Source organism: Glossina fuscipes, unplaced genomic scaffold, assembly GCF_014805625.2.
Source record: "Glossina fuscipes isolate IAEA_lab_2018 unplaced genomic scaffold, Yale_Gfus_2 60, whole genome shotgun sequence".
In the NCBI taxonomy this organism is placed as follows: domain Eukaryota; kingdom Metazoa; phylum Arthropoda; class Insecta; order Diptera; family Glossinidae; genus Glossina; species Glossina fuscipes.
Genome location: NW_023998432.1, coordinates 6,570,842 through 6,642,930, shown reverse-complemented (window position 1 = coordinate 6,642,930; position 72,089 = coordinate 6,570,842). Strand labels below are relative to the sequence as shown.

General features: G+C 34.2%; 4 protein-coding genes and 3 long non-coding RNA genes across 17 annotated transcripts in view; 5 read left to right on the top strand and 2 right to left on the bottom strand.

Annotated features, from left to right (window-relative positions):
• LOC119637580 (nuclear cap-binding protein subunit 1) overlaps positions 1 to 1,372 on the top strand; it is a 26,879-nt gene extending 25,507 nt beyond the window's left edge. Inside the window, exons 7-8 of one of the 2 annotated variants that reach the window (XM_038033702.1) lie at positions 238 to 426; positions 510 to 1,372. In XM_038033702.1, the coding sequence (XP_037889630.1) occupies positions 238 to 426; positions 510 to 623 (303 nt within the window). In that variant the 3' untranslated portion in view covers positions 624 to 1,372. The remainder of the gene's footprint in view (positions 1 to 237; positions 427 to 509) is intronic. The other variant, XM_038033701.1, reaches the window with a different exon arrangement.
• Positions 1,373 to 5,535: 4,163 nt separating this feature from the next.
• Positions 5,536 to 15,123, bottom strand: LOC119637565 (protein rhomboid). 2 transcript variants are annotated; one of them, XM_038033670.1, is made up of 5 exons: positions 14,481 to 15,123; positions 9,528 to 9,783; positions 9,360 to 9,465; positions 8,141 to 8,504; positions 5,536 to 6,083 (listed from the first exon to the last, which is right to left on the bottom strand). In XM_038033670.1, the coding sequence occupies exons 1-5, from the start codon at positions 14,679 to 14,681 to the stop codon at positions 5,775 to 5,777; spliced, it is 1,236 nt and encodes a 411-aa protein (XP_037889598.1). In that variant the 5' UTR covers positions 14,682 to 15,123; the 3' UTR covers positions 5,536 to 5,774. The 2 variants fall into 2 exon arrangements, with proteins under 2 accessions (XP_037889598.1, XP_037889600.1); XM_038033672.1 differs by having other exon boundaries at positions 8,141 to 8,483; positions 14,481 to 15,117.
• Positions 15,124 to 26,522: 11,399 nt separating this feature from the next.
• On the top strand, positions 26,523 to 28,571 carry LOC119637699. Of its 2 annotated transcripts, none has more exons than XR_005247321.1 (3): positions 26,523 to 27,113; positions 27,215 to 27,635; positions 28,219 to 28,571. It is a non-coding gene; the product is annotated as an uncharacterized LOC119637699 (long non-coding RNA). The 2 variants fall into 2 exon arrangements; XR_005247320.1 differs by lacking the exon at positions 28,219 to 28,571 and having other exon boundaries at positions 27,215 to 27,307; positions 27,389 to 27,988.
• An 8,688-nt stretch (positions 28,572 to 37,259) lies between these two features.
• LOC119637673 (Meckel syndrome type 1 protein homolog) lies at positions 37,260 to 39,031 on the top strand. The gene has a single exon (XM_038033869.1). The coding sequence runs from the start codon at positions 37,523 to 37,525 to the stop codon at positions 39,029 to 39,031; it is 1,509 nt and encodes a 502-aa protein (XP_037889797.1). The 5' UTR covers positions 37,260 to 37,522.
• A 289-nt stretch (positions 39,032 to 39,320) lies between these two features.
• LOC119637654 lies at positions 39,321 to 48,274 on the bottom strand. Its single transcript, XR_005247311.1, has 3 exons — positions 47,108 to 48,274; positions 39,976 to 40,118; positions 39,321 to 39,844 (listed from the first exon to the last, which is right to left on the bottom strand). It is a non-coding gene; the product is annotated as an uncharacterized LOC119637654 (long non-coding RNA).
• LOC119637655 lies at positions 40,052 to 40,988 on the top strand. The gene is made up of 3 exons (XR_005247312.1): positions 40,052 to 40,138; positions 40,245 to 40,302; positions 40,390 to 40,988. It is a non-coding gene; the product is annotated as an uncharacterized LOC119637655 (long non-coding RNA).
• An 18,899-nt stretch (positions 48,275 to 67,173) lies between the features above and the next one.
• The window catches only part of LOC119637603, a 147,631-nt gene continuing 142,715 nt past the window's right edge, over positions 67,174 to 72,089 (top strand). For 6 of the 8 annotated variants that reach the window (XR_005247290.1, XR_005247291.1, XM_038033770.1 and 3 more), the window contains exon 1: positions 67,948 to 68,198. The gene's annotated coding sequence lies outside the window, so the exon portion shown is untranslated. Of the gene's footprint in view, positions 67,486 to 67,947; positions 68,199 to 72,089 lie in introns of those variants that run through there. The other 2 variants (XM_038033767.1, XM_038033764.1) reach the window with 1 other exon arrangement.

Sequence of the window (72,089 nt, the reverse complement as noted above, 5' to 3'; positions counted from 1 at the left end):
ATCAATGTAGCTGGCAAATTGAGTCTGCCTTAGGTATTCATTTTCACCTTATAATTTGTGAGAGCCCTATTAGTATTTTAACAGACAAATAAAATGATATGTACCTATTGCGTTTGTTAAGAAGGTTTGGCTATGACAAGACCAAAGCTATATGAGCTTATAAAATAGTAAATAATTAAAAGAAATACATTCAATTCGATTTTTTCTTTATCTTGGGAAATCATTCTTGCCTTACAGATGGTTGAACGAATGGAGGAAAAATTGGAAGCAGCCAACGTTGATCAAAAACGTCTCTTTTTGATCGTATTCCAAAGGTTTATAATGATTCTGTCAGAGCATTTGGTACGATCCGACACAGATGGTCGTGACCCAGATACAGACTGGTACCGTTGGACTGTTGGACGTTTACAACAAGTTTTTCTAATGGTAATGTAATGTAGTGTTATGTACCTATATGGAAATTATTCAAAATATTCTTATTAATTCTACATTTTTATTTAAAATTTTAGCATCATGAACAAGTGCAAAAATATAGCGGCACCTTGGAAACTCTACTGTTCACATCGGATTTAGATTCACATATATTGGAAGTATTTCATCAATTTGTAGCTTTAAGAGCCTGAAAAATGTATAATTTCAAGAATGTTTTTGCGTTCGTATCAATATCTAAAATTCAATTACAACTATTACAAAACAATAGCAAAAATAACAAAAAATTTAGCATAAAAGACTGTAAAGACACCATATTATTTCGTGTTTGTGTTTATTAAGTTTTGAGTGGTTATAGATCGTCATTAATTAAATTTACTTATTTTTTAATTTAGAAACTTTCTTAACAACTACTTTTCATTGTACCATTAATACATAAATTATAAAAAGAGTTTCCATCTACATCTAACAACAAAAAAGTTACATAAATTTCTGGTTCCGTTATGTTTTCGCACACAATCCAGTGCGTTAAGGGGCATTTAGGAGACATCAAAATGTCAGATTTAGAACAACGATTTATATCTAATACAAGTTTATTCCTACGCGTATCACTTAAAATAACTTCTTCAGAAGAAATGATTTTATTTCAGTTGTCTTTCATATGCTTTTTTCTAATATATTACGAATTTTTTTTGTTTTTTCAAATTTTTTACACGGTTTATGATTTAATAACCATATCTTATAATGCATGCAACTACATGAATAATGTCATTGCTTATGACTCAAGTATGTCCTTTTTTTTCAAGTGGGAAAAAGCGTCTTTGTGTTAATAACCAAATATATAATTCTTCTTGATTTCATGTTTGGATAATTCATACTCTCTCTCTCTCAGAATTTATGATCGTTCAGATTCATGGAGTCAGTCATCTCATATAAAAAATTTTAGCATCACAGGAAAGTGCAAAAATATGGTGGCGCTTTGGAAACTTCGCTATTCACATCGGATTTAGATTCGTATATATTTAAGATATTTCATCTATTTGTAGCTTTAAGCGCCTAAAAAATTATATTTTCGAGATTTTTTGTGTCGGTAGCAATGTCTAAAATTCAATCACTATTATTATGGAACAATAACAAAAAATTTTAGTATAAGAGTCTGCAAAGACATCATACGATTAAAATTTAATTTTTGTGTTTTTGTTACGTGATCTTCATTAATTAAATTTACTTTTAATGCAATAATTATAAAAAAATAATGCGATAATCATAAATAGAGTTTTCACCTAACGTCTAACAACAAAAAGTTGTACAATTCTCTGATTCCATTATGTTTGGTTGAGTTAATATGTATTTTTACACACGATCCACTGTGGGCACCTTTTACATTCGTTTCATCAAATCGATCTAAAAGTTTGAATGGCAACTGTTAAAACTAAATAGATGGTAGCTAGAAGAAAGGAGTAAAAGATCGAATATATACCAAGCTTTGGTAACGGACATAAAAAAATAAATTAATAAATAAACGAATAAAAAATTCAAATAGAGAAATTATATTCGGCCGCGAAAGAATCTTTTATACCCACCGCCGTTATCCGACGTATACCGTCATAACGTCCGCGACATTTGATTTAGAATTAACACACTTACTTTGTCGCATTTTACTCTCCAAGTACTGTGCTATAATAGCCGATTGCTTATATTGTTATGAAAAAACTAATTTTCCACGTTGTATTCACAAGTATGCTATATATATTTTGTGATGAACATATTTTTAGGCGGACAATATAAGTGTTTATGCGGAATGTGTAAAATAATTTTTAACATTTTGTCTTGTTTACCTTATATGTAATAAGCAAAACGCATTTAAAAGAATAAAAAAAATCACTTATAATTTTATGTAGGCATGGCCGATTTTTTCATTTTTGTACATATGTTGCAAGACCACCTATAGAATATAATTTTTATCGTTCCATCCGCGCTAGTTTGTAAGTAACGAGCAAAAAGGAAAATTGTTTTTAATTTTCAATACAGAGATGATCTCAGATTATGTTGTATTTTGGCCGCCCCTTTCGTGCGATTTATGCCGTTTTCAATACTAATCTGCGTACAAGAATTTCCAATGTTTCTGCTCTAAATAACAAACAAAACAGTAACATTTGTTTCCAAACATAAAATTGATATCTATCTATTGATATCTTTGAAATCTGTATTTCTTAATTGGTTAGTACAAATACTTTTAAAAAACCTTTAATATTTTCCTTTAATGTAGTCGGTCATTGTTTCATAACTGCCGTAAGCGGTAACGTTACTGTAGCAGTCTAAAACAAAATTCTTTTTCAATTTTTTGGGGACGGAAGTAAAAGTGATTGAATAATAATATTCGAGTAATTAAGCATATACTTAGATATTACAAAAAAAGATTTGTTCTGAAAAATATTAAAAATTAAAAAAATCGCAGTCATCCTTACGGGGTATCTTTTTTATAAGGAGCTCTGCGGCACAGACCGTAACTGGTGCGAATTTGAGTGAAAAAAAAGACAAACGGTTTAATTTTTAACCGAAAAAAGGCACCCTTTTAAGTAGGAAAAACATTTAACGTAACCTATTGAAACCTTCATGGTTTTCTAGAGAATGCTATTTTAAAGATATTGTAAAAAATTTGAATGAAAAAATGAATTGATAGAGTTAAAGTGCGTGCGGCGTGCGAGGAAAACTTTAAAGTTTGAACATGTGCTATAAATATGTCTTCATTATAATAAACATACTATCATTTTTTCCTTTAGTCTGCAGTGGCCTCGCCATAAACGTACCGTTGGACATTCAGGTATTCTTTCCAATTATTTTGCTTGACGATGCTTTTCTCGAAAATCCCTCTTTTGCTGTATGTGCCAAATCGCACACACAGAACATCTAAAGCACTTATTAAGCGGATAAGAAAAACATACTTTTTCTAGGAACTTTAGAGTAGCTTTGCTTCTTAATTATGTGAAAGGTACACCGCTTATTATAAATAGTGAAATGAAGTGAGATATAGCAACTGAGTTAATGTAATTGTGATAGCGGGTTTATATAGAATGTTTGCCTTAAACTTTTTTCGCTCTTATCAGTTTGTGCCAGATGCAGTAGATGAGATTAGTCATAAATTTTATTAGAAGATTCACCGATAGTGCACCTCACGTTCGAAATGTACACTGATTGCTGTTGTGGCAGACCTTTATTTTTTATTTCGCCTTATAAGAGAAATATCCACTTTTTCTATAATATTTTACGTACATGGCTTCTTAAAGCAAATTGTTTGGCAATTGCTCACATCAATTCACTTGTAACCAGTAGTTCACTCTCGTCTATACGGTCGAATATCCATATTTCAGTAAACGAGCTATGAAAACCAAGGTCATTTAAGTCAATAGCGGTAAAACCAAGGCTTCCAGTTTAAAAGCTGACGTTAGGCAAATATCTGTGAGATATACATATGTAAATGCATATATGTATTTCGTAGTATTTATTTTTATCTGGCCTCCATGGCAAAGACCACAATACAGAGAGAGAAGAGTTAGTAGTAGAGTGGTGATGTTACCCAACGTGGTAGCGTATCAAATCTTTATGTATGCTCGCAATGTAGGCCCAATGCCCAACCAGAAAATGTAGTTATTAATGACGACTAGATCGAATCATTTTCAATAGAGTTCGTCCTTGAAACAAAACGCGCCAATATACTGAATGTTATGAAAATATCTTAAAAATTTGCGATCTGTAGTTGGAATATAAGGCTGTTTAGACAGGCAAGTTTCAATCAATGTAGAAAATGATTCTGAATCGATCGGTATAATAAGAAGTGGATTTATCTTTTCCCCTTCTGAGTGATGCAGACATCCGCAAAAATTTAGTGTGCCGTATAGAGTATAAAGAGGCGTGTACGAGTATAAAACGCCAGTAGCCCCATGGTTAACGCTTAGTCTATTTATTTAGTTATGCGACAAATTATATATTATCTATTACCTCGAAATTTACAGATGCGTATTCGACGACTACATAATATTTCATAGTCGTGTGCTAAAAAGTCAAATGGAATATTACTTATTTATAATCGCTTTTATACATTATTGACCTATTGTCATTTGGTTATCTATCAAAATGCGGCAAGATATTAAAGTTCATTATCCGGCTGAATACAATGAAAACATTTCGTACGGTTTCGTTTATGTTAGCGGTACACGCGTTGCATTTTTCGATAAAACCACCAACTACTTTGGATGTGAATATTTTTATCTTGCTGACAACAGCTGGCAAATAAGGCGGCTTAATTTACAATACTTGTTATAGCTTAACATCTTCAGGACATCTACAAAAGAACCTTACTATATCCGGTCTTCAGATCGCTTCATTACGGAGAGTTTGGAAGCTTCAAGTTTACCTCTATTTTTCTTCATATCAATATCATATTCCATCGTTCTTATCAAAGTCTTTATACGCGGCGTCAGAAATATTGTTCACCTACAAAACATAAAGCTCCATCTTCAGCGGCTGTATGTATAGTCAAGTTTAAAATAGGTCGTCCGTTTTCTCACAACTCGAATTTCTGTCATTAAACTATGTACGAACCATTTTCATGGACAACAGTCTTATTTTACATCCCCTAGTGAAGTTCAGAAAGTCACAAACTTATCGGACTTAAAAGTGCATTCTGTAAGACTTAATAATAATTATATTTTGGAAAATAAGTTTTGCATTGTGGTTATATGACCCTTTCTGTTAATGCTGTGACTGTACCGGATCGTCCCATCATTTCGACATTTGACACGGAAACAATCTTTCACAATGACTAAACTATTTTAATTAATGATTTTCAAACATTCACTTTATAAAAAAAATCCTAAAGCCTAACTATAGAGAAACTTTTAATTTAAAAGACAACTTGGTAAAACTGTTCACAGCAATTTATGTGTCGGTTAACATTCGTAATTTTATTGAAATAAAATGCACTGAAATTAGAATATAAAAAAATACTAATGAACTTACGAGTAGAGTTTTTTAATAAAAGCCGATAGCCCTAGATGCTAGTGCTTTAAGACTTTAGTCTTAGAATTTATTCTCTGGCTAAATTTATAATAATAATAATAATAATAATAAATTATATTATATCAAATGCACATATATGGGCGAATATATGTAATTGTTCATAATGAATTAGAAGCGAGAGAATAAATAAATATTTGCGCAAATATGCACATAAATGTATATAAGTTATAAACATACATACAGATGAGGCAAGATGTCTTAACCTACCATACGAATAGGTAGTATAGCTTAATTATAGCCTATGGGCGTACATAAGTAAACCTTTTTTAATTATATTCCGGCCGTGGAAAATAATCAGGTACAAGGACGTGTACGAGAATGCCAGTCATCATTAGGGCAAAATAGAAAATAACTGCTATCCACCAGAGTATGCGTTCCCAGCGGCGTACTTCAAGATTACGCAACACTCCTATCCCAACCAAGAGACCCGCGACTGCACCAGATAAATGAGCCATGTACCCAATTTGATCATGCTGGTCGGTGACGTGACGGTATACAGATGTACCCAGATCAGTTAAGCAAAATATCAGGAATACTAGTAGTTGTACAATTGCATACTCCATTTCGGACCAATTCTATATATTCACAAGCACAAACATTAAAAATCATTAAAACTTACAAAAATGGCGGCCCAACATGTTTTAAAAATTTTTGATAAATTTCGTAAAGAAGCAAGTAAACTTAAATCTTTCTTTACAAGACAGGTACTTGCTTCGAAAATCATTTTAAAAAATCATTAAAAAAAAACATATTATATATATGCCAAATTTGTGGATGTGTTCCACAATTTTTAATAACCCGTGTAAGATAAAAAAACTCTATCTATTTTCCCAAAAAAACCGTGCAAAAAAACAACGAAATCCACTTATTACAAAAAAATAAATAAAAATCAATTTCGCAACTATTCAGTGATACTTGATAACAAGTGTGCATATTTATTACAGACTGTGCCAAAAATGCTATCATTACTAGATGCATCAGATATGTCCAGCACAATTGAAGAATTTCGTTCGTTCTTAACAGCCCCTGTTGGCTTTTTGGTGTTATAAAGTCTATTACTAGAACTTTTTTCTTGGCTTCTGAAGTTGCTTACATAATTCTTGTTATCCAACTACATAACACTTAAGGTTACATTCGCATTTTAATGCACCCTCCTTGTCGAGATCTTGAGTGCGACAATGTTTTTTTATACTTGTAGCAAATTTCAAGCCTACGTGAATTAAATCAGCCATTAATAGTTGAACTTCACCTTAGAATTAAGAAAAAATTTTAATATGAATACCAAATTTTATAACTTTATTGAAAATTTATCGCGTCATACAATCTGAACACTCTAACACAAAATAGTAGAAGTTGAAGTACAACGGAGTAAATAAATACGTGATCATAAAAGTCAAGTATTTTCCGTAGTAGCCAAAGTCATTAACGAAGTCAAAAAAATATGCCACTAAAAAAAACGTTCATTGTAAAAAAGCGCACTTTGGCCGCATTGGTAAACCGTGCTATTTCAAAACCGAGTAAAAATGACCGTATAAGAAAAAAGTGTCTCATTTGATAACTAAAGTCGTCACAATTGTTAAGAATTGTAAGGTTTTCAAAAAAAGCTCACGAAAAATCTTCTAAATTTTGATTTAGCGTGGCTCCGTAATCTCTTTAAAGCAAAAACCAATGCTCTTCTTAGGAGATTAACTTGCTTTATTGTAAAACCAAACTTGTCTTTTTAACTTGCTAACGATTTTTTTATTATTCCTTATATTTACGTACTTAATTTTATCTCTAAAATAATCTAATTTCAGCTAAAATTTGCAACTTTAATTTTACGTCACTATTTACATCTTTGCAATGTCCTAATACACTTAACATATTGGCCTCAACTAGCAGATGACTCAGTTTTTCTTAATTTATATAAAAACAATTAATTATATATAAATATTACAAACAATCAGCATAATCTATAATTTGAACATATAAGCCACATTTCTTATTGGCTTAATCCACTTAATATCAATATCTAAAAAAAGGTCAACAGTTAACGTCACCATTGTTAGGAATTATAAAGATTTTTAAAACAGCTCAAAGAAAATTGACTAAATTGAGATCTAGCCTGGGTTTAAAATCCAAAAACGGATACATTCTTGATTAAAATTTAGGCAGGGTTGCACGATCGTAAATCGCAAAAATTAAAATAAATATAGAATATATATATCGGCACATATGTAGATAAATCAATTGCTGACACGTATTAAATAGTGCTACCGTCTTTTTTTCTTTTTAAGTCAATTATCAAAACTGCTATTGTCACCGTAAACGACAGACTGATTACAGCTTAAGCCGCCTGGATGGTCCCAGCTTTTGCTAGATTTTTGATAAGTATTTTTTGATTGAGATAATTAATAATTATTTCTTATAGAGGGTGATTTACCGAATCAAAACACAAACATGCGTACGCCAATTTGATAATTGCATCTACCGTCTTCTAAGTCATGCGGTAGCACAATACACTGACTACCCAAAAGAATACAAAAAATTTATCAACTTCGCACAAAACAATTAAGACATATACGAAGAAATAAAATTCGTCTTAAACGAATATAGCTTTTTTACCTTTTTTTTACCCTTCCTTTCATCTTACCATAATTATGGTGGCTATGTGCGCCGTTATCAACGCATAAACTCCTCCTGAAGCGCCAGCCAAAAATATACGCGGGCTTGTCAGTGAAGTACCCATGGATCCGGCTAAAACTCCAGCCAAATAAACCAAAGCCACTCGCCACCAATGGTGCACTAGTTCTAGGGCTACGCCCAAAAATATTTGGATAATCAAGTTCATAAAGAGATGCATAAGTCCCACATGCACAAACATATAGCTGATAAAACGCCACGCTTCATATCGTTTATAGGGATTATAAATAAACAAAATGGCCGCTGGTCCAGTTGTGCTCTCACCAATGCGATGGTTATTGTTAGAATCGTCTCTGCAAAATATTACATACACTCTAAACCCAATATATTCAGCCATAGGTTGTCTCTATTTACAATGAGTCAAGCATAGATGCAACCGTTAATAATGCGGAGTGTATAGTTAGCAAATACAAAAATTTTCAGAGAAATATGAAAAGTTGAAAATAATATCATTGTGTTTTTGCTGTTTTTGTTGCTGTTGATGCATTCAGGATTGAAAATCTTTTACCTAATTTTTGTACGTTACGCTACTTGTGATACCTTAAATTAGTGCGGATATGCCTACAAAACTTAAGATAGACCAAGCTTATCGTCGAAAAGAACTTTCTCGATTCTCAATAAACTCGTGTGGTTGCCTGCCCGTTTCTGTATGTCTAATGTACGTCTATAAACTTTTTTGCACAGTCTACATATCACAATTTTCAGAAAAGAACCTCTGCACATGTTTTTGCCCAAGAAAGGAGCCTATTGAAAAGGGACTAAATCGACCATTTTTACATCCCCTACCCAAATAACGCTTTATTTTGAAAAAGTTTTTATTTAAAAAATTTGCATTTTTCAAAATTTGTCTACGAAAATCGCTAAGTAATCGTACTTCGGTATACTAAGTTGATTGGAACCGAGAGCCCAAGTTTTTGAATCTCTCATAACTGTTCTCACAAAAGCAAAGCGTTTACATCGCAAAAGCTATTATTTTTAATATTCATGAGCAGGATTTACAAAAAATATGAAATGCAAAACTTTGAAATTTGATGACAATACGACAGCATAAACAATACATTGGTCTTATATATATTCAAACGTATACATAACGCCATTTTTTGCTAAATATTCCGCATTTCCGAATTTCCATATGCATATATACCTAAGTGTATATTAAAAGTACTTACTGAAAGTGAATGACATCAATCAGGAACATGACGATTTCTACAAGTGAAAATACAACCATTGTTAGTGGCGGTGGACATATCGACATCTGTTTTTCATAGGCTCCATCTACGTATATAAATAAGTTCATTAACACACATACAACAACCATAGTCTCCATCATCCCTAACCTAGTTGGTCGCCTTCTAAAGATTTCGGCGGCGGCACAATTAAGCGACAGTAACGGGCTAGAATATTACGTACAAGCCATTTGTGTCGTTGAGACATACGACAGAACTCCTCAAAATTTAATTGTCCACTAAAATCCGTATCAGATAGAGAAAGGATTTGTTCCGCAATGTGATATGGTATATCACGGCAGACACCTGCTTCTATTAGACCTTTCAACTCATGTATATTCACGAGTCCATCATTATCAGCGTCATACTAAAAGGAGAAGATAAGAGATAAAGGTGACTAATCACAACAAACAAATTTTAACACTCCGAATTTAAACTTCGAAACATTGGTTTAGTGTAATACCCAAGACAACTAAATGACAAGCTGTCTCAACATTTAGTTCAAAGCACAAACTCTCTCAGGAACTTTTGGTGTTCTCTTATCAATAACAGTAGTAGCACTGTTAATTAGCAGCAGTTTAGTCGCTTGCTCTTTCATTCTCATTATTAGCACGGCCGAGAACCCTGTTAAACCCTTAAGCTGTATCGAACGTTTATAAAGCAAAATCAAAGCGAACTAAATGTATAAACATTCCAACGTTTTGTTCAAAATCACGATTAGGAGAATTTTAGGCACTTTTTATGTGTCCGTCATTAATAACAGTAGTAATGCATTTAATTAACAAACATTTGCATGCTTTCTCTTTCATTCTTACTGTTTGTATGGGCATAGATTCTGCTAAGTTTCTTGGTATGACGTCGCATTCTCTCAAACGTTTGCAAAGTAGAAGCGTGTACAATTCTGTGTTGTTAAGTGAATATGGGCTATATCATACATATTATTTGGTAGTTTATTGCGTCACCAAGGAACTATTAACAGAATATACTGTTATTGATAACGGACACATAAAAAGTGCCTGAAATTCTCCTAACCCCAATTTTGAATAAAATGGTAGAATGCTTATATATTTACTTGTGTCTGATTTTGCTTTATACACGCTCGATAAAGTGAAGAGTTTAACAAAGTTCTCACCCATGGAAAAAATGAGAATGAAAGAGCAATCGACTAAACTTGTGCAAATTAACAGTGCTATCACTGTTATTGATAATAGAAACGCCAAAAGGGCGTGAGAGTTTACTAGTTTGCATTTTGAACCAGGTGTTGAGACATCTTGTCATTTAGTTGTCTCTGATAATACACAAACTGAATTCCCTGTCTTTATTAATCTATTTGCTTTTGAATAGACGCGAAAATGCATTGGTCGCTATATATATTCACCCTTAGTACACCAATCATATAATCTTATTATTATTGTTATTATTATTATAAATGTAGTCAAAGAATAAATTCTAAGATTAAAGTCTTAAAGCACTAGCATCTAAGGCTTTCGGCTTTATTAAAAACTATACCGCACTTGAGATTGGAACCCACGACCATTGAGTTGCTAGTCGAGACTCTTGCTACTCGGCCATTCAGGCGGATCATCTATAATTAAATCTAATTATTTTTGTACGTTTGGCCAGTTGCATCTCCGCTTATACCTATCTCACGACTAAAATATGGGTTACCATATTTATTTTGGCGCATAAAAGAGACGGATGTATTGATTCTTAAATTCATCTACTTTGTTATATAGAGACTAGGGTAGAAATTGGTAATTGGTACATGGAATATACCCCATAAAGTAATTGTGATCGCCTACGAACATGATTATAGACGCCGCACACCTGTTTCGAAACCTAACATAACATATTTTAACCAAGTGCATTGACTTAAAAACACAGACATCTATATGATTTTGCTATATAAATGTTTGATAGCAATATTTATTCACTTACTTATTTATTTAACATAAAATATCAGCTAATATACAGCCAATACCAAGTAACCTTATGAGTTAAATTAGATGAGTTATACAAAATCAGATTACATTATATCAATAGAGCAACCCGATAAAGTAATGTAATATTAAATTCATCATTTAATTTCCTGTACAACACGGCTTTTAATTCAATACTTTATGGAAAATAATCCTAATGAAAACTACACATTATAGCGTTAATTCCCATTCCTAATTTAAAACCAAAGTTAGTCTAATAACTACTCCATTTGAAGTAGTTACCAGTCTTTCTGCTATGATAACCATTAAACAAACCATGGAAATGATAAAAAACTTGTTAATAAAATATTTAAATGTAAAAAATAAGCAACTCAACTACCATGGCCGATATCATGAGTGTCGCAAATTCGCCCTAAGACAAATTGAATTTATTGAGTGACAACCTAAATTGCGTACATTAACCAACAACGATTTTACATAACCGCTTCGATTATCTATTGGAAATAAGTAACAATAATCATTAAATTGTTTACATAAAACACGAAAAGGAGAAAAGATTTCATAATTATTCCTACATTGGGACAACCGCAGTGAAAGGAAATCCTTGAAATTCGTGACGGAATATGAAAATCAAGCCTACTAAGCAAAAGAGATGACGAAGTGGCGCCTTATATAAGTTTCAATGAAAAGCGTATTCCAAAAATCATCTTCTACGTTCGAGCTTTGATAAATTGATCAGAAGTAACCGATGCTCATACGAAGGTAATGTGCTCTTAGTATCCCATGCTGATCCCTGTAAGACAATCAACAGGAATCAATTTGGATTGATTCAATCATAGCAATATAATAGTGATAACTGCGAGACAACAGAGGCCTATCCAACTAGGGGAATTTCGTTACGTAAGAGTCGTTAAACTCTTCCGACCACCTTTGAGATCCATTTGGCTTACACCATTCAGCTAATAAAAATAAATCAAATTTAAGGCGACGGAAACTGTTAAAATTGTGAGAAGAATGAAAAAGTTTTACATTGCTTGCATACATTAGTACACCAGAATGTTGCATTATATTAGGGATATTATTTATAAGCGGGCAAAAGAAAAGTGGTCCTAGATCCCTTCCTCGAGGTACTTCGGATTCATTAATTTATATTCAGAAACATGCGATTTAAATAAAACGCTCTCCCACGAAGGCATGAACGTTTTACCCGACGAAGACCCCTATAAACTTCGGAATATGAGAATTTTATGTTAGACGAAATATCATAATTCTCAGTATGATAGGGATAGCAAACAACAACACTTTGAATTTGGCCAGAGTATACAAATTCAAACACGTTAGAAATAGTCTGAGTATTAGATGATTCAATATCCCCATAAGCATGTGCCAAGACGACCAATAAGCTCCTCTTTTTAAATTCAAAAAGTAGAAGAACTTTTAAAATTCCTTTTGAAGTTTACTTTCACTTTCTCTAAATACATTGAGTAACACCTATTATTGACCTGTTTGGCAAGCATGTAAGAGGCGAAAACTCTAGGATATCCAATTTTTTTAAACCTTTTAAAGAGCCTATTTCTATAGTTTTTAATACCTTTGCGCTCCTTCATCCGCCATGGCTGTCATGTAGACGTACTTGAATTCAGTACGGAAGTATTGAATTCAATGCGTAATCAAAGATAATCAACAAGCTATTAAGTAATATTAGAGTTCCGTTTTACAACATGACTGAATATGCAATAATTCATAATTGGCTTTAAAAAAGTTATATTCGTGTACGCTGTTGTAAAGTTTATTGTGTTTGTACAAATCGGTCCACAAAGAAATACAAATCGATGGATGAAAACCATCTTCCGATTGAACAGAGGGACTACCTCGAGTTATCAATAGACCTATTGTATTCGAACACTCTAAATCCAGTAATTTATTACTTGAATTGTGCGCCTTATTCAGTTGCATTGAGCTCAAACTACGTATATCTTCAAAGAATGAATTGTACGGAACCGATATAAAACATAGAACGTAAAATCCAACATATTCCGTAATGATCGAAATATCACTGCGTCTCAAAAATTAGACACTTCCTGAATAAGACTAACGCTCTGTGAGTAGACAAACAAATCAGACGCAGACAACCACATGCTGGTCACCCTAATTTGAAAGCCGCAAATTCATAGCAACGCCAACTAATTTCACTTTAGAATTAGGTACAGATTTAGATGTAAATGTATCATCTAAACGCTGCTGTAGGTGTAAGAGATCCTACCACATCAATACCAGCGAAGTTTCTCAAAGTTTGAGATTGAGTCTGAGGCCGCCATCTAGTACTTACGACAAATATGTCTGCTGCCTCCACCGAATCGGAGTCTTTGGTAGCAGATGAAATTACCGTCTTCCTCCTCGCTAAGGTTAGGGTTTCAGCAAGTAAAGCTGCCACATCAAATGGAGGGTGAGCGGCTGCGCTGAAGGCCCTTTTGGGAGTTGCACCGCCTTATTCTCGTTGTCACTCTTTTTACCATGAGCACTAATGGTTTTATCTCCAGGCAGGCTGCACGGCGTCATTACTTCGTAGGAGTTTAACAGAATTCTGGCCCATGCATATAATGACAATGGGAGAGCAAACGGTAAATGGCTGCTAAATAATAGCGTTGCTATTGTCACTAACAACTACTCACCAAAAGTGCCTGAGATTATACTAGCTATAAGTATTGTACATAATATTAAGATGTCTTGTCATTCAGTTATCTCTGATAACCTCTACAGGCAGGCATATGTGCATACGGGAAAATGTTACGTTTATTATAAGTTATGTCGGTCGTACACTTTACAGATTGAAATTGTGACTATTTTATTCGATTTATCGGGTTTTTGTGTTATATAAAAAATGTTAAATTACCGAATTATAATGAAGAAGGACCATAATAAATCAAAGAAATAAGTATAATTTATTCCAGATATACTAAATGTTTTTGGCATAATTTAAGTAAGCAGATATAAATTCGATAGAGCATAGGAATGCATAAAATACATACGTACAGATGAATGTGAATAAATATATAAATACACTTTACATACCAACACTCAGTAAACTTTCTAAACGAGTCATAATGTATTAACGTTGCCTTACGTGTGAAAATATTTGACGTAGACGATGTTTATTTTCGGTCTCCTGATGAAGATTATTCAGAGGGATTTCCTCCATATCAATAGATGGTTGACGTTGAGTTCCGATACGTTGCTGGGAAGGAGTCATGAATGCCTGCGAATATAAACCATTCTCTACATCATGTTGTTCTACTTGTACAGCGTTGGAACTGTATGGTTCCATTCCCTTTCAAATTTAAAATTAACTTTGAAATATTAAAATAAATTTATCCTCGAATTATTAAGATGAGTAAAGTGACAGTGACCGTAAAATAATTTTATGTGGATAACTCCTAAAGCAATTCACCAGTAGATACTGCTTTTTTTAAATATATTAGTCATTATTTGCAAGTATTTCGATTTATTATCGAATTTCTTAAACGCTATTACGTGTACCATAAATGCGAACGCTGCATTGCCTAATTTTTCCTTATTTGCACTTTTTGTTTATTTAACAAATCCGTTCTAATAAGATATCACCAAAATATGTAACTCTCCTTTTATAGAGCTGATTAATATAATATATTAATATTATTTTTCAAAATAATAAACAAAACAAAAAAATAAAATGCTCCTACAAAAACTACTTAAACGACTGATCGCGTGTTAATGAACAAGTTGCTTTAATTTTGCTCCATTTGTTCTCATAGTTTTGTTTCCTTCGATGATACGATTACCTTCGCTAAGCTTAATGTAAGCACTTTATTGTACAATCAACTTCACTTAAAGGAGAGAACACAAGTAGGGCTCAAACACAATCATGCGTTTCTATTTTCGGTATAAAAGTTTAACTGTACCGACTTTTTACGAGATTGTGGAAAAATTGGAAAATTGTATAGTTTCGCATATATATAAACGCAAATGAAACAAAGAGAAAAAGCGCTTAAGGAAAAACAAGACGATTTATTTTAAATTTAGAAATTGTTTATTTAATTTATGTTTATTTTGTATATATTTAACTTTCTTTGATTTTATATGACTTTAAATTTTAATATATAAAGGATGAAAAACAAGCACGAAAAGCTGTTCATGTCCAATGTTACATATATTTGTCAATTTATTTGCGTTGTTAGACTGAATCAGTGAAGTGTACTTCTAAGCTTCTTCTTTTGAAGTCATTTTTTCTTTATTCGTTACTTTATTAATTTGCTTTTACATTAAATTTCTGATCGCTGTTTTTCACATATTTGTTGTTTGCATTTATGTTTATTTCTTCTGTCTTGATTTTTAAACCATATGCTTTTTTTTATTTACAACGATTTCCTTTTATTTACTTGCTTTACTAGCGCGGCTTCTCATTGCGTTTCCACATAGGTCTTATTAGGCGCATTGGAATAACACATCAATATGCTTAGAACTCTCACACAATGAGGAGTCATTTTCGTATATGGATTAAAAACTCAAGTGATAAACAGAACGGTTTTAGAACCAAAAATAAAAAATCAACATAACATAAACAACAAATTTATTAAAAAAATGGCATTGTGGTTAATCTTCATAATCTGCTTAAATTTTTTGGCCCGATCAAGAGCCTTTTTTACATTAATCGGTCCAGAATTTGGAAGTTACCATTTATGACTCTCCAATACAACAATTTCAACTCTAAAGTAAATGGTCCTTATTGCTTTTTTTTCATTTCTCACAAAATAATGCATGGTATAAACGAAAATTGCAAATGGCATAGTATAAAAAAATGTGCATTAGTATTATATAAACATAAATTGGACAAATAACATTAAAATTTAAAGTAAACGATCATCATTTCTTCTTGTACTTATTTTTGTGGTTGTTTTTTTTATATGTATAAATGGAAAATCATATGATTTGTCAATTCCCATAAAGTTTTGTAAAAAGTCGGCAAAGTTGGAGTCTTAACTCGAAAATAGGAAGAACGCTCCATTGTGTTGTCCCCTTAAGGTCTTATGCGTTAGAGTTTTGACACAATGAGTCCGGGCTTATAGTATTGACGAAAATCTGAAAGTGAACTTTCGTTCGTAACTTTTTTGTGCTTTTTTTGTGATAATATAAGACTTTCGTGTCATTTTCGTTTGTTGTCATTCATATGTAAATAAAAAAGCAGAAAAGAGAAGCAAATCGAATTTATGCTTAGCGTAGCGTGCGTACCAAAAAATAAATAAAGAAAAGACACACTGAAAACATGACCCTGCACCAACCGCCCCGCATATTATAATTTAAGCAAAAGAATAAATGTAAGCAAACTTAGGCGAAAATTGTAATTATTATTAATGTTATCATTTTAGACTAATGAAATAAATTGTTCGCCTAAAAAAAAAGACATTGAGCACTAGCAACACAAGCTATCGGCTCTAATTTACACAAGTACATTAGATATTGAGCCTAGTAGTTTTAATAAAGTAATATATTGTATTGATATTCTGTTCTGTAGCTGATTGTAGATTGTCCATATGGTTAACCTCTCCAAATGGAATGCTTTTAGCCAAAGAAAAGTTAAGGCAGTCACAGAGAATGTGCTTCATAGTGAGAATTTTTCCACAATTGCAGATTCGGGAGGGAGACTTCTTTAAGATTCATTGGTGAGTTGAAATTGTATGACCAAGGCGAATTCTCGAAAATGATTGAATCTTGATTTTCTCAACATTTGTTTGATATAAAGGTGGAACTAATTGAAGGTTAATAGAAGAGTAGTGCTGATGATGGTATTGTAATATATAAGTACCATAATTTTCCATAAAGAAGGAATTCAATTTTGCATAATAAAGAGTGATGTCTTGGCGGAGAACAGCCGAGCAACTTTTGATTTATGTTACACTACCACCAAAATCATCCATGATAAAAGATTCATAGGGAATCTTTTGTTTTTCGTTTATTTAGTATACCCTATTTTCGTTTTATGAGATTCTCATTTCTGCACCGCTCCCATATACATTACAAAATTTAAGTTTATATTTATTTGCGGCTGTCAAAATCCAAAAAATAACAGCCCGATCTTCTCTTTGATAAATTAACAAAAAAAAAAAAAACAACTATTTATGATGTACTGACTTGCTTATAGTAAAGCGGTTGCGTGATTCATGAGCTATTAAAAGGGTTTGCAAATTTACTGAGAAAACAATAGGTACTTCCTGAAGAAAAAATTGAGATCCGCTTGAATAAATAATTTTTTTTTAAGAATATGAGGTAAGTATGTTGTTAGCGCGTTTTTAATTTGAGGAAGCTAACAATTGAATTATTTATTAACTTGTGTAAAGCAAAGAAGCAATATGCGGAGGAAAATTATAAACATTTGCTTACGTAATACGTTATAAAGCAAAGCAAATCGATAATAATAAACGCTTTCAAGGAAGCAAATTTGATTATGAACGGAGAACTCCGAGGACGTTAGATCGTTCAAGCTCTAGAAAAGAAAGAGATCGATTTAATCTTTCGCCGGGTCTGAAGTGATTTTGGGGATGATGACGAGAAATTTAGTTATTCTTTATATCTCCACTCTAATTTAATCTAAAAGAAGGTAATTTTAATTCTTTATGTTGACAAACTTTGACATTTATATTTTTTTGTTTTTATATGTGTATTATTTGTACTTTTAATATATACATAAATTTATTTCTATTGTAAAATGAGTTTTTAAAGTAATGGAATGAATATTAATGAACTACAAATAAGCATCCTGCAGAGCCATTCCCCGCCTCGTAAAAATTTTCTGTCGTGAAGTTCGATCCTCTGCCATTTAATGGTATAAAATGATGTGTCGACGCACTCTGCCTAATATTGATATATATTTTTTTTTTTTTTTTTTGTTTGTTTAGAGATGGATTGGACCAGTTAAGTTAATGTTAGATCCATAATCCAGAAACGAAGTTGAGAGCGATTGATGAAAAAATTTAAGCATAGGTAGACTGATGTGGCAGAGTGTTCGCAATGAGAGGCTCTGTTCCGCTGTCAATCCATAAATCACCGTCCTTGTTACTGTACTGTCAAGATCCGGCTAATAATGCCGATAAAAGAAAAAGTGTAGGCGATTCGTGATTGTAATAGAAATACTAAATGTAAAATTAGAATGAAAACTCAGCTGATTTGATAAAGGCAGTCAGTTGCTTCAAATGCCTAAAGTTACCAGCACGAAAAATTTCATATAGATTGTTATACAGGTTAAATATACTGAAAGATTGTCTAAGGATGTCAAACCTGCTGCACTCAAAAATAAGGTGCTCGGCAGACTCAGTAATATTGCAATCCTCACAGATGTCAGAGGAGGAGACTTTGATCATTTTAAAATAGACCTTGTCGTAGGTGTGGTTACTCATAAGACGGTGAAGAACTTTAAATTCCCATGTTGTGAATTTTTCTTTAGGTAGAAGCGTGGGTGTCAAAAAAGGGTAAATTTTGTAGAACAGCCGGTCACTTTTTTCTCTAGCTAAAACATGATACTCATCTTTCCATTCTTTTATGATGAGTTTTTTGACTAGCAGCAAAGCTTCGCTGGGGGGGTAGTTTATGGATAAAACTGTACCATCGAACCTAGCTTGACGAGCATGGAAGTCAGCTTTTTCATTGATACTAAAACCGCAGTGACCTGGGATCCAGATGATGTGGCATTTTTCAATACTTGTGTCTTTTAAAAGGTTGTAGATATCGAAGACATACTTATTGAATGGGTCTTTGTTCTTGATTAAAATTAGAGCGGATTTGCTGTCAGAGAAAACTACAAATTTTTTCAGCTTAATTTCAGATGCGTGGATGATTGCTTGTCTGACGGCCAGAAGTTCAATGAAAGTGGATGATAGTTCTTGTAGAACTTTGAATTTTCCTATAAGTAAGTTTGGGTATTCAATAATTGAAAAACTAGAGATGTCCGAATTGATAGATCCATCCGTTGCGTATATTTTGAAGTTATTTTCGACGAAGTGGTTAAGTTTTTGCAGACAAGCGATTCGAAGACAGGACCCTGATCGATTTTTTTTTGAGTTTGTGATTGAATTAAGTAAGTTTAATTCAACTACGCATTTATCATGAATAATATTATTCCAGGAGGGTATTGAGTTAACTTTATTGAAGATGTTACTGAATTTTTTGAAGCAGTTAGAGTAACTACTGATGACATGATTGTGTCTGGAAGCGACCTCGTCAAAGAAGGCAGGTTTGAAGATTTTTACTTTGAGAAGCTCTTTTGCAGTTACAAGATAAATTCTCTTAGCAACGGGGAGTTCATAAGAGATGGAACGTAAAATTGATGTTGGTGTTGAGGGGGACAAACCGGTACAACGTCTTAGGATTGAGTGTTGAAAGGTTTGTATTTTTTTTAATGTATACGCAGGAGCGTTACACGATGTAGAGTAGGGATATTCAATTTTGGATCTAACAATAGATTTGTAAACGTTTAATGCTTTCCTAGGTGGGAGTCCGGTGTGAATGTTGGTCAGAAGTTTGATGACATTTGCGCCTGTGTTGCAATTTTCGAGGCTATCCTTGTAATGCTCATGCGTGGTTAAACTTGAGTTGATTATTCTGCCCAAAAATTTAAAAGAGGAAGACGGACTGATTTTTATACCATTGATTGTAATGTAAAAAATTTTTTTGGGACCCTTAGCAAAGCGAACGACTTTTGATTTTTCCGGGTTGAAAGTTAGATTTAGGTCTGCACAAAGTTTGTGAAAAAGATTGGCTTTAGTGTCGAGGTTACGGACTGCTTCCATTAATGATTTTCCAGCAGAGATGATGAGGAAATCGTCAGCATATTGAAATAAATGGGTAGAATTGTCCTGTAATTGATGTAAACCGGCTGTGTATAAATTGAAGAGAAATGGGCTGAGACAGCTACCTTGAGGTAAGCCTCCACAAACTTCGACTGTATGTGAATCTAATACGAGAGTTCTCGAGGAAAGAAAGTTGAGAACCCAATGCCTATTTTGTGTCGGGATTTTAAAATCAGATAGAATTTGGTCCAGTTTCGCTAAGTTTACACGGTCGTAAGCTTTATTAATGTCTAAGCAAAGCATGACTACCTGGTTTCCATTTGCTTTTTCATTTGCAATTGTGAAAAGGACTTCATTAAGGCATATACCGGTGGAGATATTTTTTTGGTAAGCAAAGGACCTTGACGGGAGAAGGTGAGAGTGATTCAGGAATTTTGTTAGTCTTTCTTTAATCATTTGGTTGGTAATTTTTAGAAGAACAGGCAAGAGGGATATGGGTCTGAAGTTAGTGAATATTTCAAGATCTTTTCCGGGTTTAGGAATGGGCACTATTTTAATTGTACGCCAAACGGTGGGAAACGAGTTGGTCATTCAGCGCTCATTTATAGCAGATAGCAGGGTTAGAAGGCTTGGCATGGGAAGGACCTTTATCATTTCATATTTAATTCCGTCATGGCCTGCTGCTGTGGACTTCTTTTTCGACTTAAGGACGTGCATGAGTTCATCAAGGGAGAATGGAGAGATGTTTTCCATCCGAGAGTTAAGTAAGGAGGTTTGGAGACCACATGTCGAGGGAACTTGAGCTTTCAGCCATTCAAGGTAGGATTTTTTGTTGAGATCATCCCAAATGGGGTGCTTGTATTTCTTTTTTGTGGTGCGATGACCATTTAAAAATTTCCAGAATGGCTTTGTATTGCTATTTGAGCATAGCTCTTCGATAACGAGGGCTCGATGGCATCTTTTGGCTTTTCTAATCGATTTCTTCCATTCTTTTTGTGATAACTTGAAATCTTCAAAATTAGAAATATTGGGGTATTTGGAAAATTTTTGTATAGCAGCCTGTAATCTACGGAATTGTGAAGTGAGCAGCTCGTTCCACCAAGGTTTTGGTGAGTAGGAATTCGAGATTTGGATGTCGGATTTGGCGTTAATTATTTCTTGTTGAAATGAGCACTGGATAGATTCGACCTGTGGCTCAAGACATACGTGAATAAGATTATTTAGGAGTTTTTTCCTCGAGATAAAGTCATTTATCTTGTACGAGGTAATAGAGGTGGCATTAAAGAGAATAGGAAGGTGGTGGCTGTTTCCCAGGAAAATTTCTTTTTTAACCTCCCGTTTGAATGTGAGATGGGTTGCGTTAGTGAAAGTAAGATCCAACACGCTACCACAATTGTTGGTCGTAGAGTGAAAATAGGTTGGTGAATTATCATTCAGACAATAGAAGTTACTAGCTTTAATGATTTCTTGCAAGGCTTTGCCTTTATTGTTTGACACGGAGTCACCAAAGCAAGGGTGTCTTGCATTGAAATCTCCTGCAATTATGACATTGTGGAAACTATTGAGCATATCACAGAGATGATTAAAGTCATCCCGGAAAGATTGAATGGGGCTGTTGGGCTTGAAATAGCAAGCAGCAATGACGATATTAGGTTTTAGACAAGAGGTTTTGATAATGACTATGTCAGCAGTCGATTTAAATGGGATTTGTTTGAAGGATATGCCTTTTCTGGCAAGGATGGCAACACCTCCATAGCCGTCACTTCTACATTTATAAGCGGAGTTGTAATTTGAGATTTTGAGATCGGAAATTTTTTCATCGGACAGAAAGATTTCACTCAAGATGGCGAAATCAGTTCGGTTGGAATTTATGAAAAAATCAAGAGAATGGGCATTACGCCTGAAGCTTTGTATGTTATACTGTAGGAAGGACAGAGAAGTGAGAAATGTTAGAACATGATAGGGCCGACCCAGATGTACCTTGTTTTAAAAGATCAAATTTTGATTTAAGGGAACTTATTTCTGTTTGGATGGTTTTAAGCATGTCTTCTTGAGAAGAGATGGAGAGAATCTTGAAAATCTTTTCCAGAATTATCTCCATTTCAGTGGATTTATGGTAATTGATGAAAGTATGCTTTTCAGGGGGCGGGGTAGGTTTTTTTGGCTCCTGCGACTTGTTACTGTAAGTCGAGGGTGTCTTGAGAGACATTCTATGCAAGGACTTGGGAATACTTGTTTTATTTTTTAAAACTGCATTGAAGTTTTTGTTAATTAAAATATTATTTGTATCAAGAGTAGGGTCTCTGATATTGTTAGGAGCATTGCTGTCCTTCATTGCTGGGAAGTTTACGTCATAGTTTTCAAGTAAATTGTATGGGTTGTTAGAGAATTTCTCTTTGTATTCTCTAAAAGATAAGTTCTGGATGGTTAAAATTTTTTTTAGATTTTCCTCTTTCTTTCTTTTTGGACACTCTCGAAATGTTACGTTGTGGTCCAGCGACCCGCAACCTAGACATTTGATTGAGAGGCATGAGTCCGTAGGACAGGCCGGTGACTTGCCACAGTTCAGGCATCTGCTTTCCTTACTTTTGCAGAATTTGGCGATGTAACCAAATCGGCCGCAATTATAGCAGAGCCTGACGGAAGGAATGAAGTAGTCAACTGGAATATTGCAATAGTTGAATTTTATACTCTTGGGAATTAGTTTACCCTTGAAACCAATTTTTAGGCTGTTTGTTGGGATGAACATTTCTCTGTCTGCAGGGTCTTTTCTGAGGATTCTTGTAACAGAAATGATTTCAATATCAGAGGTAGCTGAGTTGAGAAAGTCCTCTTCCTTAATTGAAGGTGGAATGTTTTTTACGATCCCAGATTTTTCTGTGAAAATTCTAGGGATGTAGGCCTTGCAAGACTTTGGACCAAAATCATTGTTTATTATAAAGTTGTTGGCATCAACCGCAGTGGCAAAACCAAGTTTGGCTTTGCCATTGCAATTGCCAATTTGAGATCTTTGATGTGTTCGAAAAAAAATAAATCTGAGTTAAGGCGAAAAGGTTTCTCTAGGTTATTGTTGCATACTTCAATGAATACGTAGCACTCACCGGTCGTGTCGTCACTATAACGATTTGGACTAGTTGGGTCAGAGCTCTTTCCTTTTATGGGACTACTATTATTGTTATTGTTCACAGAGCTGTCTTTATTGGGAGGCTTATTCCTAGAGGGAGCGATCGGGGACTTTAAGGAGGTGATATTGACATCCTCAGTCAAGTCTTTTACAGATGAATTGTTCTTATCAGAGATGATCTTTTTGAGACCTTCGTTCTGGGCTGTGATTCTTCTTTTAAATGAACCCTTGCTATGCGTGATTCGAACAAAATTTTCGAAATCATCATCGTTTGATAACATGTTTGAGAGCCTCACCCCCTTGAGGGGCGGACGACTTTTAGGTTTCGTGCTAGATTAAAGGCAAGAGAAAAGGATCAACTGACTTACCGAGAAAAGAAGGGATATGGAAATCAGCCGTTTTTGGTGGAACCGACAGAGACAGAGAAGCACAAAGCCTTGTAAGTTAAAGCAGTTTTAAGAATTTGACAGGAATCGCCGCTACTTGATGTCCAATGTACGGGTGAGTTGACGAAGTGAGTCTTGTCAGGATGAGGTTGAAGACAGCAGGTGGTGCTGCGCAATTTGCGGAGAAGCACAAGGACGTCGAAGCCTTTGTTGATTTTGTTTAAATGCCGCAACTTCACTATATATATTTTCACTACTTCAAGAGTTTTCAGAAACAAAAAAAAAAGGAGAATTTTTTTCTTTTTTTTTGTTGAAAAAAAATTTATTTTTCAAGAATTTTCTGCAAGAAAGCGTCTTATTTCATGCAGAGTTGCCGAGCGAATGTAATATTGATATATTGATTAAGACAAACCAATGAGAAACGTGGCTTATATGTCCACTTAAAAAAAATCTGCAAAAATCTTAGGGATAAAATTTGTTGCAAAATTTGGTGTTCTACATATTATTCCCATCTTTCTGGCAATATAGAGTTACCGTTTCGAAAGAACGGCAGCTGATAGCAGAAGATATTACGCGTGGTAAGTACGCTGGGGGCGACAGAACTTCTCATTCGGGCTACAATAGTGCATGCTTGAAAACTCTTGCATCATGTGGCAGAGCGTTGTCACGGAATAGGGTGAATTTGTATATGTTGATCGTAATTACTGGTCTTTTTTGTAACAACATGTCGTTGAACTACGGTCGGTAGACATATGCAATAACAATTTTATTTGTTTTTAGCAGCTCGTAGCACACTACATCGTCGATTGTTATTTGATGGAGGAGTATCGCCATAAGCTTCCATAAGCTACAGTGTCTGATGAGCTTCGGTAGCAGATTTCTTCAAATGAGACAACAAAAATAATGAATGTGCAAAATTAAATTTTAATTTAAATTAAGGTCAAAATCACCAAATTTGATCATTGTGTACATTGATTCGCATCACTTTATCATTTTTACCAATAAATGTCGATGGCCAAAATATATGCAAGTTTTATAAGAAATGAAAAACACGAAGTAAAGGTTACTTATTTTCAATGTAAAACATATGTCAAATTAAGCGTTTAAGCAATTCGTTTCCTTTTTTTTAATTGCGTCATTGAAGTCCATCTCAACAGCCCTTTTGTCAATTATTAATTTTTCTCAATTCTCCATTTTACTAGTCAATCAATCAATTCTTATTTTTACGCAAATTTCGTATCCTTCACTTTCACATATTTATTGTTTACATTTATGTTGATTTCTTTATTTTTAGTATTTAAACAATATGTTAGTTGATTCTATTTTCAAAGTCTTGTTTAACTTTTTACTCGCTAGTTGCCACAATAAAAGCTACGCTTGTCTAGGCACTCATTTTGTACGTCGTTAACAACTTTTCATTTTTAAGTTCCGACCTTTTTTCTAGATGTGTGCATTACAGACAAAACTATCAAACCAAGCGTAAGGAAAATTACTTACGCTTTCAGTTACTATTGATTATTCTGAGTTCGTATTACATGTTTAAAGCTGCCTTTATAAAAGAAAGCGGCTGTCAATTGATAATAAAACAGTTTTCAACCAAAATTGTTTACTTGAAGACAGCTGAACTTAAACAAAAAAAATTAAATTTGTGAGACGTGAATGGAATAATTTTTTTTTTTACTTTTTATTCCAATTGTGTAATTAATACTGTTGCGAAATTCGGGTATGGTTCATATCATTAGATCGTGGATATTATTTTTAAGAGAAATACATTTGCACCTTTTCACTGTAAGACTCTTTTATTTACAATTTGTTTAAGAGTAGGACTATTTACATTTTACTTTGGCAATACTCTCGACTTCTCAACCCTAATATTCCTTTTCGACTCAAATGTTCTTGTCCGACTGACTCTGCCTTCCGCAAATAGTTTATTTATATATATTTTTACAGGCATATTACTATTACCTAAGTTCATAGCTTTATTTTTAATCCGTTAAGCTGCTTTTTCGCTAATCGTTTTCCTCGGCCGGCAGCTCCATGACGCGCCGCAAATGTGTACTTGAGTTTTCCCTCTCTAGGAAATTTATTTTTTGGGAAAATTAATGAGTTGGAATGAACTGGATTTGGTATTTCCGTAACAATACTATTAATTCGCCAAAACTTGCAATCAACATTATATCACCAATCTTTCCTTTTATCTTCATATACTGTCGCTAACATTGATAGGCCGCAACGGCGTAACAAATAATAAAAACTCATCCCTCTGCTGTATATACATTGGCTTTATCGACAAAATGTAAATTGCCCTATACAATCAATCGCGAAACTTACGAATACAATTTTTGTATGTATGTAGGCAAAACCACATGTATGTAAATTAACTCATTCCATTCATGCTATGCTTGTTTTTTCGGTTTAGGAAACGTTCTTCATTATGTGCGGGCTTACGAAAATGAATGTAAGTTCCGTCTACGCATCCAATAAGTATTAGGCATATTTCAATTATTGTTTGTTGTACAACAACGCGTGCAAAGTACATGAAAACATGAATTTGTGTGCTATTTTCCCTTTACCTGTCAAAGTAAATAGTAAAAGGTGAAAGTCATATATAATGCAAAACTTTCAAGATAAGTCGTCGAAGCGAAAACTAAAGTTACGTAATCAGTACCAAGAAAACAAAGCGATGCTTCGTTATATCTTCACTTGTGGTGTAGCTTTAGGTTGTTCACACGATGAAGCTTCGTTTATATTACTAGGCTTAGGGGAAATTAATTCAATCATTTTTTTAACTTTATCGCTTTGTAAATTGTATGTATATATACATATATATAGACATATTTATTTAATGTATATAAAAACATAAATATAAGATAAATCCTATAAATTTATAGATTAATTTTTCGAGCCCGGGAATATAAGCGTGTCCTCGTTATAATTACTACCTCACCTTATTGACACATTGAAGCTTCGCTTTGTTTATAGGCCTGTCACAAATTATGTGTGGTGTTGACTATATATCATTTTCGAGTTTCGATCATTTTAGCTATGTTCCCAACGGGCATTAACACAATCCCTGCCGCTTTGCGTTAGTTTGGTTTTTCTGAGTTAGTATTGTTTGTTTAGTGCTGCATTTGTAAGAGAAAAGAGCTGAAAATTGGAAATAAAATAAATTGCGAACAAAATTGTTAATTTACAAACAGTTGAACCAAACCTTTGCTTTTCCCTCCAATTGTCTAATTAATATACTTAATTCGCCAAACCTAGTAATCAATTCTGCATCGTCAGTCTTTCCGTACATCATTCTATAAGGTCGCTATCATTAATAAACCCAAACGAAGCAACGAATAATAGAACACCATCTGTCGTCTGGATATATTGGTCTTATCGCCAATTGGTCTAATCCATTTTACCAAACCAAGCAAAAAGAGAAGGTAAGTAAAATTTTTTTATTAATTAAAATATGAATTAATAAAAATGATTAATACTGAGAAATATATACATCTTCACTTTGTTTACATTATGTTATTTCTAGAAGAGGATCATCGAGATGTGTCGAAAAGTAATCTTTTAAGACGTAGAACGGCTCTTCGTCCTTTTACATTACCCGAAAATATGCAAGTAAAAGGTTTTATACTTTTGTCAATAACTTCAATATACATAAACATACAACAAATTAAAATGCACATAAACATATTGTTATATGTAGACTTCTGCGAAGTTCTCTGTTGTCAAAAGGGGCTTTCAAATACGTTTTCGGAAAATTGCTGTAGTCTGGAGACTATCAATGGCAATGGTGTATCGATTTTTACCTAAGTGTTGCACAGAGCACCATTTCTGTTGTTGTATCAGAAATAAGACAAGAAATGGAAAAAAACTTTACACAGAATGGATTCGTTGGGATACTTGCACCAACACAAAGAAGTGATTGAATAGGAAATTGGGTGTTCCTGATGGTAAGTAGCAACTTGTTGTGCTTCTTTGTTCTTGTGATACGTTGTTATACTAAAAAGGATGATTGGAATATTCCTAATATTTATTGCGTGAATAGAATCCACGTATATAGGACCTCACGAAGTGAAGCATGTTTCATAAACCGAAAAGACAAGCATTGCCTGAATGGAATGGTGACCTAATTTACGTACACATTTGTTTTTGCTTATATACATATAAATATACTATTTGCAAGGTTTACAACCAGATGAAAATTGTAGCAATAAACTTCTTCCTCTCCTAGTTGAGACGAATAAATGAAGAAATGTAAACTGGTATATCTTCTCACTTTCAAAATTAATTGTATTGAAATAAAAGGTATAAAGAATAAATTCGCTTGAAATCATTGTTGTGTTGTAAACAAACAAAAATCAAATTTGTCAAATTTTGCTTATATTATATTATTTTGCTTATATTATATTACATGGATTTTCAATTTACACTATACATTGTTTTCCAAAACCCAGCATCTTCAATCTCTTATTTTTATATTTTTATATTTAAGTAATTATTTTGCTTTGTTTAAACATAGCCATTTTTTTGCAGGTTTTTTGACTTAACACAATGATGCGTTATTCCATTTTTCGGGCTAATTAGCTTCACTTGGTAAGCAGAGAAACGTCGTTGCGAATTATTTTATAAAAAAAAAATAAGGAGATCAATGTAAATTAAACCAAAACATATGGTTTGAGAAGCAAAGCTGAAAAAATCAACATAACTGTAAACAACGCTTATGTGAAGAAAGACGATAGGAAAATTAACGTAAAAGCAAATTAAATTTAAAAGAATTACTTTGAGCTTGGAGGTAGACTTTACTGACCACCACAAATGTACTGGTTAGTGTTTTGATTTGACAAATATATTTTTTACTTGCTTTTTCTTTTACTTATCCAACAATATGGGATACAAGGTAAAATTTTAAATCATATAATATAAAAAAAATTTAAATTAGTACAAAATATTATTACTAATTTAGACAGAGAAATAAATTCTAAGACTAAAGTGTTAAAGCAATAGTGTCCAAGGGTTTATTAAAAACTTTATCGCACTTGAGATTCGAACCCACAATATTTGAGCTTTGGCCACTCAGGCGGACACAAAATAAACATAAATTAAATAAAGAATTTAAAATAAATTGTCTTTATTTCTTCTTGCGCTTTTTTTTATTTGCGTTTAAAGTTCTCTGCGCGCTAATAGATCAAGGAAAATAAAAAATTATTCATGATAATGGTGAGGAGGCTGTTTTGTATGATGTATGTAGGGTAGTGCCCCTAACATTTTTCAGAATGTTGAATCAGTTCTCAAAAGTTTACTATACGCCAACATGAGAGTTTCCGTAGAGAAATCAAAATTCTTCAAGCTAGAAACAAAATACTTCGGTTTTATGGTCATAGCAAATGGAGTTAGGAAAACGACATTACGTGGAGTTCGTTCGTTCCTCGGTCTAACAGAGCACTATATGTGCTTTATTAACGACTTCGAAAAAAGAGCTAGACCATTAATTAATATTGTCAGAGGGGAATATTGTAGTATTTCTACATCACAGTCGAAAACAAGTCAAGGTCAGTCTGAATGGTTAACAGATTCTGGCATTTAATAGTTTAAAAAGTATCTTGGTGTAAGAGGACGTAATATTGAACTGTCCGGACTTTAGAAAACCTTTATACCTGACAACGGACGCTTCTCTGCATGCTATCGGTGCACTTTTATCCCAGCATGGGAAACCTATCACACTGATATCACGAACACTGGCTGGCACTGCAGAGAACTGCGCGACTAACGAACGTGAAGTATTATAGTTTTTTTGGGCTCTAAGAACGCTTAGAAACTACCTGCACGGTGTGAAAAATATTAAAGTTTCTGCTGATCACCAGTTCTTAACATTCGCATTCTCAGATAGAAATCCGAATGCGAATATTAGAAATGGCTAAGTTTTTATTGACTAACGAAAGATAAAAGTTTTCTACAAACCTGGTAAGGCCAATGTGGGTGCGATTGCTCTATCATATATGATAGAGTGATAATTCTAGCAATATTATTAAGGCTACGAAGTTTCTTTTACGAATGCAATAGTGTCAGTTGATAAACCAAATAACTGCATCCGCAACCAGATTATTATCGAACAAACGAAACCTCAGGGAAGGAAATATTTTGTATTGACATTTTATCATATTTAATAATGATGTGGACCTAATTCCATTGCTGAAACAATCTGTAAAACCCGATATAGTTAATGCAATACATTGTGACTTACCGATACTAACGCGTTGTGAACATGAACTGACTGAACATATTCGGGAGTCAAGTTTAGACATGGAAGAAAGCTAATTATTGACATGACTAACCCAAACGATCAAAGACAAATTATTGTGAAAGAACACAATATGCCCTACAGCGCTTCTCAAAAAATCGTTAAATAAATCCACGAAGACTATTTTTTCTCGTAAATGGACAAAACAGTAAAAAACTTTGTGATGAATTGTCGAATTTGGTCACGGTCAAAATATAATCGGAATCATACAAAACATCAGACAGTTTAAACACCTATCCCATCAAATTGCGGGAAATTGTTCATATACATGTCTACACTATTGACTGCAGACGCTTTTTTACGTGCATCGACAAATTTTCGAAATTTTCCGTAGTCCAACTTCTAAGATCTAGAACAATACTGAATGCTAAGCCTCTACTGCTTCAACTATTGAACCTGTTTTCCGGTACAACAACTATATATTGCGGCAATAAGAAGTGATTCAGTGCGAGCGGTATGAAGTCGACAGTGAAGAATTACTTCAATATTGTCATTGCGAATGCTCCGCCACTGCCAGGCACATCAAATGGCCAGGTTGAGAGATTTCACAGTACTATTGAAGGAAATTCCTCGGTTTTTAAAACTTGATAGATATTTAGAAGATGCAGAGGAAGTTATACTGCTAGTCACTATCTTGTGTCACAAGCCAATAAATATAGTGACTGGCAAAAAGCTATCGAAGTGATGCACACGAAAGAATTCGACAACCAAGTTGAAAATCCATTTCAGAATCCTGGGCAGAAAGAACCAACACTGCATAATGAAAGGGAAAATGAATACTGCGAATTTGAATTGTTAGTAGCAATTATTTGAATAATTGCTGACCTGAATAATATATTTTTTCTTTAACGATCTCTCAAATTAACTTACTTAATCTGGTGAGTCTGGACGCTTATGAAATTGATTAAACTCCAACGAATGATTGCTCTACCTGATCTGATGTAATAAGAATGGGTAGTATTAAAACTATAAGGGTGAATTACGTTACTTATAAAAATTCTTATACTTACGTCAGTATATGAAAATTTATAATACTTCTTTTTGCTCATAATGGCAAGATGTTACATCTTGAAGTGCTATAGCTATATGTTATAGTATCACACTGGCTATAAGAAACTGCAGTGAAGTGTAACAGCATTTTGCACGGCATCTTTTTATTTCGCCCTGTACTCTGCAATTCATATCTGGCAATACGGCCATTTACAGTCAATTAAAAATCAACAACACAATTTTTCTTAATAGATGCGCTACGATCGCTTTGATTCCGGATATGGCCGTGGCTAACCTTTGGAGATCCTAAACATCCCTTATCTTCATCGCGCAACTCTAGAAAACAAGCATCGTATTGGACACTTATAACGGCTGGATGACAGGAATCGCAATATCAATCTATCAATCAATTTTTCATTAATCGGCATTCCTACCCTCGCCTTTGTTGTGAACCATAACCGTAAAAAACATAAATTTAATGCTATGACAAAATCTACTTAGACGGCAATAACTCAAACTATGGCTAAACCCGAGGACGGCTCAAACTTGTAAGGGAAGGAGTTATCATCATAAATGTAACCCTACTGCACACAAAGAGTTAACACATTGCCACCACCACAAATATTTGGCGTGAAGCACGATCAATACTGCATCAGTAGGAACAGCGAATGGTCTTTGAATTTGTATTTATAAACTTTACTTCATCTCCAACTAGACACTCAACAACAGCGCTTAAAGGAGCCGAAAATAGATAATAAAAGAAACAAAGAATATATATATCTGCATATATCTAATCAATTTTCTTTATCATTAATCAACAAACAAGCTATTTACCATTATATTAACTCTCTTATTGAAAATTTTTACAAGCTGTCTGTTTACGTTTGCGTTGAATTCTTTATTTTTGGCCCTAAAACCATATGTTTTTGTTTCCATTTTGCTTTAAAACAATATAGTAGTACGGTTGCCCAGTGTGTTTACCACTTGGAAGCTTTTAATCCAAAAATGAATGAATGAATGACGCTTCATTGTGTTATGATTTGTCAATTCTTACTAACTCTCGTAAAAAGTCGCAAAGTTGAAACGTCATTCCAAATATAGGAAGAACGAATCATTGCGCTTGAAACTTTACATTTTGCTACTCAAATCATATGGTACTTGCTTACACAAACAAAGATTTGAGCAATGATTATGTACTTTTAATTAACTAGTTCTCATTTGGAAGACGTACCTTGAAAACCATAAGGGCGAGGATTATATGTGGCTTTCGCCATTCGAAATTTGTTTCATAAAAATAATGGGAAGATAAAGGGCAAATTTGAATTTTGTTTATTTACAATTATACACTGAATAACAAAATCATGCAAACGTTAATAAAAACAAAACTAAATAAAGTTTCTCAAGAATACAATAAAGAAAAAACTTTAAATTGTGAACTTGAATTTTGAATATTAATATCTATCTTTTCATTTTAATCTTGTATAATATTTTTATACACTAACATATGAATTTACCTAAAAAGAATGTAGAATGCTTTAAAATGAGTTGCGAATCAATCCTAGTTTTGTAAACACTGGGAACATTATTGCAGTTGATTCTTATGCTTTTCAAAGAAGCAAAATTACATGTGTGTCAACTCATAGCGAGTCTAAAAACAACGGTTAAAATTTTGGTAATTTTTTCACTGGATATCAGCAAAGCCTGTGATTGTGTTTACTTGAAGAAACTTTGCGAAATTTTTTTAAATTTTTTAATCCCCCTTCAAAAACGTCTATGGACATTAAACTTGCTATTGAAGCGTGTGCCGGTTATGGGTGCTGAGATAGTTGAAGTATATGGTGATAATTCACAAGACAGTTGCTTGAGCTACATCTTTTTCAATCTGTATACAGCTAAGTTTTAAGAGTGTCTGCTGACTCATCTTTTTCTGCGGCGGTGAGTAATCTATCAATAAACGTTAACTTTCTCTTTGATGTAAATAAAAATGATGATTTGAAATTGATTTTAAATGATGGCCTAATTCTTCGCGGACGTAAGAAAGTCTTGAAAGGGTGATAGTCCGGATGTAATATCACCAAATTCACGACTAACAATCAAGCAGGATTGCCTCCCAAAAAGAGTTTTGACAGTGTATAGACTCTTAGTCCGGTCAAAGCTCCACTTCGCACATACCACATCTTGAAAATTTTCGAAATATATTTATATAGAAATTAAGAAACGCATGCAGACATTCAACGATAGTATGTTAAAACGCTACACTGAACTGACAGCCTCGATTCCTCAGGATATCCTCAATGTCATTTCTGGTGAAAGAGCTCTTTTTTGTACTGCTAACGAGTTAATGAAGGTTGAGATAATGAATGCCTTCTTCCTCCAAAAAGCTAGGTCTCTCAGCCAGAGATTATTCCTCCTACTCACGTATTTTGTTTTGAAAAATTCCGCAATACTTTTGACAAGGTAAACTCAACCTCACTCCGGAATCCTTCTGGAATTTCATCAACAATGAATGTAAAGTCTTCATGAACATCCTTGAAGCGATATCTGTGGCAAAGCGCAACGAAGTCTTTCTTGCTTGAGGATTTTATGTTAAGAAAAACTATTTCTTTATTATAACAATATCTATGAGCTATATGTTATTGATGGTTCGGCCGGTGATAATGTATTCCACTATTCTGTAGTAAAGCATCTATCAGAAACATTACGTAGAGTCAGAGTCATGGAGCAATTCTGCTCCACTTTTGCTGCATTGTTCCGGATCTTGTATGCTGTAGTAGTTGCAATGAATGGTTATAGAAAATTTGTCGTTCTTTCCACTTCTGTTTTTGATAAATAAAAAGGCATATGGTTTCCCAATGCGTATTTTAAGTACGTACGATGACATACGAACCTCAAATTGAGGACTTCTACCTTGCAAGCATACCTGGTCACGGTGGCTTTTCTTAAATGAAAAAGATGACTTTCAAACAAAAAGGAGGCAATTTGAGGGTACAATTTTATCCATGAAATATTGTTATTCCTAAACGGATATCTGAACAACTAAACCATGAATTTAACACTAGATCTGCGGACGTTTTGTGAAACCCGTCAATATGACGGGTAAGTTAATCATCACTGTCGTAAAAACGAAGATAAACAACTGAAAGTAACGGGCGCCACAAATCTAGCGTTAAAGAAATTGCACGTGTTATATATAATCGTCTCTTCTATAAAATAAGACCCAATTTTCACTTTACAGCCCTATCAGAGGCGACCTTCAATTGCTGGGAGATAAAAATACTTCTCAGAGCCATGAGTAACCATACTTATAGTATAGTATATTTTAAAATTATTCATGCTATACCAAATGATCTTTCGAAATCTGCAATACTAGTAAATTTGGTGAATGGCATAGGCTCAATTGTATTAGAAGTTATTTTTCAATTTATATAATTTTTCAATTTATATATTAGCTTCTTCGATCTCTTCAAGCAAAAAATATTCGTCACCTTAGGGAACTAGCTTGCTTTGTTAAAAAAGCGAATTTATATTTTTAACTTATAATAATTTCTTATTATTCTTTACTTTTACGTTTATTCAATTTTTTTCTAAAATATTCTTTTTTCAGCCAAAGTTTGCAATATTTGTTTTACATCACTGCGTATAGAGCTAACAATTTACTGTTAAATCTAACTTATTGGCCTTAACATATAATGGCCTGCTCTTTTTTTTTTTTTGTTGTTTGCATTTATATTAATTTCTTTTCGTTTCAATATCATATGAGTTCCATATGAGATTCCATATTTCTCCTGCTTCTCAGTGCGTGTACCATTTGAGGCTCTTTAACTTGAAAATAGGAACAACGCATCATTGTGTTGGCACCCCCAAATCGTTTCAACATTGGATATGAATATGAATGAATATACTACCATTCTTTGGTGGTAAACACACAAAATGCGATGATAATTGATTAACTTTAATAATGTTGCAAGTTTATTTGGACAAATAGTACATCTTCTTTTTTTTTAGCTAGCATTATGAACATTATTATCTAATATCATAAAAGAGGAAAAAGTTCTCTATGATCTTACCAATATTTTTAAAAGATTTATATGCCGAACTGAAACAAATACTGTAATTTAGATATTGAAGTAGTATTTTTTCATTGATTTTAAAACTAATGTAATATGTATTGACTACACAACTTCTTTTTGAATGTCAGTATTAAACATCCAGCGCCTTGTTACGGTTCATTAACTTAGTATTTATGCACATTAAGGCACTAAAGGTCCTATTGTGTTTGCTCCTAATGTCCCTATGTTAAACACATCTGTTAACTAATCTGCCCACAATTAACATAAGATCTTCATAACAGGTTCTTCTTAATCACATATTTCACGAGAGTACTTCAACTTTCACTACCGAAGCCAGAGCTATCCTTCCCGCTGCGAACCTTGCCCATAAAAACAAACTCAAAACTGCCATTGTTACCGACAGTTTGTCTGTATTACAAGCTATTCGGAATCCTTCGACTTCGAGATAAAAACAAACTCAAAACTGCCATTGTTACCGACAGTTTGTCTGTATTACAAGCTATTCGGAATCCTTCGACTTCGAGATGAAGCACCATCAACAAATTAAGGAATATAATTACAACACCCGATGAAAAATTTAAAATGTTATGGGTACCAAGTCACATCGGTTTATTGGGAAATGAGCAGGCTGATCGAGCGGCAAAGTATGCTGCTTCAGCTCCTCTAATTGTGGATGATGTCTTGGAAAAGTTGGATCTTCAAAGATACATTGGGAGAAAAGTTAAAGTGAAAATTGCAGAAGGAAATTTACAATACCATCATCAACACTACTCTTCCATTAACCCTCAAATAATTCCACCTTTATATCTAACAAACGTTGAGAAAACCAAGATCCAAACATTTTCGAAAATTCGCATTGGTCATAGTATCGCAACTCACCAGCGGATCTTGAAGAAGTCTTCCTCCTAAATCTGCAGTTGTGGACAAGCTCTCACTGTAAAGCACATTCTCTGCGATTGCCTTAACTTTTCCTTGGCTAGAAGTATTGCATTTGGAACGATTAACCCTTTGGACATTCTAAAATCAGCTTCAGCATCGAATACCAATTCTATATGTTACCTTATTAATACTACTAAACTCATTATCTAATTTATTTATTTATTTATTCATTTATTTATTTTAATTCTACTTATACATGAAACTCAAATAAACAAATGACAGTCGAGTTCAATGGGCACTTAAAGCAAAACTTATATTAAATTAATAATAAACCTTAGTATAAGTACAATAAAACAAATAAGAAGGAAAAAAAAAAGCATGTACATAACCAGCACAGAGCCACACTTACAACCGGTATAGGGTTAAATTGCAAATGAACCCCTAAACCATCGCAAATATGCATAAGCCTGGCAAGCGATAATTTTTAGCAACAATTCATTTTCGAATCGTAACGACTTTTAAGGATAAAAGCTAGTTTTAGTAAGACATAGGTAAATCGCGCGTATTAAGCAATGTTACTTTAATGGACTTTAAAGAGTCCGATACCGTGAATAAGTGATAGACGTTATTTAGGTTCTTGCAAACTACTCTGAGCGGATTAAACAACTCATAATTATATTTACACTGACTAAGCTTAATCAAGATAAAGTGCCTAGAGAAGCGATTAGGGACCTTAAAGCTTATTTCACCAAGTAATAAAGGCGAGTCAATAGCACCGTTTATTACTTTGATTACGAAGTAAACCCCAAGAACAAATCTACGTTTCTCCAGTGACGGTAAGGATAACAGAAGCAACCTATTTTCATAGGGAGGAAGAGACGCAATCGGATCTCAACTCAAATTTCTAAGGGCAAACAGCAAGAACTTGCTTTTGAACAGATTCAATTCAATCTACATAGCACCTATATGAAGGAGACCACACAACAGAGGCATAGTCGAGTATGGGTCTAACTAAACAAATGTACAGCCTTTTCGTAATGTAGGGATCATCAACCTCTTTGGACCACCTTTTTATAAAACCTTTTTATAAATTATAATGTACATTTATTTAAATTAGAGCCGACAGCCTGTGTTGCTAGTGCTCAATGTCTTTTTTTTTATAGTTTAAGAATTTATTTCATTAGTCTAAAATTATAATAATAATAATATCTTCAAAGTAGCGGATTTAAAAAGCTTGACGCAAAGCGAACCTACCTAGTACTCATACTAATTGCACATATTAATATTCATTCAACATCTCGGTAAGTATTCCTGGTAAGTGTTAATAACAGAATCAGTTAGTGATATCTCTCTTTTGGAATCACGATTACGGTCTCAAGACTTTTTGTTGGGAAAAAAATTTCACTTCAAATATTTGTTTTGAAAGGGTTTTCAATTTTTAGAATAGTTCAATTTGTCATTTGTATTAATAATTTATAATCAAATTTGAATACAGTTGACGCGAAAACACTGGTTTATTGGTTGTTGGCTGTTGCTATGGTTTTTGATTTGCTGACAAACTTCAGTAAGAAGTACGAAATAAAAATTTCTTGCGTGAAAAATGTTTAACAAAATACCAAAATCTTCAGGCCTGTATCAAATAAAAGGTAACATTGATCTACTGCAATTAAAAGTTCACCTGCGTGCTATGAATTCTCTTCTAAAATTACCGAGCTATGGTATTAAAGAGACAAAACTGGAAGAATTTGAACAATATTGGACTTTTAGAAACAACGGTTCGCAAAAGTCATTTGAAAACGATATTGTAGATGTGGCCATTAAATGGCAACAGAAGCTCTTAAGTGCGGAAGAGGTAGAGCTGTATAGTAGTTCGGACAACTGTACGACCGATATACAAAAGGAATACCATCAATGGCTTACAGAGTTCAAAAATAACCCAAAAAAGGACACACGCACGCAAATAAGTCGATTTAAGAATTATAAAACATCCGACTTTCCAAAAATGGCAATCGGAAGGAATTTAATATCGATGGGTAATGTGATTTTTACGTATGTTGATAAAGATGACTTTCGAACCAAAAAAAATATGAGTCAACAGAGAGATACGTGGCAAGAGAAGCCATCGGAAATTATGTACATTTATGCTGCTCTCAATCCAGACACAATGTTGGCTGTATTAAAATGGTATGACGACTTGCAGCTGTTGCATATTTATCCAAATTTTACTGATTATTACTTTAATACTTACTACATTGAAATCAATACCAATTATCGCAACTTATACTCATATGGCATAGCAAATGCGTCACCTGAAATTAACTGCAGGAATAGTGTTATAAACTGCTTAACATTCGTCCCTGAATTATTCCATACTAAAGGTCAGATGCTCAGGAGCTTTTCTTCATCTCCTAAAACGACTCAAAAGTATTTGCTGCTATTTGAAATATTAGCTATTTCAGGCACTGAATATAAAAGTATCCATGTACGTTACCATATCAAGACGCCACCCAGCTTTCTGCTTGAAGATGGAATATTAGATGCCACTACTCACTCCGTGTCGACATCGTCATCATTAAATAAGAGCATTAATATCGGATTTTGTTGGCAAATGACGCTGGTTTGTAAATCTAAATACAGTCACAAACATCGGTTACATATATTCTTTGAAGTAATATCTACTGATTCATGGGATCGTGAACGTGTAGAAGGCTACGCTTATCATGCAATCAACCTACTACAAGTACACCAGGAATGTGTGACGTTAAAATGCATGCGACCAAGGGTAGGCCTCTTTGATGCTTTTACCCGTTACTTTATTGGTGGCTTTCGTCACTCCGATTTTATTAAATTTTTTGTAAACATTCGCCAAGAACACAGAAATGAAGTGCCTCCAAACTTTCACCTGCGCTATAGTGCACAAATGCAAAATACTTGCCAGTTAAATTTTAAATGGCAAGATATCAAAGAACAAAATTGTGAATTGCTACAAACGTTCAAAGCAAGCAAACATGACGTAATATTAGACGACATTATGATAGCCTATAGAAAAGCCAGAGTACGATTAGAAACAATAACGTTGAAAAAATGTAATAAAAATAAAATATCATAAAATTTCAAGCCAGAATGCAAAATTCTCCCATATTTATGGTTGGTTAGAAACAAACAACATGATACAATCTTATATACTATATTTTCATGCCTTAGTAATCCTTTAAATGGTGAACTTGAATTTTATATATTTTTATTATTGTTTTATATATCTATACACTAACACATACATTTACCTACGAAGAATGTATAGTGTTTTGAAATGAATTCCAAAAGAAGTTACGTTTTATAAGTGAAAGCAACTTTTTAATTGTCACAAAATATCTTAAAGCGGATTTATTCCTTACGTTTTTTTTCTTCAATACAATACAGTTTAGAAGTGAGGAACATATATCGGTTCTTATTTTCTCTTATTGTTCTTATTCGCCTAAATAGGGAACTCTGTAGCAAAACATGAAAGCCATAAAAAAGTTACGAGGGCTGCAGAAGTTAAATCCTGAATTTCTAGGTTTCATATTTTATATTATATATCCTTGAATCGTATCTGCTCTTCCGTTCTGCGCTATAATACGCCAGACACCTTGAAAAATTAATAGGTTTAATTTAGATTTTTGAAAAATAAATTAAATGCTAGCCTTTATGTACACCAATTTATCTCTCAACAATTTTTTTTGCTCTCCTATGAATAATATTGTATGCTTATTTGATTGGATTGAGTAAAGTTCTGTACGGCGATATTAACCACGCCTGTAAAAGGTATCTACCATCACCTGAAGGTATTTGAATGGTACGTCAGATGTAAACTAAATACTTCGCATTTCCCATTAGTATTGGCTTTTTAGATTTGGCATTGGTTGTTTAAAAGAGAAAACAGCTGTAAACAGAAAACGAAATAAGTTCAAAATGAAATTGTTCACTTACAAGCAGCTGAACAAAAAATTATAAATTTGTAGAAGGGAAGTAAATTTACTCTAATTGTTTAATTAATATTCTCAATCCTCTCACCTTTTAATCAATTCTGTATCATCAATCTTTCCATACATTATCATATAGTTTCGCTATCATTGATAAAGCGCAAAGGCGTATCGAACAATAAACAGTCGTCACTCTGCTGGATATGATGATTTTATCAGGCCAAACCCAACCTACTGAGCAAACCGACAAAAAAGTAAGTAAAACATTATTAAATATTGTTATTAGATAATCAAGTTATGTTATGAATACGTGCATATTAAGCGCTATGCTTTTTTTGGTTATATTGTGTTATTTGGCAGTAGAGGAGCATCAGGATCGACGCAGAAGGGCTCTGCAGGACGCTTTAAATTCTCTTATGTATGTATTTGTAAACAACATGTATAAAAATTGTAACGTCCGCGTGCAAATTTAAGGCAGGGGATCTGACGGTCTGTTTTTTTCCAGAAATGTCGTAATAACGGCGTGCCGTTATTTTGATATCGTGTGATTGCAAAAACAGCGGCTTACCGCTATGCACAGAAGAAAAAAGATCGAGCGAGAAAAAACGATTTTTTTGAGAGAGGGTTTTGGCTTGAGAGTTCGGTGGTGGTGGTTTTTGTGTTTTTGGCATTTCCTTTTCTTCAGCAGACCTCAGGAGAGGAAAGTGCGCACGCAGAGAGAAAAGAGAAGTTATTCGTGAAAAGATCTGAAGAAAAAAAATTTTCTAAAAAAAATGATATGTAAATTTATTGAAAATTGTGCAAAAATTTAATTGTTTGACAATTTGTAAAATATCAAATCTATATAGAAGTCTTTAAAAATCGGTCCAAAAGCGCAAATGGAGAATCAGTTTTAATGCAGGAATAGTGCAAGGAAGAAAAACCAAAAATTTTCATGTCTTTGGTGAAATACGTATATGCGAGCGAACCAAATCAAATGATTTTATGATATATGGCACATGTTTTGTATAAAAGGAAACTTGGTGTCGCTCTTTTGTTTTTGAAAAGAAAATATTAATAAACAAAAATTATGTAAATTGTATTTTATTGAAGAGAGTGCTATTTTATTTGTACATTTATGCTATTCGAAGTTTTATTATTATACATATAAAAAAAGAGGGATAAATAGGAAAAAATCCGTTTACAAAATATAAGAAATATTTTATTTGCAAAATTTTTTTTTTCCTGACAAATTAATAATATCTTACGCACCAAAGTAAAATTCTGTGTAACTATGAATTTCAAACGGCAAACTGGAAAAAGACATTGAAAAAAAAAGTAAATAAATAAGCGACAATATTGTTAAAGAAGCATGTCAAACAAAACTTGAAAAGAAAATTAAGCTAGGATAATCCAACATAAAACATTCTCCAACACAAAAACAGTTATATTCGCATTTATTTGGTTTGTTAAATGAAAGACAGGAGAAAAGAATTGCAAGCGACAGATTTACGAAAAGAAAATTTTTATTAAATTAAATTGCAAGTTTAACTACTAATAAAAAATGTAATTTACTGTAAGAAAAGCTATGATTTATATATAAGTGTATTCTGATACAATTCAAAGCAAATGTCGATGTTATTAAAATGCAAAATATATGTGGAAAAAAAATTCTGATATAAAACAAAAAGGAAGACTTTTTTCTTGGCAAAATATTGAGGTTGCGCTCTAATTATTTTGAGAAGGAAAGCATTAAAATATAGTTATTGGAACGGTGAACGTACCAGTATAAAGAGGTCTACTATTAACATGTGGTGTTCGTTAAGGCGGCTGAGCAAATTGATTACTACTTATTAACGTTGCTGGCTGACATACCCCCTGCCTTGCCTTGAAGGGGCGACGATATTGTATGTACTGCGCCCTCATCTGCTTTTGTGAAACCTCAGCAATTGGAGCAACCATCGTGTATCTCTCACGAGGATGTCACATCTTTAGCTGGCGCTTCATCATCTCAACGTTCAGGTATTATTGGATGTTAATCAAAATGCCAGCGGTAATAAGTAAAAATTAAAATTGGAATTGCTTGGCTACAAAAAATGTGTGGTTAAGTGGCATACTGCACCGCTGAAGCGGAGTGTGGATGGGTGTACGCGCGAGTGAAGGTAGGGGGCTTGGAACGGTTACTGGCGGACTAAGAAGGGACCAACAACGACGGACAGGACGGACATCGGACTTCGTAGACGAACTTACACAATATGACCTCATTAAGAGTCTGGTTGAGCATTTATTTTGTTTTCTGGGCTTTTTTTTCTTACCTCAGGTTCAAATCCTTTTTGTTTATTTCTATTTTCAATTGTTTTTTTTTTCTTTGTCTTGTGGCACAGCAGGCCGAATAAAAATTTGAAAACGATCTACCGCGCAACGGACTATGCCCGTGACAAAATATATAGTTGTTATATGTAGCCCCTTGGAAGTCCTTTCATGTGTGAAAACTGGCTTCAGAATACGTGGCAGGGAAAATTGGAGCGAGTGATTAAAGAGTATCTACATACCTCCGGTGATTCCTTTAGCCATTTAGCTTCTTCAGCATCCACAAATTATTTGGAGAGGCCTCCCAATTAAGGCGAATAAGTAAAGAACGAAGAACATCACTTCTAAACTGAATTGTGTTGCTTTATCAAATTGATAAGGAAAATACCATAGCTAAGATATTAGAACCAACAATTTCTAAATAAAAGATGTAAACAACAAATGCGTTTCAAAATGTGTTTTGTGTAAATTAAAAAGTTGCACTTTATTTTGATTTTTAGAAACTGATTATAAAGATGATTGAATTTAAATCCGTTGTTAGCTGGTGCCACAGTCTCTCCCGCTCTTGACATCCTTTAGCGATGCTTTGATTGCAATTTGGCCATATCTGATTGTAGTACGATGAGAGACAGTATTATTTCCATTTGTCCTTTTGCAATTGAGCAATAAGTACTACTGACGATCACTGAAATGAATTTATGGCAAATGACCAAGAACTTATTTAGATATTGTTCTTTTCGTTAAGGTTTAAACTTGAATCTTTGTTTAACACGTACTTCCCTGACAGCTTCTCTTGAACTGGTGCTCCCTTTTTTTTTAATTGTCCGGCATAAACATATGAGAAGAGAATACTTTTAATTATGGGGACAGGGTAAATCAAAATAAAGTTAATTATTAAGTGAAGCCGAATACCTAGACAAATCGGCGAGTTAGCCCAAGCGAAGAGAGAAAAGTAAATAAGTGTACTACGGAATAAGCCAATATATTTAAAATAAAGCACCGTGAAGTGACAGAAATGCCTAAACAATAAAAAAAGCATAAAAACGACACTGTCCAAAAAGGATGAAACATTATATATGTAAAAATATATAGATAAAAAAAGAAAACACCATCCCTGGTTTTAAAAATAAATGTATGCATAATTCACAAAAATTCTAAAACTAGCTTAAAGTGGCAGAACACTAACAGCGCTGGCAATTGCGTTTGCAATTAAAAATTCAACATAGTCCGTGTGACACATCTAACAATAGCGATCACAAGAGATTATTCTTTTAGTGAAGCAAACAAAAATAAAGAAAAAGCAGAGAAAAACTTTCGCAAGAGTGAAGTTGGAGTTTTTAAATTAAATTTCTACAAAAAAGGACTAAAGCAAAAGTCAATTTATTAAGAAGTTTTTTTTGTATATGCTTGCTGCTGGTTTTAAAAGCGGACTTAATCCAGCAACGAAATAATCTTGTATCATTCGATATTTACCCTGGATTTAAAGGAAGGAAAAGGAATAACCAGCGTTTCATTTGATCAGGGAAACGAAACATGAGTGTATTAAGCACATTCTTTTATATTAGCTTAAAATGTCACTAAGTGTATTAAAAAAAGAAAAAGAGAAAAGATAATCCTAATTACGCTATTTTTCTTCTGTTCATGCTCTCAATAGTGAGTATTAAAGGAAACTTAAGAACTTGAATACAAACATAAATAAAAAAAAAATGAAATTACTTTTAAGTTAACGTGTCCTCTAAAATTTTTGAATTACAATCCGCGCGCGCTTCCGCATACACAAAAGAAAAACATGTTATTATACGAAATATATAAGATATCAACGTAAGACTGAGATTAGACATATACAAGTAAATGTGAAATATCGATAATAATGGTCGGCCGATGTGTTGATAAATATAGTATTAATTGATTACGTACGCGTTTGCGAATGATAAAATATATCAGGATTAAAAAATAAATAAAATATTAGTATCGAAGTAAAAATGTAATTAGACGTGTAAAAGTGAATCTAAATATCGATAAAATATAACGCTTTTAACTCCGGTCGTCGCTTTTACGCTTCGCTAGTTATTCAATATTAACTTATAAATTTAATATTAACTTACAGTAAAGTCGTTAACAGGAAATTAAGGTACAGCTATTTGTTGTGTATACCATGTTCTCTCTTATTGAGATCGAACAAGAATAAGTTTAAAAGAATATGTTAAATAAGCGAAATGTGTTGAAAATCATACATGTGGAGCGTTCCGCGAATTACAATAAAAGCAAACACACTTTTTAGTAGAACTGATTTTTTTAAAGAAAAAAAATTCGAAACACTTTTTGGTGAAAGTGATTTATTTAAAGAAAAGAAAATTTCAAATGTCTTATTATAAACTTAAAGAAAAAAATTATGCAATACCAATGAATAATAATGAAAAATAATAATGACATATCAGGACTGCCCCAGTTTAGAAATATTTATCTGGAAGGCGTTTAATTACAGTAGTTTTCCGTATTTTCTACATTCGGCCATTCTGAATTGTCATTCGCCTCGAATGATGGGTGCCAGTGATCAGAGTAGTGATTCTTCTTAGGCTTTCTACATCGCCAACCTTTTCAACTTCATATCTATCACGATTAAGTTGATAAGTTATATTAAAAGTTATATTGTATGTACCAAGGTATTTTTGTTTCAACTTCAAACCAAAAACCAGCTGAGCTCGTTTTATACTGACCAAATAGTTTAAGCTGTATTTTGGTGCTTCAGTCCTCGTGCGATAGAAGGTTTTCTTGTTTTCAGCCTGAATGCGACCTGTGTTATTTCGAGGAAGGAGGCGTTAATTGTCGTTTTCCATATCTAAACTTTCTATTATAAGTTCTTCAAGTACCTTACGTAGTTCAGGTTGTGTTTTAATTCGCACATCCATTTCAGTTAACACTTTAAATGATGATATATGTGTACTTTTCGGAGGCTTATTATTTATACACTGATTTTCTCTATCAATGTGTTTGTACCATTTCTGAGGTTGATCAATACACAATTTACTCAGCAAAGTTGTGACCATTTTGTCAATTCTTTCGACTTACCCATTTCTTCTAGAAACACCTGTGGAGGTTAAAAGATGTGATAGGTTTATCTGTTTATTGGAATCAATAATCCGTATTTTTTGCCACTATCACTGCAAGACAGCTTACACAACTCTCTACGTTTTTCTCCACTTTCTTTGCTATGTTTGGGCTATAAAATGTTGTTTCGATTAAATCTTTTGGGTTCTTTGTTCAAGAATGACTTCCTCGTTGTGCTAATGGGTTTATCTCTTGCTAGCGGGGTCTTTATGTAATACGTCATATTTTAAGTAGAAGTCTTCATATGAATTTCTTACTTATATTTTTTTTATTGATTTCACCCAGCCGTCTAACTTTTGAGCTTTGCGATTATACGCTGTTTCAATAAATGTTCGATTAATAAACACGACTCTCGGCTAAGAACATCAACGTGTCGCATTTTGCTGCCCGACTTATGTTGAATTGTAAAATTGAATTCCTGAATGAAGATAGCCCATCTCGAAACTCTCAGGAATACGTCTTTCTTGGCATTCCAATTAAAAAAATTTTTACCTTAATCCAGATTACATAAGGTCGCCACTTCTTTGAAGCTTGAATAATTGCAAGAACTTGTAACGTCCGCGTGCATTTGAAGGTGGGGGTTCCATCGGTCTGCGTTCTCCACTTCTCTATCCCAATAAAGAAGGCAAAAACCGTAATAACAGCCTGTCGTTATGAAAAAACCTCTATTCATACCTCTCTCTCTCTAAATAACGTTATTATACGAGAGAGAATTATGAAAAGAGAAAAAGTCCAAGATTCCTCGGTATGATTTGACAATATTTCGGTTGTTTTTGATGTCTTTTGAATGTTGAAGGGACTTGGTATTTGTAAGGCTTTATTCAAAAAAACTAAGGATTCTGGTGACTATAAATACAAAAATAAGAGCAAAAAAAATTTCTACTAAACAATATTTTATTGATTTATTATGATAACTTTCATTATGTTCAAGTGTAAAGTTCAGGTGATTATATGACAAAAAAAAAAGAACAAGAAAAACAACCAGGAAAAAATATTTGGTGCAGGGTAAAAAATAAACATAATAAAAAACAAGACACCTACCGGGAAAGTCTCGTGTGTTAAATAAAAGAAAAAAATGCGAGACACAAACGAATTGTTTAGCGTGTTATATTTTTTATGAGAAAGCAGCAAAATTGGATTGCAAAACGCAAAAAACTGTATTTATAACTTGGCAGAATATAGCCAAAAATCCGAAGAAAAAGACAAACAAATAAAAAGGAAGAGATTTAAACAGAATCTACAGCTAGAGACAAGCACCATACATCCTCACAATTAAACCAATCCAATTAGTATATACATTTATAGGAGCCAGTGATAATAAAAATATTAAACAGAAGTGCAACTATTCTTTCTAACTATATCCAGTGTGCACGTAAAAAGATAAAACAGAATAAGAAGACAACTGCTGCAAAAAGGGAAGGAAGGAGAAAACATAAATACTAAGAGAAACATCATGAACCAAAAAAAATTAGGGTATATGTTGTAACGAAGGCGTGTGTTTGCAGTAGAGCAATTTGGCGAGACTCTTTCCTTCCTCTCCTGTCCTCTCACCCGCCATCCCTTGTTCCAATAATAAAAAAAAACATAAAAAGGACAAAAGGTCGATTCCATGTAGCAAGAATCGCATCACCCCATTATCCTGTCCCTTGTCCAATATATCGTCTGTAGGTCAGTACCGAGTCCGTTGGTGACCGTCTAGAGTCCTCCCTACAGTGCCATCATGCGCACACCCCCTTCACCTCAGCCACAGCCGTGGTAGTTCGCACTCAGCCACACATCGGGGACAACAAGAAAAGGAACTAAAAGAACTAGATGACTTACAATACCTGCTGCAATTGGTGTCGGTGTAGTGTCTGCTGCGGTAGCTCCTACATCGGCGGTTCCTCCTCCTTACAGTCTCTCGCTCTTATTCGTCCCTTTTCCTTCTCCTCTTTACTTTGTTATGTTGCTTCTTAGTGTAATCCAAAACGTTGGTTTCGATGAATTTCTATCACGAATTTTACTGACGATCATTGATAAATGTCACATTACTGCTGCTGTTGTTGTTATCGTTGTTCTTGCCAATTGAGCTCATTTCGTTCTACTCGTTTAATTTTTACTCCAAGGGAAACAAAAATAATAACTTCATTCACTTTAGATTTCTGCCTTTTTTTTTTTTTATTGTAACAAGAAGTTTATTTAATACAAAATTTCCATTATTTTAGCTTATTTACATTCTCCTTGATGTTTACTAGTTCCGCGAAAGCTATTGTACTAAAAAGTTTGTTTTATACCAAATTTCCATAATTTGCCTGATTCACATGGATTTTTCTTCAGTATTTTTTTGTCATTTTACTTATTATTTTTTTTTCTCTTTATGCGGCTTCTAGTTTATAAGAATTTTGGATTTTTCTGAAATATTTTCTTTGCCATTTTGCTTACTATTTTCTATCGAATACACAGTTTCATTACATGATTTGCACACACTCATTCGTACATGCATTTTATATTGTATATATGGGAATTATCAAAAAAAAAATAAATAGCAGCATTATTGCTTTCATTATGGATTTCTTAAACATTGACATTTTACTTATTTTTTTCTAGCAAAAGCACAATTTCTTTGCATAATTTGTGTACACTTATTCGTACTTGCATTTTTTTATATTCTACATATGGCAATTTATCAAAAATAGCAGCATTGCTGACTTCATTATGGATTTTCATTGACATTTTACTTATTTTTTCCCAGCAAAAGCACAATTTCTTTGCATAATTTGTGTACACTCATTCGTACATGCATTTTTTTGTGTTATATATTTGGAAATTTACCAAACAAAATAACAGCTTTGCTGATTTCATTATTTTTTTGTTCTTTCACTCGATGCAAGCAAAACCTTTTTCAACATTTAACAATTATTTTAGTCCCACCGACTTGTATTTCTTTCATATAGCTCTAGTTAACAATTTCTTTTTACATTATTACTAGGCACTATTTTGCAAAACTGTCAGCTTCAAGCGCGATTTTACCATCTTCACACGCGAACTTCCAAAAGACATCTCTTCCATCTTCGAAAAAAAAAACACAGACAGACCTCTCATTCCTGCTCAATTCCTCTCTTCTTCTTTCTGTTGCTCTCTATAGCGGCTTGCCGCTACTCTCACTAAAGCAAGCAAAGATCCCGCAAAATCATACGATTTTGCCTGATCTTGCAAAAGCAAAAGAAAAAAAGGAATACCGCAAAATCGTATGATTTTAAAAAATAAAAGAAATAAAACAATCATATCCCGCAAGATCATGCGATTTTTAAACGGTACCACAAAATCACACGATTTTGTCTAACGGCATGCCGTTATTGCGATACTTGCGGTTGACATAGACCGACAGACACCCTACCCAAGGTTTGTTCGCGGCCGTTACAATGTATATATAAATAGATAGAAAATCTCGAAATGAAAATTTTATGTACTAAAAAGATGTATGGAAAAAAAAAGCCCAAAATATTTATATAAAATGTAGATCAGTGAAGAAACGGAAATAAAAGCCATGGCCTTGACAAAATTGTTACATAGTTATTGTTTCTAGAGTTAGCAACTATCATCTGAGTTTATCTTCAATTTTTCTCTGCTTAACAGAGCTAAGCAAAAGAAAAACTGGGCAAAGCAGGAAAGAGAAATCGCAATGAAAACGGTAATACTAAAAAAATTGAAGATAAATTAACATAAAAATTACCTTTAAGTTTATAACACATGTCAATCTGAACCAAAATATAGTTTCCTTATAATAAAAAAAACAAAAACTTAAAAAAAAGAGAAGTAAAGGAGGATTTTTAAAATTTTTATGTTATTATTATTATTATTATTCTTATTATTATTAATTTCGCCGGAAAAATAAATTCTAAGACTAAACTCTTAAAAGCACTAGCATCTAAGGCTATCGGCTTTTATTAAAAACTCTAACGCACTTGAGATTCGAACCCACGACCATTGACTTGCTAGTCGAGATTCCTCGCCTTCGGCTACTCAGGTGAATAAGAGAAATATGTTAGTATATTTGTTTTACTAGAAAGAACTTAAAAAAAGAGGAAAAGAAATGATGCTTAAATAAGCAGTCTGTAGGTACCGCTGAGGCGTGGTATTGGTGGGTGTGGGTGTGAGGGAGGGTAGGGGACAGGGAATACGGACTAACGGACCAAGAATGAAACAAGGAACAACGAATAGTACAGACAATGTCCTTACGGACGGACTTACAACAGGTATCTGGTCACAGCTTGTGAGCAGGGAAAAGAAGGAAAGAAAAATAGGACAAATAAATAAAAGGATGGAATGGATTGAAAAGGCATCGCCTGAGCTTATAATTTTACATTTTCATATAATTGTCAACTATGACAGTTACCAATGGCGCCTAACGCGGGGGCCGAATGTTATTATAACTTTACAAATAATTGTCAACTATGTCAATTACAAAATTCTAATTCATGTCAGTAATTTTTTTGTTCGATTACGCTTGCCGTACGGCTCATATATTGAACCACATGAAACGCTCCATACCCACACATGCTCACGTCGGGATTGCATAACGACTGAACTGGAGCACTCACGAGACGATATTTTAATTCTTGAAATGCTAACAGCTCACTATCCCCTATTTTAAAAGCGCTGTTCTTACGTCATATGTTTAACAACGGCTTCGCTAAGCTGGCGCTGTTGGGTACAAATCGTCTAAAATGTGATATAAGATCCAAAGTTTATTGTTTTGAAATTATTTGGCACAGCAAAGTTTTCTGTAGCAGCAGTCTTTTTTAGTGATAATTAAACCAACATCGTATCCTAACAATTTAATCTTTCTCATTAAGAACCAACATTTTTTCTACTTAATTTGTAAATTATATTTTCTTTCCAGTTCCAATACTCTTTTTAATTAATCAATATTTTGTAATGTAAAATTTAACTTTGACAACGGTATTATCTATGTTAACAGTACTTTTAAATTGGATATTGCCAGCGCATTTAAAGTTAACTTTCTCATATATCAAATTAACACACTTCAGTTGGTTGAAAACGTCGCAACTTATTATTGATGTATCACTACCTAAATCGAAAATCGCAGAGAATGTCAGCCCATTTACTTTTATATAATTTCTCTCACTTCTTGAGTCACGGTATGCCAGAGTTAACGCTTACAGACTTAATATTTAAGCTGACATTCAGTGGTTTTGTGACATTCCCTCTTCCCGTTAAAGCAAATGATATTTCTAAACTTGCATTATTTTACTCTCTTTGTCTGCATTTGAATCATTTCTTTGGAAAATAGATTGCACGCTCATTATCTACACTTTCTTTCAGTAGTACTGGTTTCAAAGTTGATGTTTTCTTCTCTGTGCTACGAGTTTTTTCATATATCTTTAGTTTCTCTTTTAGATCATCTAAATCTTTAACCTGATGTAGAATGGCTTTGTTCTTCTCGCAATCGGAAATATCGTCCGAAAAATGTTGAATTAAGTCGTGTTTGCCCAAATCTGTTGGTTTGCCCATCTCCACCAAAGTATGCAGATATTCCCGGTAACTTTCATTGTGCTTTTTCTTGCGGTTTTGCAGCAAACGATGGATTTCTGTGGATGATAATTTTATTCCAAATTTTTTAATAAGAGCCTTCATAAGTAGTGCCCAACTTTTTAAATCTTCCTGAGAACGGGCAAACAATTTAGCTGCTCCTTTCAAAAGTTGTTTGGCATATTAGAACTTTTGCAAATCATTCCAATTCACTGCTTCTGCATTATTCTTAAAATCTAATATGTACTTACGTACTCCAGTGCTATCGGATCCATTAAACGATGTCAACGAATCTTCAATGTTTTTTAATGTGAATAGCCTTGTCTCCTCGTTGGCGCAGTTTTACATTGAAGCAGCTTCCTCATAATCGGACGCTGCACTCGTCGGGTTTAGTTTTTAATGATCCAACAGTCTGGTTTGGAGAACACCTTTACGCCCATTAGCATGTAAACCTAATTCACTAAATTTCGCCTTAATACCTTCCACCGACAAATTTAAAATTTCTTAAGTGTTCATCTTCTCACTTATCCAGTTTAGTTAGATGTTTTGGGATGCCTTCCAATCAGGATGACCGACTCTCAATCCACCCAGATTATCATACCATTCTTAATTACGAGTCTCCAGGTCAAGCCTCCAAATTGTGGAGCTTGCCGCTAATTACTATAGAAGAAAACACATTTTTTGTTGGAAGTGGTGTATTTAAAGAAGAGAAAATTTTAATTACAGTAGTTTTATAAAAATAATCTGTACTTAAACATTGCCAAGCTCTTCATTGATTTATATAGAACAAAGTGACCCATTATAACGAAGTTCACAATGAAGGAGCATTGAGAGGCGAATTATCATTTGAAAAAAGTTACTAACAAATGGAGATAAGGTATCGAATGTATCCAAGACAGCGCGGGCTTTCACGCTCCACAAGAATGATCTGTTGGAGTACTTAGTAAAATTCCATTTGGAGAGGACCGACTAAATTAAGAAAACGATGGGGAAGATTTGTAGAAGGAGAACATAACTCCAAGACTATATGTCGGCTTGTAGCTTTCCAAGATAAGCATAAGGCAGCACAAACATTGCTGGGACCAGGAGCCTCAAGAAGCACCGGTTCACTAACGTGAACAACCACGGATATTAAGGCGAAGACTAGATAGCAAATTCCCGAAGGGATAATAAACCAGATTTGACCATGGACCTTCGGAAAAGGCAGTCCGAAGGGCTGCCATCTCCCGATCTCGTATTTACTGAGGTGGCCAGTTTCAACAAACCCCCCGCACGAGGGGTATCCCCGAAAGGAGATACATTTAGCTGCCGCATAGGTAACTTATTGACAAAGGGAACTAAACTACATCGGATCATACGACCCATTACAATTCATGGAAGAGATGCAATACCTATCCGAAATTTAAATATAAATCCAAAGGAATTACCAAGGCTCATGGCAATTATGCTGCAGGACAAGACACTGGCTTAGTACAGAAAGAGCAATTATCAATGGATCGGAAAGTGAATTTTTCCCCTCGTTTTACCAACCAGGTAATTCAAAAGTCTCGAAATTGAAATCAGAAAAAGAGCGCAAAGAACCCAAGAACCATTGGGCGATTTCTCCACGCCCTGATGGGGCACGTAAGATATTCCGAGCAACAGAATTTAGAGAGGATTTACAGTAACGCGTTATCGGAGTACTTATGGTATACCCGAAGGAAAGATCCCAGAAATCTCGACGAGATGGCCGATGATTTGGAAGGCACTTCAATAGAAAACATGCAATGGGAGAGAGAACAACACCGTTTGCTTGAGCAGGAAAGGCAACCGGATAGGAAACAAAGAGAAAAACTATATTGGAAATGTGGGGAGGCTGGCCATTGGCGAAAATATTGCCATAATTCGCCGATAACATTTGGCTATATTTGTGGAAAACAATTTATTATGAACGTTTTAACATACCGCAACGAGTCGACATATTATTGGGTGTTGACATATTTTTTGATATTTTGGAGAATGGTAAAATCGTCCCATACTAACCAATACACGTTTAGGCTGGATTGTCGCGGGGACACCATGCAAATTCAATTGCATATGTCAAGTGCAACTCATTTCAAATATCTAGCGTTCAACAAAATGATCACCTGTCTGATGCTATTAAAGCATTTTGGGAAATTGAAAGTTTTAAGGAATGTTCGCCAAAATTATCACAAGAAGAGGAGCAGTGTGAGTTACATTTTCAAAATAATTTTACGAGGTTGCCAGACGGACGATTTGGTGTAAAGTTGCCTTTCAAATTATCAACATCTTTATTGAGTAACTCTTACGACATTGCTTTTAAACGCTTTCTAGTACTTGAGCGAAAGTTTGAAAAAAATGAACAATTACGTAGTGATTATGCTAAATTTATAAATGAATATATTCAACTTTCACATATGGAAATTGTACAATCATTTGATTTTTCACAACCACATTACGTGTTTCAAAACCACATCTGGTAAATCTTCGAACGAGCTTCTTATGGTTGGGCCAATAATTCAATAATTCAGTTTACGGTAGCTTTACGGTTTCGATCTTACACTTATGTATTCACAACTGACATAACTAAAATGTATCGTCAAATTGCTCTCGATCCTGATGACAGGCGATACCATTTTGTGTTATGGCGTTCACAAGGCGATCGACCAGTACAGCTATACCAACTAACTACAGTTACATATGGAACTGCATCTGCATCATTTTTAGCCACCCGCGCATTAAAACAATTAGCTATTGATGAACTACATAATTTTCCATTACCTGTAAATGCTATAAACACAAATTTTTATGTAGATGATCTACTAACGGGTTGCAAAACACTTCATGAAGCCATGCAGTTACAAGCACAATTAATTTCTATTTTATCTGAAGGAGGTTTCCCAAGAAGTATGGTGTGAAGAAATCTTAACCTTATAATAATGTGACGCGTGGCAGATGGTAGTCCAAGATAGGCGAAGTCGTCATGGTGAACCAACATCCGTTACCATCGACCAGTTCAACGCAAAATTTGCGCTATGTGGGCCCGTACATTGTTACATCTTACGTTTTTGTCGTAATCATAATTTTGAAAGATGATAAAACGAGTCGTAGAACGCATATATCCGATTTGATAACTCAGATCCTTCATTGGAGCAAAGTCATCGAGAATTGTAGTGGAGGATGCTAGGTGCAGAAGAATTGTAATTTTTTACTAATATAAGGCTAACTAATCCGACTTTTTTTTCATCATAATAGAAGTAGACTGTGAACAAATGTCCAATAATAAAACAGAAGATCACGACTGGCGAGTAGAGCTCCTCACGGACATCGAAGTCACAGGTTAGGAGCTCTATACTTTATAGGGGCATAATTCAAAAAATAGTAGCCCTCGAGTAGCATCAGAGATGCGCAGGGCGACTTGGGAGTCACCGCTAATAATTACGTTCACGGGCGTACAGACGGACTGCGCGTCGTGAGTCGGACTACTCGTATGTCAAATACATAGGAGAGGTGGAATTATCATATCCAAACGTGTGCGCCGCTCGTGAATAAAAAGATCCCAGAGAGGGTAATACGCTTGCTCAAGGAGAAACGTCCGAAAATCAGTTAGTTGTACCATCGCGAAACAAACCGATTGTGCGAGCACAAAGTCCAATGGCCCGTCAGAATCCGGTAGGACAGATACGGAGACAACTGTCGATGACCATAGTTCCTTGTTGGGCAAAAGCCGCAGCGTAATGAGGAAGAAGCTGAATGCCGAGGGTCTGGATGTTGACAAAGTGAAGCGTTCGAAACGCGAGATGGCCTTGGAGAGACCAGCCATTCTTTATCTCCGTTTTCTGCGGTGTCGAAAAGATAAGACCTGTTGGCTCATGGTCACTGAGAATGAACTCAAATTCAATGACCGTCCGGCGAAGCTTTGTCTAGAAATTTATACCATCCCGCCTAGCGCCAAAACGTCTCACAAGCGAAATCCCCGGAGTGGGACTTCTACTTTGATGCGGAGCCCTGCTAGTTCGCTCATAAGAGAAACAGGCTTCATTTTGTTATGTTGTTGCCAGGAGAAACTACAACGCATGTGGATCCCGATGGGCAGAGTTATTGTTAGGCCGACATGGGTGTCACCGCGTCCGAAGACGATCTCCATCTGTCGCAAGCAACCAATAAGCTCCTAAATGGTATCAATTACACGAGTAATCGTACGACGTGCGTCATGGTGCAGAATACATGATGTTGGAAATGGAGCTGCGTCAAGGAAACGAAAAGAAGCAAAAATTATGCTTCATGGCTCGAAATGATTTCTGTTCATACTCAGACAGGGTGTGGAAAATCGTAGTGCTCCTTTTGAGCGATTGTCGTTGTGTTAGGGACGATAAGCTCCATTAATTGCCGTAGTTGACTGATTAAATCCAAGAGGTATTGAAAAAATATTATCACATGTAATCCACGGATTTCGCTTTTTTTGCTGTTGTTGATACATCCAAAGGCAGAAAATATGTGCAGACTGAAGTTTCAAGTTCGTTTTGGTCTCACACCTAGACTTCTTTAGTATACAAATTAATTATATGGTAGATAAATTATTTCCCTTATACCGTGAGTTTAGAGTTATCGCTGTATTAATGACTTTATAAGATATAAGTTGGCCGGAAACCACAAGGGTGAAAGTCAACCGTTTGGAGACGCGTATCGTAAAAGGAAAACTTTCTTTTTGCTTTGACTGCACTACGCAAGTGTTGGTCCATTGTATTCTGATCGACTTGTAGACACCAGGAGGACGGATTTGGTCAGGACTAAACGACCAAACCGAATAACTGAGTCTTTATTTTGCAGAGACGATCTCATTAGAGTTATAATAAACCTTATTTTCATTGTTTCAGTATCTGCATTATCATAAGGACGGCGTGGGTCACATAGATTCAGTAAAGATTATGGGAGTTATTATAATTATTAGAGGAGGTATTTCTATTAAATATTTGAATATGATTGAATAAACTTAAGTACTAGCACATTGTGAGTTATGAAACTGAAAACGAATGCGTTTTTTTTTAGTTATTGTTACAAATATGTCATAAAAGAACGCTTTCAATTGTAGGGGCAGCATAAGTCAAAACAAAGTTAATTATTAACTGAAACTGAATACCTGGACAAACCGGCGAGTTAGCCCAAGCAAAGGGAAAAATGTAAATACAAAAATATCCGATAAGTGAAACTTTCAATCCTTACGATAAAAAATTTCCTTCAGGTTTAATGAAAACTCCTTCTTCTACCAGCTCCGCTACTTTGCGAAAACACGTCTGTAGGAGATGCTGCACTTTCAATAAATTCCACCAACGTTTTATTAAGGGTCCTTTTGAAAGAAGAAACAAAAAACTTTTTGTAAGATTGCGCATCGTATTCGGCTGAGTATAATAAATTTAACGCACTGCAAAGAAAATGGTATGTTCCCTATGCCTAATAAACGAAAAATAAATCATTGATCGATCCAAAGAGCTTTTGCAAATTTGTTAATTCTAAAAAGAAGATCAATTCATTTTTGAGTTACAATAATTCTAATTCCTCTAACGCACTGCAGATTTATTATCTATTCACGGATTTTTTCGAAAGGTGTTATAATGACAATAGGGTCAAAGGCAATTCGTATCCATACCGATAAATAACGCATGACATCTTTTCACACGTCTATGAAGATGACGTCTTCAAGAAATTGTATTCGCTGGAATCGTCTTGTGCTGCAGACCTCGACAATATACCGTCGTTTATTATTCGTTTTTGCGTAGGGGTGCTTTGTACTCCTTCAGCAGCTCTTTTTAATAATTGTCTTAAAAAGGGAATCTTTCACGAAAGATGGAAGCAACCCTATGTTATACCACTTCATAAGCAGCATCCTTGATATCTTATAAGCGATTACAAAGCCATTGTAAAACTTAGTTATATTCCTAAACTGTTTGACCGTTTATTGACGACAGAATGGAACCATCTATTAATGTTACCATCTCACCAATACATTGAAGCTAAAACGCCTTATGTTGCGAACCATGGTCGTATCTACTGACTGCTCCCTACGATTTGGTATAGAAATTTTCAAATTTATCGCTATTGATTTAAATTATGGTTTGCAAAGGTAATTTCTTCTTATGTTTACTACGCTTTGTAATTTTGTATTTTTTTAGTTCTTCTAAATGCTATTGTAATAAATACACTTGAATCGTACGTATTTATTTACATATCATACACTATTTTGCTTTTAAGCTTCTTTCCTTCTCCTCTTTACTATTGTTCTTGCATTGATGTTTTTTCATTTAGTCTTAAATATTACATATAACTTCAAAATTAGTATTGTAAGTGATCTGGAGGCTACCAGTGGTGGTTGGTTAGCGATTTTTACTAAAGTGTTACAAAGATCACTATTTCTGTCCTTGTCTCAGAGTAGTTTTATAGCAAATTTGGAATTCGGAAGTAAGTTCTTGTTGTGCTTTTGCTGTTCTTGCGACACGATGTTGTACAATAAACAGTCATTGAAATATTTGTGATATTTATGGAAGTGATTGGATGCATAGGCGTAAGCTTGCAAAAAATCAAGAAAGTTTTATAAACTGAAAAGACAAGCATAGCCTGAACAGAATGGTGGTGAGTTAATCTACATACACACATGTTTTTGCACATATATTATTATTCGTAAGGCTTGCGACCAAAACATTAAAATTATAGCAGTGATTTCGTAGCCCAAGGCAAACCTATTTTGACGAGGGTGTCAACTTTTCAATAAAGACCTAGCGATTAAGTTGAATAAGTGAGGGAATAAAAGACGACTTTCAAATTGAATTGTATTTAATTAAAATATATAAAAAATAAATCCGGTTTAACATTCAACTTCACAACTCAAAGTATTCTTAAGTAATGAAAATATGCGGATGTCATCTCACTCAAAAATCATCATTACACATTCCGACTCCATTGCATAACTTCACCTTTTACATGAAGTTTGGCCACAAGGCCGCACCATCTCCCTCAAAAGTAGGGACCTTAAAATTCCCAGGGCCAGAGCTTATGCCCACACCAGAAATAAGTGTAGTGTATTTATCCAGTCCAGGAAAAATGCATTGCCATCGAACTTGGCCGAAATTTATACCATGATTTTCACAATTCATAGATTTGTTCGCTCTAACCAATTAAATTGCTCTCTTCCGATGCGGCTACGGAAAATTCTATTTCCACCAATACTTTATCTAAAAACATCTATAACGTGTATATTCCATCCGGAGTCTCTGTGTGTGAAATCCGTAAAGTCGCTTCTATCGTCCCTGTTTTTACCGACGTTGAAATCCACTCAAATGCATTTCCCAAGCATCTGCGCAATTCGGTCTTCGGTAACTTCTGCTAAGTGTTTTGCCTTCCCACATGTGCTTGGAAAGCATAAACTTCCCGGTTAAACCATCTGTCGAGCCGACTTTATAATGCCGCTTATGTTGGCGTCTCGGGCGCACTGATAACGCATGTTCCCACCAAAAGCCGCTCTGCCACTCCTGTCGCGGAAGTCATGAATGTGTCTTAAATTACTCTCAAACTAAAAAATGTATTAATTGCAAAGGTGAACATTCATCTAATTTGAAAACTTGTTCTTCCTATAAAAATATTACTAGATCCAAAGAAGATGAAGCAGATTGTTTAAAGAATTACTTGTACACTTTCTCTCGAAATGCTTATGCTCCCGCAAATAATAGCTTTTCATCCTCTATACCAAGCTTCCCTAAATTGTCTCGCCCGGCTTCTCAACCAACAATCAAACGACCAAACGCTGAGTTTGCTTTCTCAGTTCTAACCAAAAAGATGGTAACTCCTGAAATCCTCATCCCCCCCTTCTAATATCAAATTTTCAAATCCCGAGGCTGTAACACCCATCGCAGCCAATATTTCTTCCGCTTACGAAATGATCACTGACTCTAACACTTGCTCTAACTTATATCAAACCACTGATCGTATTTAAAAACTACATATCAATCCGTCCTCTAAATCAAATTCTCCCGTTAACTCCGCCACACACTTATCTCGCGACCTTCCCATGAGTATTCCAAACCAACCATCCCCTTCGTGTTCGTACTATTATTTTTTTTCGATCAATAATGAAAATAGCACAACTCGATTGCACTAGCATTCGTAAAAAATCCAAGTAACATGAACAGTATCTTTAGGGCAATGGCATCTCCGTGGCTTGTCTTTCCCAAACTCTTCTTAAGTCTCATGATTCACTTTCTATTAAAAATTATAACGTGGTAAGATTTGATCGTATCTCCAACCCCTCTCATGATAATGCTGTGGGGAACCTTATATATGATAAGCCTTCGTTTTCTTACTCTTCTAATTTTGCAAAGTGTGTACCTATCGAAGCTTGTAGCTGCATCATTCACACTTTCTTTGGGGAACTCCTGATCATTAGTTGTTATACTCCACCTAATTGTAATGTTTCTTATTCTGCAATTAACAGGTTGTTTTCTTTCAGATGTGACATGTGTGCTTTAATATGTGGTGACTTAAATGCTCACAATGTTTGTTGCGGTAGCCGTTTCTCCCATTCAATTCAATCATTACTAAATAATGGTGATCCTCTTCATTATGGTTTCGTCTCTTATTGCAGGGATCTTCCAAACTGTACAAATAATCTAAGTTTTCTGAGTACCTGGAGGGCCTTAACGACACGTTAGGAAGTTCTTCCTGTCTAGTCGAAATCGGTCATCATTTGCATTCTATCTATCACTCGCTACCACTCACATACCCATGTGACAAAGTATATCAAAGCTTCATTACTTAACTTTAACCTTCTTTACGAAAGGCGTCTAAAAATTCGTACACTCCTAATCCTTCGTGGAACACTACATATAATCGAATCCCTACTAAACTTAGGCTCGCTGTAAGTAAATGCAAAAGATCTCCTTTTGCAATAAATTTCAAATTTTTGGCCAATGTTAGAAAAGAATATACTTATACTCTCAGGTTGGAAAAACACAAGGATTGGAAACAATTTGTGAAAATGTCAATAGTGACATATTAATCTCAGATCTTTGGCGCACTGTCAGAATTTTCAGAGATATCACTTCCTCTCGTTGTTCCATTCCTTCACAACTCTTTAACGAGCTCTGTGACAGGTTTGCTGGATATAATGTCTCTTTCTAATATTCTCTGAGCTCGATAAAGCCATTAATCTCTCAAAAGACTCAGTTCTGGGTTTATATGGTATTCGTAACAAGCAACCCAAAATCTTGAATATTGAGAAGAATTTAACAATATTCTAATTACCGGCTATATACTTTCTTTCTGGTACGAATTCCAAATCTTCATTTTAAAAAAAAACGAATAACTCGCCAGCTAATCTTAATTTCTACGGATGTGTTGCCTTAGTTTCCACCCTTAGAAACTTTTCCTAATAAGTGTTATACTAAAGTCTATGGTGTCTCGAGTCAAAATCTATCCTCAGCAATCTTTAATTTGGTTTCAGACGTTACAGATCTGCCCAAAACAACATCGTCACTTCTTGGTCTGAAAAAAAGTCAGCGTTTGATAAGAACCACATTGTTATCGCCCGCTTTTTGGACATAACCTCAGGGTTTGATTCTGTCAATATCAACATTTTAAAGTCTATCCTTCTCTCTTTGAAACTCCCTACCAAATTCTTTTACCAGTTGCCTTCCTGAAAACATCTCAGCCCTGCCCTATGCAAACTCTGATCCAGATTTGTGCAGACGATATTTGCTAGCTGCCCTCAACAGTATTTCCTCTGGTCTTGAATCTCTTCAACTCACACTCTCAGTGAATAAGACCAAATGCTTGGTCTTTTCAAAAAAAAAGGGACACCCCATTGTTACTCCTCTGCTCATCTATGGTTCTTCTATCCCGTTTGTTAAAACTTTCGCCTTTTTAGGCTTTGTCGTACAATCAAAAGTTTTCCCAGCAGCTCAATACTGCCAATACTGCCGAACTATATTATCAATTCATTAATGTATTGAAATCCATTTATGGTATTTCTTGGGGCTCCGACCCTCCTTATATGATTAAACTGTGTCTTGACTTAATAAGATCTAACTTAGAATATGCCTGTTCACTCTTACTGGACATCCCAAAGAAGCACCTGCTGGAATTATGCAGAATTAAATAGAAATGCCTTCGTTTGGCTCTTGGTGGCATGAATTCTACACACACACACTAAATTTAGAACGAATGGTAACTGTTACGCCCTTAGAAGAAACATTTCGTTTACTCGCTGAATTTTTATCTAATAATATTCTATATTTTTTAGAATCATCCGGCTTTATATTCTAGGAACTGATATATATATTGTAACGGGTCTTCTTGGGCAGAGTAGAAACTCAGCCACTCCAAGGTTCCTTGCAAGACAATTTATTTAAAACGAAATATTCTGGACCTTCGGGGATGATCTTAAATTTCTTTATTTTATATAAGAGGAGTACAGGGTAGTGTAGAGGCTGGCCAGGAATAGAACCAGCGAGGTGACCCGACTTTGTCGCGCTTTTACAATTTTTTTTTCTGCACGAAGTTAGAGCTTTTTCTTTCACTTTTTTTCGATGTCGCGGAACACTACAAAAAAAAGAAACCGGATACGTTGCCAGTGCCATAGCTGCCTTGGTTTGTCTCCGTATGTAAACACAAAAGAAAAATGGTCCTACAAAGTCCTTCAGGGATGACGACTAACAACTAGCCAGTACATGCCCTATCCGCAATATCAAAAAAAATGTTGCCTTGTGAAATTGTCCGTACACACTTACCTTAGGCGGCTATGACACAAATTGAAAGATTCTGTGTGATGAGCTGTTCTTTTATAGCTGCAGTCTCGCGCGCTTGTCCCATGGCCAACATGTTCTATGCGTTTACATATGCCTTAAGGTACTATACTTAATTGCATGCTTAACCTAGGTTGGCTGCCGTCGCAACCTTAGTTACGACCTGCATGAAACGACTTGTACATAACTTAATACCAACTTACATCTAGCTTATTGCTACGTTTGATCAAATGCCTACTCAACCCGCACTCAGGTACCAAATCGCGTTATTTTTTCGCCGTTAGGTGTATGAGTGCTATGTTTCTTAACCTATGTGTACAGTACTTTGGTTACGCTTATGTGGGTTTATGTGTATTTTCTGTTCATGCGTGTTTATCCATGTTCATATACGTGTGTTTGCGTTTTTGCGTATGTGTGATCCTACGCCTTTATGCATTTTCTACCTATTCCTAAGCTCGTGTGTGTTTATACAGTTTATGCATTGCCATGTGTTCATATGTGCTATATATTTTTATACCTAAGTATTTATATTTTGTATAATCTAACGGTGCTATACATTTTGTGCATTGGTTGAAGATATTGTATGACATAACGGTGCTATACATTTTTGTACATTGTTTCTAAAGTTTGTGCGCTTTCCTATGATCGCATGTGCTTATACATTTTAAAGCATACAGACTTTTGCCTGTTGCTAGAGTCTATGCGTTTTGCATGATCGTGTATGCATATCCCTTATTTTTCTACCTAAGTGTTTATCCCTGCGTGTGTGTTTTGTATGACCTAACGGCGTTTATACAGTAATGTGTACGGTTATATGTGTTTCTATCTTTTACGCTTTTATCCATCGTGTGCGTGTTTATGCCTTCTAAGGCATACAGCTTTCTGTATGTTGATAGGGCCTAACCGTAATGTATATTTCGACCCTTCTCTATATGGTTTTCTACCAGTTTCGTACCGATTCTAAACATATTTTATATTCGTGTGTGTGATCATATATTGTAGTGATTTCCTACAGCTTATATACAGATTCCATACATCTTTTTAAACTCGTGTGAGTGTTCATATATTCCAGTGATCTTATACCGATTTATGCAGGTTCTGTACATATTATACTCGTGTGTGTGTAATGATTTTATGCAGATTCTATACATATTTTGTACAGATTCTATGCATATTTTATTCTCGCGTGTGTGTAATAATTTTATACAGATTTTGTACAGATTCTATGCATATTTTATACTCGTGTGTGTGTTCATATATTGTACAGATTTTATGCACTTTGACCCTTTTATCCATGTTTTGCACTCGTGTGTGTGTATTTATACAGTCTTTGTGTCATGTTAATGTTACATAAGTTTTGCCGTTTCTGCGGTTAACGGTTCCTTACCTTGCGCTACGGCCAGAGGCGGATGATCGTGTGCCCTACCCAGAGGTATTTAGGTTCTCACGCGGACGGAGGAACTGGACTGAAAGTTACTAGGGACTACGGGTAAACATTTTGAGCGGGCGGACCGGTTATTAATAAGGAAGCAAAACGCTTCCTTACAGTATCTTATTCAAAATTCCTCTTGATTCTCAATATTTTCGATCAGTAATTAAATTCCTGCCAGTAAGAAAATCCGCAATTACTCCGGCAGAAGTACACCGCCATTACTCGAACTTGTTGAGTATGAAATGGAATCTTTTTGATGGATCGTTGTTGTAGGCAACGGCATTTGGTTTCCAGATATTAATATAGATGCCTGCTTCTAAAATCGCCCATGTAGCACTATATTTTCGGCTGAATGTCTTGCGATTCTAGAAGCCATCCGCTTAGCGAATACTCAATCTCAAAAAAAATTCCTTAGAGTGTCAGACTCTAAATTTGTCTTATTCGCTTTACAATCATTTCGCTCAGGTAAAACTGACCTCTACGTATTAGAAATCAGATCCTTACTTTATGGTCTCAAGTCTGATACATTTTGTTTTCACTTGCACTGGGTGCCCAGTCACATGGGTATTCTTGGCAACAGCACTGCAAATAAAACTGCATCTACCAAATCATCTTGTTTTAATGACAATCGACAAAAAGCATTCAATTCTTTCAACAGCGTTGGGATCACTCACGTTATGGTCGTCATTTATACTCTCTATTTCCACAAATGAACAAAGCCCCTTACTTTACTATTTCTCAGACGTGACATTATTTGCCTTATTAACAGGGCGGTGTTCAATCACACGAGATGTAATAATCATCTATTCAAAATTAACATAGTAAACAACTCTTCATGCATGTGGGGAGTCTTAAACGTCACCATTTCTGTTCGGCATTCCACACTTCGCAAATTAAGTAAATTCTTCATGACCAGAGCATTCTTGACATTCTACGTTGTCGAATTTTTTTCTTTTTTTAAATCATCCCATCAAGACATAAAGGCGCTGTAAGGGCATAACCCGCCCGTTCTCTGGGGCTGGTGTAGCTCAGCGACCCAGGAATTGGTCACAAGAAATTTGTATTGATTTCGGTTGTGGTATTCTTTATTTTATTCTGCTCGCTCGCGACCCACTTCTTCGAGAGTCCACACTTGATTTCCTTAAACTAACTTAACTTACTAACTTTACTTTCTAATTCTACACAGTCTACTCTTAACCTACTCCTAGTCCTACTTTAACCCACTCTTAGTATATCTAATCTCTAACTTATTCTCTAACTTGTTCTCTACCTTATTCTCTCTTAAGCTAGCGTTCTCCCCCCACCGGAGACGGAGAAATGATGAGGCCGAAACGAGGTACGACTTTGGCTTCTCATAGCGCTTACCAAAAGTTTATGAACCTACTCTCTTTTATACTTTTTTGCTCTCACATCCATCAATTCCTTCATATAATTTTTTATGCTCATACGCCATATTACATCGTACACATCCGAATTTACTCCTCGTTCTTTTGTTCTACCCCACATGACGGATGAGTAATATGCATATTTTAATAAAAACTATAAAAAAAAATAACGTGGTGTACATAGAACAGGCAAAATTACCAAAAAAAATTCTTTAATCAAGTAATCACTAAAATAAATAAATAGTAACATCATATACCAAATCTAGCCCCATCTTTACTAAGGTCAAAATAAAGAACCCTGTGGTTACATTGGGCTTTTTTTACACATCCCAGCGAATTTTTGTTTGATGATTTGCTGAATAACAGAAGAAGAAAAAGAATATGAATTTATATGGAATTATTTCTTCATTTAATTTTATCAAAAAGAAAAAGTATATATACGTATGAACATTTTTGACTTATCGACGCTTTACTTTATCACATGCATTCGTAGGTCAATGAAAACGAATTGTAAAAACGCACACAAATGGAAATGCCTTAGTAATATAAAAAACAAAGCGTATTGTTCAAAATAAAAAAACACAAGATATATTTTAGCACAGCTACCATTAATTATGCTTTAGCACGATATGCGGTTTTTCAAAAATTTTTGCATTTTACTTTTTTTTCTTTTCAGGAATCACTTAATTGATTTCAATTTGTTTAGTTTCCATATTTCACAAGGTGCATATTTTTCTATTCTGCACCATATATAAGCGAAAATAAGTATACTTTATTTCTTGCTCTTGCACACAAGTATCGTGCAGTGAGTCTTTAAGTTGATTGACTCATTTTTTCGTTCTTTTATTTAACCCAAAACCTAAGCTTGCAATACTGAGACGGACTTCGGGATCTCTTTCTCTTTTACAAATCTTTTTCTTGCGGCTGGCTGAACTAAACATAACATATATGTTAACTACATTGTCATAAAAAAAAGAGGAATATTTGGTGATCGTAGTAATTTTTGTCTAGTAATTTCCGAAAAAGCTTTATCAGATACAAGGTACTATTGATATATATAGATCTATATTATTATTGTTTATTATATATTGTCTCGTTAGTTTTCCAATGACGAGGAGATATTATTAAAAATGAAACCATCATTTCAACAAATCAAAGTAGCAAAGAAATCTTTTCACTGAAAAATATATCTATATTAACAAAACAAGGCTTTATAGGAAAGTGTTTCGTAAATTTGACAACGTTCTACAAAATGTAATTACTTTATTTCACTGCCATAAAAATTGGCTGTGATGGCACTTTAGTCTTTTCACCTTGGTCCAGATGCACTATTAATCTTTCTTTCCTTTAACCATATTGGAAGATTTTAATTATATATGCACAAAACTTTTGCATTTTGCTATAATATATTGAATACACAGACATGCATATTCAAACTCACCGGGTGGAATTTTCGAACAACAACAAAGTCTAAAATTGAAACTGGTAGATCCATAACATCCTTTAGATAAATTTTCGAACTGTGCTTTGCTAATCTTAATTAGCCTTCATATTCTTGAAAAAAAGGATTAAGCTAATTAGTTTCCATTATAGAAAGGATGATCGTCAAACTCTGTTTCTTATCCTATTGTCATACATAGATCTGTCTCTGTGCAAATGAATACAAAAGACTATTACGAATAATCTTACCAGCTTTGCTAAAGCACTAAGCGTATAAATCTGCGCGGTCGCACTTGTATTCTTGAAGATTACTTGAAGGGCTATAAGCACAAAAACAAAAATTAAGATGTACGTCAACAGCATGAGAATGAAAGTATAACCAGTTATATCTGCCTCTTCTGTATCTTCGGGCGAAAAGTCTAAAGAGACCCATTTTGAACACCAAATATTGTGATTTTATCCTGAGCTAAGGAAGTGTCTTGGTGCTTATCAATATTTTTTATATTCATAGAAAAAAGTTTATAAATTCATGCAAAAAGCATCATGAATTCAGGCAAAGAATTTCACGAAAACAATCCAGAATCAACACAGAATTAGGTTATCTAACTTGATATAATTTTTGCGAAACATATTAATTATATTATTTTATATTAACAATTGACATATTAATTTCAAAACATTTATAAATGAAATGAACATAAAGCTCTGATTTAAAAAAAAATTAAATTCACTAAATAAGTTACTAATATTATTATTTGCTTTTCTTCGTCTAGATATGTTTCTAGCAAGAGAAACATTTCTTTGTAATGTGCTAGTTTTCTTTTCAGGAGTTTTTTCACATCTTTCATAAATTTTATTTTGTCCTCTGCACTTCCGTTTACCTGTTTCCTCTTGATAATTGGCATGATTGTTTGTTTTAAAAAGGCAAACTTGGCATCATTGCCGCAGCTACATATATTACGTTTATTGCATTGCACTGCAAATTTTATATGGAGTACGACAAGACATTTCAAAAGTTTGCTTCTGCTAAGAGGTGTTGTCACATTTGAAAATTGAAGGTTCATTGGATGAAAATATGAAGCGAAACAAAATGAAACGAAAGTATAGAAACATAATGCTGGCAGTAGTCTCTGCCTAGCTTAGTGGTGAAAAGCGAAACGTGTTGATGGTTTGATATGAACATTAAATATTGAGTGAGACCTAATTCGGTTTTGACCAGAAGGCGGAGGGTTTGCACATTTTTCGATTTTCAAGTGGAAATAATCAAGGTCTAATAAAAATTAAAACGATTTTGTTATGATTAATTATAAAAAGAGCAACTATTATATAAATATATGGGGTAACACGGCAGTTGATATTAATACAGTAAAATAAACCAGTTCGAACCTGGGCAACGGACCTGTTTAGTCGTGATGTTTGGTTGCATGTTTGAATAGCTGTTTGTTTCAATCTGTGTTTGAATAGTCGCGTTGTGATGAACGCCGTATCTCTCTTCTGAGCTAGAAAAAAAAAATTGTTTAAAGCGAGTTACTTCGTCTCGGCTGTGCGTTTTGTGTTGAATTAAATCGGTATCAAATGGAAATGCAAAGAATTTCGCAATAAGTGTATTAATTTATTGCAAAAAGGTAAAAATCCATAACGATTAAATACACGTAAATTCGACACAATTTGTGTCAGGTCGTTGCCTAAATGTATTTAAATGAAAATATGACTTTTTATCCGCTCAGTGTGAAGTTTAATAGGCGGACAAATTTTCCCATCAATATATGAAATATGTGCGTGTGACGTATCACAATGACATTGATTATCACTATCATGATGAATTTTTTTTTTGTAGTTCAAGAATACGAATAAGAAAAAAATCTGATTTTATATGAATACAAAAAAGATATGCTGCAGTGTCGTCAATATTCAGAAAGAGATACAAATATACAAGCGAATACGTGTCTGCGAATGTATCTGCATGAAAGTGCCAAATAATAGTGTTCTGATAATACGAAAATTTTTTTTCCTTTTCTTAAAACAACAGGCACCACACCCTATTAAAAATTTTTGGAATTTTTTTCTGCTTTGCGCGAATATTAAATTTATAGTACGTGCATGTTTATATATTATGTGTCTGCCTGTCTGCCTTTTAAATTTATTTGATTTTTGTTTTCGAGTCTTTCAATAATTGTCTCCATTTTTCTGAGTGAGAGTGTTAAAATTTTTGGAGTGCAGATGTATAAATGTTTCTACGATATTTATTTGTGGAAAAAAGGTCAGAGCTTCATCCAAAGCAATGAATGCACTAGGATAGAAATAAAAACTAATGTGGATTATAACATTTTTACCCGAGGTAAGTTAGAAAAAAAATAAAAAAATTTGCATGTACCGTTGAAAAGGAAGGAAAACTATCGCGTATCAATAATTTCGTTTAATACAATTTTCTCTACATGTTTTTGTCAAAAAGGCTTTTAGACATGCAAGTCGATTCATAATCATTGTTTTTATCACTGTTCATCATTCTAAAGAAAAATGTGTTATTACTAAACTTTCATGTAGTAGTAAATAAACTTGTTAACTTATGTTTACGGATTTCATAAAGTATCATTGAAGCGGAATAGATTATGTCCATGCTATAAATTAGAACACTTATAATTTATGAGCTTAACACTAAAAATTTATTGTCCTCACGATAAGTTCATGTAAGGATTAATAATTTGGCGCAACAAACGCAAACATTTGTTATGAAGCTGGTATGTAATTGAAAATTATGGTAAAGAATTACGTAGTAAATCCAATATTTGAAGCAAACTGTTACGCCTATCGTACAAGATGAACGTAATTCAATACTGCTGAATATTGTCATCAGTCAGCCTCTCTAAGTTAAATCAGGAAATTTTGGATTTTAAAAAAAAGTGGAAGGTCTATGATTTTTGCACCCGCCGCCTGTATTAGTCTTGGTTGACTTTGTATTAGGTGGTCGGAATGATCATAACACATCTATCTTTTTTTATTTTTTTTTTTTTTGCGTTTTTCTGAAGACACTTTTTCGTATAAAAAACAAACAGCAACAGGTTTTAAATATTTTTGAAATATGTGATTTGCCAACTTTCCCTTCCTATATGTGATTGCTACAAATGGAGTCGAATAATCCCCGATAGTGTGTACGGCTGCAGTCATCTCATATTTGTGTTTAGTTCTACGGCTTATAAAGCGGCCTTTGATGTTGTACGAGTTTTACATGTCTACTCTAAGGCCTTACAACTGATTTTTTTTATTATTTTGAGAATATCCTTATAGGAAAAACGACACTTCTATGACCCACTTAAAGCGTGTTTTGACGGTAAAGCCATGAATGTCAAAGGTCCATGTGTACAATATTTCGAAAAATAAATAAAATTTAAGCTTAAAAATCGAGTAAGAGCATTGCAGTAGAAAGCATAAAATATGAGCGCTTAAACTAGATAAAATTCTTCAAATAAAACCTATGCGAGACTTTCATTTTCTTTTAGTATACATTCCCTTACTACGGACAAGGATTGGAAAAAAAGGGGTTGGGTGCAGGGGCAAGTCGAAAGTGTGTGTCTTCCGATAGGAGCATTCTCTGTACCTTCCACCGAACGATAATTGAAATTTAAGTCTGCTTTACGAGCGACACTGAAAGTCGAATAACTCAATTTGTTAGTCACGCTTCCCATCTATCAGACAATGCGACAATCCGTGTTAAAATTAATTTGGACGAAAGTATATGCACTGTACACTGTGTGAGAAATTGACCTTAAATTGGGCTTTTCCAGAAAATTATTTGGCTGCATATGTTGTATAGACCGTTAGCACTCATGAAAATATAAATGTGTATGTCCCTTTCGGAATTATATTATGCATTAAAAATAAATTTGTAGTTGCAATTGATCGCGGACATTTCGAGGCTAGTCTTTAAAACCGAAGCTGGTATACTTAAAGGGTCACCGTTCAGTTATCTCAAACAACAGTGAATGAAATGCTTCAAGCAAAAGCGTTAAAATAGGGTACTGTAAAGTATTTCATATATTTGTTTATTTACACATTTTAGAATTTTATTTGAATTACATTACACAAGCTGTGCTAACTTTGAATGCTCCGTGAGTTTAGTCTTTTTAATTAAAAAATTATGCAAAAAAAGTAAGAAAGGTATATTTGATGAGGGCCAAATCTCGCATACCCACCCCTATGTTTTTCGCATTCCACCCTGCATGTCTTTTTATTTGATAATCATATCGTAAGAAAATATTAATTTGCGGTGTCTATCATATTCATTTTAGAATTAACCCGCTTTTTGGCAGAGATAATATACCTTCATTTGAGGAATGTGCAAAATAATTTTAAACATTCTGTCTTGTTGTTATGATAAATAGGCCTTAAAAAAGTGAAAAAAGTAAAATTTAATTACTTGTAACTTTGTGTGGGCACGAATGATTTTTCCATTTTTAAAAAGTAGTGTTTCGTGAAATAAATGCGAAAAGTTTCAACCTTTTAACTGTTATAATTTCTGACTAACAAGCAAAGACCCGTAAATTTTGGTTAAGAAAAATGGAATTGTGTTCAGTTTATGCTCCGCTGCTCTCGATAATTGGGCCCATTTTCAATACTAACCTGCGTGCAGAAACTTACAATACTTTTACCAAATTTGGAGTCGACAGCTTCATTTTTGCGACCAGGAGAGTGGTGGCAACAGGTACCACACGGATATTCAGATAGACAGGCATTGCTTAATCTACTCACAATTGCTCACTGATCAAGAATGTATATACGATAGGTCTCATTAATATTGGATTTTTTCGCTCGACAAAAAGTAAATGCTTATTACGCCTAGTCCATTGTCCAAACATAAAAATATATATTAGTATCTTATACCATTACGCCATACATAGTCAAATAAAAAAGTCTTATTCCATTAGGCAAGAAAATTAAATAACTTCAACAACTTCAAAAGTTACTTATATGAAAAAAACCAATATTAATGACGCTATGTTTTCGAAGTTGTTGAAGCTACTTCATTTTCTTGTGAACTGGAATAATGTTGTTTGTTTTTTATGTTTTAATATGTATTCCCAAGTAGTATAAAATAGTAAAATAAATTTTTATGTTTGGACAATGGACTAGGCTTAACAAGCGTTTACTTTGTGTCGAGCGAAAAAATCCAATATTAATGAGACTCACTGTACTTTATAGCGTCTCTGAAGCTTTCTTTCGGGTGCCACATATATTATGAACAAAAATAAGGTGAGTATACCCCAATCCTTCAGTGGTGGGTATAAACAACAACAAAAATTAAAAAAAAAAACGGCATTCTATACACATAAGAAATTTAGAATGTTTGGTAGAAGATATCGTATGCACGATAATATATAACAATAATAACGGCGAGTAGATTGAAAAATGTTTCTCTTTTTTTATTGATACAAAATTTAAAACTAGCAACTGAACCACGGAAAGAAAAAATCCAATAAAATGAAATGGTAGGTACACTGTTGCCACATTTCAATTCAATAACAGCAGTAATGGCAGCTACAACTCCAACAACCACTTCATTTGAACAACTATATGAACGAGAAAGCTTTAGGCAATATAAACACGTAATGTGAGTTTAGTCAGTAAAACAACAAAATAAACGAATGAAACGAATAAATGTAAGCGCAGGCATATACACACGTTCTCACCTTTGAAGGCAAATACAATGTTGCCAAATTTATGTTGGCAATAACAAACGAGCAAGTCGGTCAGTCGAATTGTCACGTTGACTAAGTCACAAAATGTTGTATAGACAAGAAAAAAGCATACAAACAACATTAAAAACTTAAAAAAAAGGCAAAAACAAGGTAGCGAAGCAAAAAGGGAAAACAATAGCGAAAATAAATCAGAAGAACAAGCATTAAATACAAATGGAAAACTAAAAATGTTACTGAGGTGCGCGAACAATGTAGAAGCAATGACATACTGTTACAGCTGTATTATGAATTTTGCTGTTATTATTGTCGCCGCCGTCGCGTAGTGTTATTATTCTTAATATTCTTGTTGTTATTATTGCTGCTGTCGTTGTCATTGTTATTATTATTATTATTGTTACTCTTACTTTGTTGCTTGTTATTATTGTTGCTCATGCTTATAATGATGACGACCGTCAATGAAGACCTAAAAAGCAGTATGACAAAACTATATTACACGACATGAAAAGCGAGAGAGAAAGATTGAGAGAAATCGAAGC

Bases quoted from the DNA above. Each gene is read 5' to 3' on its own strand.
- LOC119637565 (XM_038033670.1), bottom strand. From the start codon at position 14,681: ATGGAACCATACAGTTCCAACGCTGTACAAGTAGAACAACATGATGTA. The intron at 9,784-14,480 runs GTAAGGCAACGT...TTCTCCTTTTAG, and splicing joins TACGTCAAATATTTTCACAC to TATGACGCTGATAATGATGG. The intron at 8,505-9,359 runs GTAAGTACTTTT...TATTGGGTTTAG, and splicing joins ATTGATGTCATTCACTTTCA to AGTGTATGTAATATTTTGCA.
- LOC119637673 (XM_038033869.1), top strand. From the start codon at position 37,523: ATGTTTAACAAAATACCAAAATCTTCAGGCCTGTATCAAATAAAAGGT.